The sequence below is a fragment of the Cinclus cinclus genome, chromosome 7, assembly GCF_963662255.1.
Source record: "Cinclus cinclus chromosome 7, bCinCin1.1, whole genome shotgun sequence".
NCBI lineage: Eukaryota > Metazoa > Chordata > Aves > Passeriformes > Cinclidae > Cinclus > Cinclus cinclus.
This window is the reverse complement of record NC_085052.1, coordinates 17,517,827-17,578,414: the sequence shown is the minus strand read 5'-3', so window position 1 is coordinate 17,578,414 and position 60,588 is coordinate 17,517,827. Positions and strand designations below refer to the sequence as shown.

The 60,588-nt window shown below is 43.0% G+C and overlaps 2 protein-coding genes across 2 annotated transcripts in view; one reads left to right on the top strand and one right to left on the bottom strand.

Moving 5' to 3' along the window:
• The first annotated feature begins 37,264 nt into the window (after positions 1–37,264).
• On the top strand, positions 37,265–41,884 carry C7H10orf71 (chromosome 7 C10orf71 homolog). The gene has a single exon (XM_062496032.1). It carries the CDS (start codon positions 37,265–37,267, stop codon positions 41,882–41,884), a length of 4,620 nt encoding a protein of 1,539 aa, XP_062352016.1.
• Positions 41,885–58,320: 16,436 nt separating this feature from the next.
• Positions 58,321–60,588, bottom strand: part of DRGX (dorsal root ganglia homeobox) — a 16,623-nt gene continuing 14,355 nt past the window's right edge. The window contains exon 6 of the mRNA XM_062496537.1: positions 58,321–58,586. Coding sequence (XP_062352521.1) covers positions 58,321–58,586 — 266 coding nt within the window. The remainder of the gene's footprint in view (positions 58,587–60,588) is intronic.

The window sequence follows — 60,588 nt, the reverse complement described above, 5'->3', positions numbered from 1 at the left end:
TTCATTTTTGCTTTCTCTTCTCCTGGTTCTCTATGGGATCAGAGCTGGAAACAACAAAACCAACCAAACAAAAATCTCTGCAGCAGCTGGATGGGAAAGATCAAGATCTTTGTAAGAAACTTCCAGTGTTTTTGTACCTCGTGTTTCATTTACAAATGATCCCATGCTTCAAGGTTCCTGAAAACCTCTTGTAGAAGTAATAACAAGAATGTCAGCTCTCTTGTTTTGTTTTGGGGTTTGGTGGTTGTTTTTTGTTTGTTTGTTTGGTTGGTTGGTTGGTTGTTGTTGTTGTTTTTAAATTTGGGGTGGTTTTGTTTTATTTTGCTTTGGTTGGTTTTTATTGTTTCTGCTAGCCCAAATCAGCAGTCTCAAGTAGTTTCAGTATTTCAGAGAAGGATCTAAATATCTGAGTATTTGAGTGAAATCTCTGAAGCTATTAGCTTTCTTCCATTTCTGCTTTTCCTTGAATGCTTCAAAGAGCTTGGCTAGGTGACCGCACACAGCCAACTGTGTAAGCTTCACTGTTCTTGTTCACAGCATAGCTCCAATGAGGAAAAGCACTGACTAGAACAAGACAGACTTAATATAATCCTGCTTTGTAATAGCTTCATTCTGATTCTTCACCAAACTGGGAAATGTGATTTCAAGCACCGTCATCATTATCAGCCTTCCCTCTATTCTTCACCATCCAGCCACTGGGCAGGATATATATGTTTAATTAATTCTGCTTTTACCTTCGACCTGTAAATAGTGGGAGTAATGTCAGATTTATACGTTATATGAATAACAAGGATTTCTCAGGAGGCCCTATCTTGGTGAAAGAGGCTAACTGTAATTTTCAGCTGTGAGTAATTGTATATAATATAATCCTAAATGATTTTTCTTCTGTAATTTCATTAGAGTTTAGAAATTTAATTAGATTTTGAATCACTCTGAAATAAAGTAGCAAAACACCCAGAGACTAAGTGCAGTGGTTATTTTGTCCTCTGAGGCCAGAATTCTTGGTCTCAAATTGGCATGTGTTCATTAGGAGGAAGTTTGCAGAAGTTCTTGATATATTATTGTCTTTCAGAATGGACTCTGAATAGGTCTTTGGAGAGCATTAGAGGAGCACACAATTATTATGCAGACTCTTTTTGAGGTTTAAGATCATCTGCCTTTCATATACTTAATAAAAATGCGCCTCTAAAGTTGTTTAAGAAACTGTGGAGATAGGAAAGATGCTACTCCAGTGCCTCAGTGCTCTTCCTGGTTTATTAGCAACTCCAGTACCTGTGTATGATGATACAGAGAGGAGTTGTTTGCTTTACTTTAATGATAGGTAGGTTTACGGTTATTTTTATTGCTACACACATGAACTGTCATGGTGGCTGTAATTAGAGACACATGAAAATGCTGCTCCTTCTATTCCATCTGAGGTTCAAAAGAAATCTATCCTGGCCAACTTCCATTCTTTGTGGAATTCATTCTATAGGCAAAAAATGGACTCAGGTGGCACTGAGCAGAATGAAGCAAAGACCAGTGCAGCAGCTGATATATCATGGGAGTGCCAAGATAACTGTGGGTTCAAAAAAGAGATTCTCTTAAAAAAATAAAAAAAAACCACCCCAAATGTTGTGAAATGAAGAATTTCAGCAGGACAAATCAGACAGGCAAATATGAAAAAGCTTTCTCAATAATGGCAAGCCAACCCTATTTGAAAAGGAAGTTGTAAGTCCAATGCAATGGGATGCATGTCAGTCCCAAAGAGGAAAATCAAAAAGAAACACCCCAGGTGAGCAGAATATTCTGCTGCAGACTGACCCATTCAAACACTGCTGGCTGATACATGTCATCCTCTTGACAGGAAAACAGCATCCTCAGTGTTGGCCACTTCAGCTAGACATGGAGTGGAACAATTTCTTGGTCTGATCCAAAAGGTCATTTCCTTTGTTTCATTAGCAGCTCTTGATGGGAGGTCATCATCACACAAATCCAGTTCTCAGGCTCAAATATATGCTTTCAGAGTGTGGCCAAGTAAATCTTGGGTCCAATTGACAAAGGCTCTTGGAGAAAGATTGAAAGATTTTGTGCCCTTTGCTTATGGATACCAAGGATCATTAGACAACCTCAGGCAGCCCAGTGTGTGTGGATGTTCCATTCCATTAACAAGTCATGTCACATCATGGAACAAATTGAAGAAAACATATTCAGGCCAGGATACTGCCAAAAATCAAGGTGGTTTTGCTATGGGCATCCAGAACAAATGGAAACTATGTTTGAAAACTCACAGCTGCTCTTTCTTTGCTATTTTCTCCATCACCCCCTCTGTCAGGACGCTGAGCTGCTGGGACAACTGGAAGGGATTCCACATGGCAGCAAGCAGCAGAATCACAGATGTCGGGTGTGTTCACAAAGGGAAACACGCCTGCACCAGTTATTTAATGCTTCCCTCCCTTGGCATTAGGGAATACTGTGGGAAACCATTCGGCATTCCAGTGCTGCTCCTTTTTTATTCCCCTTCACCTTTTTCCTTTTCTGTGTAAAGGAATCTGTTATGCTACAGAGATGCTGGTACATTTTTAAAACATGCTCTCTGGATTTTACTTGAGGGGCACTATAGCTTGGCCCTGTTACCAACTCAGAGAGGTGCAGGGAGGCAAAGAAAAGAGCAAGAAAAAAGCCTTGGGACATGTACTCAAGCCTCTAGTGTACATCAGGAAAGGCAGTGCTGAAGTAGTCTACATTATTTGTCTCATTGCTGAAATATGAGTGAGCAACTGGAGGAGGAGATTCTTCCATAGGTTGCATATTCTCAGAAGCACTCTAAGTCCCAGTGGAGAGTGCCAGAGGAACTGGGATGCTACAGGAGGAAGAAACAATCCTCAAAGCCCATGAAAAATCATTGTGGGGGAGTTTTGCTCTCTGAGCAGTGAGTTTTAGACTGGGTGACCCTAAATGAAGGGCTCCAGTATTCACTGGATGATATTGTCTGGTCCTCTGGTTATCTCAGTCACTGGAAGAGTGTTGGTTGATAAAATTCCTTTACTGAGGCAGCACTGCTGGAATTTTTCCTATGTAGATTTTCATACGGCATGAACAAAACATGCCAGGCAGCTTGGATTTGTCATTGTTGCATATTCTGATACACTCAGCTGTGTCTTAAAATACTTTTGACGTGTATGATGATAACTCAGAAAGTTCCTAAGCAACCTCTGAAAATGGCTGGGTGCCTACTCTCTGAAGGTGGTGTGTGTGGTGGAGAAGTAAAATGCAGTGGCTAGGAAATTTCAGAGCAAGAGAAAAAGGTAAAATATGTCCAATTTCTATCCAATATTCTTGCATCTCCTGTCCATCTGTATTCTGTGTAAGCATGTTGTTCTTTATTAAAGGGAAACCGTGGTGAGTTTCTACTAAAGAACGTAGGTATTGGAGTAGAAGAAACTTTTTTTGCCTCTCCTGTTCCAGATGTAAAATAGGATTTTCAACGGAATAAATCTTCCAAGAAAATGTGCTGTAAATGTGGAAAGATTGAGTGTCTTTATGAGGAATGAACTCCTGAAAATCACTGGCTATTCCTTTGTGAGAATGTACATTCAGTGCTCCATAGGAGTGGTAATTCAGGTAGTTCATGTCCCTGTTATCCCCTCTTGGCTGGGTCACCCGCTGAATTGCATTCTCATGATGTGCTGTAACCAGAGAACAGAATGATCCATTGCACTGGCACAGCAAAAATTGTATGCATCCAGGGATTTGTTTTTTTCTTTTGCTAGTCAATTCAACCATCAAAAGAGGGGACATGAAATGTGAGATATGTAACTTCCACAAGAAAGCCTGGTAAGTTTCTGGGTAGAAATGTTCAGCTTGTGGTTTTGGGCGTGGGTGTGTGTGCTTGTTTTAGTGATAAGGAAGCTTTTGTTGTCAGACTGCTAGTCCAGGGCAGCTATGACTACTGAATAGTGGACAAGTGGGCTCCTACAGCTCATTTCTATTATCCTTTGCATGTACAAACATGTTGCACTTTACTTTTGAAATCCTGTTGTCAGAAGCCATTTTTGAATGTACGTAGAGCAAAGTTACTTGAACAAACCATGCAGTTCCTATTCAAAGTAATTGCAACTTTTTTATATGAAAATATGAATACTGATGACATGACATCAGACATAACTGTATCTCATTTAGATGTCAACTAATATTTGCACTTACACAAGGCGTTAAAGAAGCTGGGACTTCTCTTGACATAAAGCAAACATTGCATCCTTAAGAGAATATAACAGATATAAACAAGCTAATTTCCTTCTCTGGGGTTAGAATTGTGTTTTTTCTTCTTTTACATCTAACACCAAAAAGCACTAAAAGTCATTAGACATCTTCATAAACACCAGGTTAAAGTAAAACAATTCAGCATTCATTTCCATGCAGATTCTCCCCAAATACATTACATTATCTGCCTGTGACAACAGTCCTTTTGCTTGTGTGCACAGTTCTGTGGAAAGCTGAAAGCTTTAAGCCTCAGACAGGGGCTTTCAGAAATCTCATCTCTGCATGATAGGGCTGTGCCTGCCAAAGTGAGTGGAAAGATGTTTATGGACAGAGAAAGAAGGGCAGTAAAATTCAAATTTAGATAGCTGAAGTAAGAGAGTTAAATATGTTACCTCCCTGCTTTCTTTAAGCCCTTATATATATAGATGTAGGGATGTAAAAACCTGTTTTATCTCCTTCAACAGGAATTTAAGTACCTACATTATGGTTTAAGGTAGTTAGAACCTTAGAATCTTACAGGATCTAACCTATGTAATCCTTCTGATGAATGAGGCCAGAAGTCTTTCCTTTGGAGGTACTGTTAATGATAGGCAATTAGCAGAAACAGCATCTCAGTGCAGAGGCACTTTGCTAGTAAAATCATCACTATGTCTGATCAAGTGACAGCCAAGGCATTCAGCTTTTACTATGTACTAACGTCTGCCTACATCACAGCCCAAATTAATCTTCTGGGAGGGATCTGAAACAAAATCGCACTGAATCCCTGCAGCACCACAAGTTCTGGTAGATGCCATTCCCTCCTTTGTCCATTTCTACTGAGCTTGCAGACTCTCAGACCCCTGATCCCCCTCACACAGAGCACTTAGTGAATTAGATTAATTTGAAGATATCCTGAAAAGCTGTAGGTGGTGGACAACAAATGTGAGGTGGACAACAAATGTGAGGTGGTCACTGATGGCAGCTTCTGTAAATTTGGTCTTCATTGCTCTGTAGAAATCAAAACCTCAACCACAACATGTTTCTTTGTTTGTAACTCTTCTTGTTTGTCAGTCTAAAGTATATCAGATGAACCAGGTCAGGAGCAACATGGGGTTGCATAAAGGTGTTGATGCCATAAGGGGAAGCAGCAGAACCAGCATGTGAAGTATTCAAGGGCTGACTTCAAACTATGTGAATTTGTGATATGCAAGCTGCACCAGGAAAGGGAATGTGAGGTTACTGCAGTCACTCAGGCCTGTGAAGATATTTGTCATTCCAAAACTATGCTGTTGAGGGCTTTGGTTGAGGGGGAACATCGGGGAGGGTAAAACAGAAAGTGGAATGTAGGTTCTCAGGATTGCTATAGAGGCACAAGTGACATCATGGCAGACTCATCTATTTCTCCCCCAGGGAAAAGGTGAAAACAGTACACATAACATTACCCTGATCTCTTGGTGTGAATTTTGCAGGGTTTGTATAAATCTGGTCAGTGTACATAGATATATTATTAGGTTGGGACTCCTGTGTTCAAGGGAAATCTGAAGTGCAACTTCTGCCTCTCTTGGGCTCTTATTTTCTCTGTGGGCTTGCTGGCATCTGAGCCTGGCCCATGTACACCAAGTCTCTTCATGGGTTTAGCTAAGCAAGGGTTAGCAGAATGAGGAGTGAGGAAGAGATCACATCTACATGTCCATGTTGTGGCTGCAGAAAATCAAAATTATCCCCTTTTGGTGATGAGTATCCTTAAAGGCCACCATTCACTACTGGGATGCCAGGGAGAGTGGTCTTTGCATAGCTGCCACCCCTGCAGCCTGTGGGGCCATTTCTGCCTATAGCTCACAGCTCTAGGTTCTGCCTAGACATTTCCAATGTCAAGACATGTCCAATGCCTCTGAACATTTTTATGTCCAGTGATTAATTTTTACTTTTATAGCATTTTTCCATGTTTTTCTTCTCCTTGACTATCTAATGAAGTCATACCTTGATAACACCTGCCTGGAAATGCAGGCTGGGTTGGATCTGACGTCCTCTTGACTTGCTTAGATCCATTCTCACTTCTTGGATCTTCAGTAGTAATTGTCAGTGTTCTCCTTTTTTGAGCTTTTGCCTTTTCTAGTCCAGTCCCTTGGCTGTACTATCACCTAGCAGTGAATGCAGATGCAGCAGAAGATTTTGTTCAAAATTTATTTCCCTGATGCTCAAAGATGGATGTAACAAATAAAAACCTGAGTCAGCACCTGCTATAGTGGTGGGAAATTTCTGACTTGAAAATGGAAGATTTTTCAGTGATCCACATGTTCACATGATCTGACACTAATTAAGGGAGGCAAGGGTTTGTTTGGTAGCATCATAGAATGGTTTGGGTTGAAAAGAACCTCAGAGATCATCTAGTTTCAAACTCTCTGTCATGGGCAGAGGCACCTTTCACTAAACCATATTCCTCAGAAACCCATCCAACTTGACCTTAAACACTTGCAGGGGTGGGGTATCCCCAGCTTCTCTGGGCAACTTCTTCCAGTATCTCATCAGTTCCAGTGCCTCTCCTGTCATGTTCCTTTGGCAATCAGTTGTCCAAATCATGTAGGAAAAAATTCTAATCGGAGTTGCATGTGTACAGTTTAGTGTGTCATTGTTTTAGTGTATTATTCTGTTTTCTCTGTGACTGAAAGATTTCCAAATTTCTCAAGTCACCAGTAGGACTCCAATACAGCAACATTTAGACAACCTTAGTGATGTGGTTTTTTGATGATCATTATGATCAGCATTAAGAGGTCATTCCTTCACCCTGGCAGCCTCTGCTGGAGTGAAATATAAGCACTCTTACCAGCACTTACCAGGGATAATTAACAGCTTAGTTGGGGCTTCAGCATTTACTTGAAGTTGCAAGGATGCAAAACTTAGGGAAGCTCAGTCTGATCATTATTTGCTTCTGAGACAAATGTCTGTGGAAGAGGTTAGTATAGTCTCTGGCTTCTGTGTGAAGCTGAGAGAAGGATTTGAGGTGTGTAGGGATGTAGAGAGGCCATGGGGGATGGTGGGAATGACAGTATCAGAAGTGAGAAGATTTAAATAGCTGTAGGAGGATGCTGCTGGCCACAGAACAGGGGCAGGGACACCTTTCCCTGCAGCAAAAGTGGCGTGACATGTTAAAGGAGAAAGGAAATGCAAAACTGAGGGTCACCATTAAACTACACTATGAAGTGCCATGCCTGGGGGTGGGCATGCAGGGACTGATGCTAAACAAGTAAGTATATTTTGTAAAGCATGGTTGAGGGCTCTTAGGCTAAGGAAATTTGAGATGAAGTTTCAAATGTCAGGTCAGACAAGGGGACAGAGATACAGCATCGCAGCAATGTTGGTCTGAGCAGGGAGCCAGCAAAAGGGCTTGGCTCATTCTACAGGGCTACAAAGCTCATGTAGCCTTTCCCAGAGAAGCCCTGTAGCAATCAGGTACCTCTTGCAGTTGCATCCCATGGATTGGGTGTCCGTATCCCCTTGGCTCTTCAGACTATCCTTGTCTCTTCAGTGAATTCTTGCTATCCCACTTGGTGTGGTATACGAAACTGCTAAAACTAGAGGCTGCTGAGTGCTATGCTGCCTCTATTCAAGTCTCTAATGAGCTCCTCCGTGTAGCTCCAGGTTTAATTAGTTTTCATTGCAATATTAATGATCCAAACAAACCATTTCAACTTTCCTGTTGCACAGCTGGAATCTTCTTATTTAGTATTGTACTCTATAAGGGAATCACACCAACTTCCTTTCCCCTCCCCCATTTCTGCCATTAATATGCATTAAAATCACCTTCTCACTGGCACAGAATTTCAGACCTGCTATAAAACTAATAATTTCTAAAAATGGCAAGGCTTAACTAATGACAGAGCCTTATACAAATAATACAGAGATAGATTTCTCCTAGAGTTTGATGAAAATGATGATTAATGCTTCATTTACTTATTTACAGTCTATGAACCTTTATGAGTATTTGTTCATTCCTTTGAGCATACATAAAATCTCTCTTGAACTCCGTAGTATTAGAGCAGAAATGTCTAATCTGTCAATCTTCAGCAAAAATGCCTGCTTTCTCCTTTTATTTTCTTCTCAGGAGAAGGGCATGCCCTGCCCTTCCCAGTGTAGGTCTGAAGACTGCACACCTCAAAGTCTTCTCCTGTCACAATGGACTAGGTGACTCTCACATTTCCCTCTGAAATCCCTGATAGAGAAGATTTAGAGGAGAGTCCTTTTCTTACTCTGGTGTGTTTCACCACCTGGACTCACTGTGACTTGTGGAGGCTGAAATGTATTGGATTTTAGATAATCTGGGTATCTTCCTGTTGAAGGATGCTGGAGAAGACAACTCTCTGAGGGACTGATGGGAATTTTGCCAGCACCCACTCTTTTAAGCCATAGAAATAATGGAAAAGTTGGTAGCAAGAAAGCTCCAGAGTTTCTTACTTAAACTCCTCCTCAGAGGTGGTCTGTTGCTGTCACCAAATGTGGTCAGTTTTGGCTTTGTCCTGTTTAGAAATGGATGTTTTCTAGGAGCCTGAAGAGCTGTGGTCTGCAGAGAGGCTGTCAGCAGCTGGATAAAAGGATTTGCCAGCTATACTGCACAAGAGAGGTCAAGATACAACTGTGAAAGTGCAAAAGAGATTTAGTACCACTTGCAAAAAGTAATTTTCATTGGGACTTGCTCTCATAAGTGCTCACATTGTTGTTCAAAATAGTACCTTGGAGTGTGCCTACGAAGATAAAGAAATGCTGTGTGGTTGCTTGCTTTGTCATTGCCTGCAGGCTCTAAGTTCAAGAGAGCAACAAGTGACTTGATTGCAGAGCACCATCCCCATGACCCATGTAGTGGAGAGCTGGAGGTGCCTCCCCTGGAGCCCCTCCAGGCTCTGGGGGCTGGTGTAGGTAGGGATTCCTCTTGCATGACCCAACCTGACCCTTCCCCAAGAGGGCTGTCCTCATGGAGTGCTTTCCTTTAGGAAGTCATCAAGTCACATGGGAGCTAAACTCACTTATCCTATTTAAGCTATAAGGTATATATATGTATATAATATATATATATATAAGAGATAAGCTATCACATTGAAAGATAATCCTATCCTTTAATCAAGCATTTATGGTACTCTAGATTTGCTTGAAAACTAAAGCAATTCCGTAAATGTGGGAAAATAGTTTCATCATCAAGGTCTCTGGCTGCTGCTGGTGTTGGGAGAATCATTCAGGAGAGAGGTTGGGTACTGAGGGTCAGGACTTCACTCTGAGGTCCCAAGGTTTCTCCAGCTGTGTAGCAATGTACAAATAAAAATCTCCAGTTCCATCTATCTGTGTTAAATACCATTTTGTTTTCTGCCTGCCTAGCTACCTGAATAGAGACCTTTAGTGTGTGGGAATCCTGACTGACGGGATTCAGGCCCATTTTCTTGACTTCTGTCATCTCACAGAGGAAAGACATTATTGTGTGGAATTGTTTGCCAGAAGATTTCTCTGCAGCAGCAGTTTCCTGAAGATTCATATAAGTGAGATGATTTTGCTAATGTTCTTGTGCTGGTTTATTTCATATTTGTCATTCATTTGTTGAATGGCAGTGTAAAGATGGATGGTAACCTACAAAAGCACATTGTCAAACAGCTGACAGCTGTTTGTTCAAAATGTTCCTGCAGAAAAGTTGTAGTTAACTAACTTGTTTGCTCCAAGGTGGGAGAAAACAAGAGGATGTGTTATCCCTTCAGAAATCGTGAGAGTAGATGGGGTAGAGGAGCAGCCAGGGAAATGAAGGATGCTATCTCCTTCCTCATCTGTAAAAGGTGGAGATAAGCTTCAGAAGTACTGAAAGCTCTATCAGAATCATATCCTGACAGTGTGACAGGGTTATAGAGCCTGCACCCACAGGAACGTGTGGCATCATGGAGGACACAGGGAGCGCAGCTCCTGGCTGGGCTGTGCCCAAGCTGGGAAGGACAACATCAAGAACAAAACATAACAGCAACAGGGAGATAACTTTCCTGAGGTTTCATGTCGCCAGAGTTGCCTTTAGTGTTTTGTTGCAGTTGACAATACCACAGCATGAAAACGAGCAGTTTAAATGCACTTCTTACTCTAAATGCAACGGTTATTTAAGATTAAAATTGGTAAGATCTCTTATCACTGTCAGCTAACCACAGCTTGCCACACAAATATCTCCCTTGCTTGGTTTCCAGGGGCTTATTGTCTTCCCTTGGCTGCCAACATAATTAGGAGTGGTTTCTTCCTAACTCAGTTCCGCCAGGAAGATGAAATTTAGTTTAAGTTCTTATCAGGAGGATTTTCAGTCTGTTCTGTTTCTTCAGAGTCACACCTGGGGCATCCAAAGAGGTCAGCAAGATCCAGAGAGGGGAGATGGGGCATTAAGGTTAAGCCAGAGAACTGCTGGGCCCTAACACCCTCACTGGCTTGGCAGCAATCCGCACAGCATGTGTAATTGCAGCTTCAGTGACCTGCTCTGCTCTTTCTTCAGCCAGTAGCCCTTAGTCAAAATACTGCTGCAAAGCTAAAATCAAAGTGATTATATACCACTTAATCAAGGTGGTTATACCTGCTTTCACAGAATAGTTTTCTAAATGGAATTAAATTGCTGTTTGAGGTGTGCTTCCTTCAGTGACAGAAGTGTGATTTTACCTCTTTCTATTCCTCATATCTCTGCAAAAATGAGCCACCTGAGAGGAGACAGCTTCATGCCTCTCCATATCTGGGCATTTCCACTGAAACTGAGCCAACTTTTGATAGCAAAACGTATATTCTTCAGTGATGTTTAAATTCAGATCCTTGTTTAATTCACTGGTCCCAGACTATAAATCACATGGCAATTAGAGAAATATGATTTTATCTCATACCCAAGCACATCTTTCATTGCTGCTGGGGCTGACAGCATCTCTTGAAGATACAAGGCTTCAGGAAAGCAGATGTTTTATAGTATTTCTATTTGCTTGGCTCTTAGAATCTTTGCAAGACCAACCAGCTTCAGATTTTTCTACAGCAGCTGTGACTGTAACTCATGGTTTTGGGATGACTGAGGTCTGACAGCCATATGTAGAAACCATTTAATGGCACTTTTCTCCCTTTAAATGAAAGAATCGTTTCTCATGCTGAAACAAATGTAAAAACTGATATGTTTTGGGCATAAGTTGGTGTTGGTTGCTGTATTAAATGCTGAATCTTTTGCATGAGGGCCAGCAACCTTGCCTTAGGTACAGGCACACTGAAAGAAAGAATTGCAGAAACTCACCTGCAATTTCAGAAAGGGCATTTCTGAAGACAAATAGTACTGCAGGAACCAGGTGCATTTATGGTTGCTCATGAATAAATAATAACTATATTAAAGGTGTATGGCTGACTGGGCAGGCTTCCTATTCTAGAATTGGAATCTCCTCTTAAAATCTTTAGCCATTTGGCTTGTGATTGAAAGCTGCATGATGTTTCCACATTGGAGCTCATTGCAGGGAAAAGCTTAAAGTTGTCAGTTGTTCCAAAAGCTAATGGAGACATTAAAAATATAGCAGCTTACTGGGGAGAAAGCAGGGTGTGTGGGGAGCACGTGTTACTAGCATATGCTGTAACTGGACTGTAAGTGGTCCCCACATATTCATGAATGATGGCTGACCTCTACTCTGCTAGGGCACACATGTGCATGTCCATCATGACAACACACTCTGAACTTACTCCATCCGAGGCTCTTGGGAACATAATCCCCATATCTGCCTCCAAATATAACTCTGCTGGTCTGCAATATAAGGCAGTGGGGAGAGCTGCTGCATCGAGGAGCCATTTGGGAACTGCTGCAGTGATATTCACAGAGATCTCCGTGCCTGGTCGATGACCTTCTTCACTAAGAGGCAAATGTCTGCAGCTTGTAAAAGAAAAAGATGCCTCTGAATGCCTTTCCACTTTTAAAAGCTCCTCAGGGCCGGCTCAGCAGAGCAAGTGAAACCCACAAGTGGCAGTGCTTATTGTGCTTGTACAGTATCAATGCATGCAGCCTTACATCTGGACAGGGAGGCTTGTCCCAAGCAGGGGACAGGGAACAGTTCTTGGAGCTGCCTCCAACTTAGAGCTAGAATTTTGACATGAGCCAAAGCACTAACTAGAAGCTGTTTCTAAGTCAGTTCCTGTGGAAATAAGGACAGTAACACCTCTCTGCCTCAGTGTCCTCCTTTTTAATCTGTTTGTAAAGCAAGACCACACAAAGGTTCCCAAGGGATTGGGAAAGACTCATTCATTTCTATTTAAAGAACATCAGGATTCTTGGAGAAAAGTTCCTTAGTAGAACAATAATGAATACAAAAAATATTAACAATTCTGTTATCACTGGGAAATTGCAGGGATTTGGTCAGCATCACTTGACTATAGCTTTATTTGTCCTGTGGGTTACAACAAAAGAACAAATCATCCTCTCTAAGTATTTTTGAATATGGAGAATGAAAATTATATATTGCGGTCTTTTAAAAGAAAATTAAAACTTTAACTCTGAGGTGTGTGTAATAAAATGGCACTTTAATTCTCTAGTGAGCCATGCAGGCTTCTTCTGTTAATTTATTCACTTCTTTTCTTTTTGTGCTTCATGTAATATTCTGAAGTTATTAATGTGGCAATATATTTGACCACAAAAACCTGCCTTCTAGTGTTGTTAAGATTGTGAATTAACTCCACAATGGAAGGCATTTCTGACTTCAAGGCAAAGAGATCATGCTTGGGATAAAATTATTAACAACATGACAGATAGGCAAGAACTTCTAGCAGAAGGTTTTCCCAGGTGTCTTGCCGTGATACGTATGTAGGCTTAGGTCTGTCAAGCCTGTGGGACTCCAGCTGTCAGTATTGTGTCTCTGTAGTGCAGACACCTGTGCACAGCACACCTGAGCTGCTGCGACCCTTGGGACATAGCACGGTTTCCCCTGAATCTGGTGTGCTTGGGAAACCTTCCAATGCCCAGTGAGGGTGCTAGGTGCCAGGCTGAGGTCTCTGCCTCACACCTCCCAGTACAGCACATGCTGCAAAATCCACTTGGTGAGGAGGCACCTCAGCCTTTAAATGACTTTTATGTCATCTGTTTTAGCTGGGTAACCCAAAACCCAGCAGCAGCCGACAGAGAAGAAATTGGGTGGGATGAGTTCAGTTCAGTGCAATCTAAACCACATCTTCATAATTCTACAAATACTTCCAGAGCTAAGATGTGGTCCTAGAAATGCCCCATCAATTTCATTTGTACCTCTGAGCTGCATCATCAAAGGCTGACACTGCACGATGTAGTGACTGTAGCATGAAGCCTTGACTTACCAGTGCCAGCCTAGGTTGTAGGTACCTTTTCTCATTGGACTGTTTTGGTAACTTTCTGTTATCCCTGTGTTTAGGCACTTCTAGGACTCATCCTGTATCAGTGGTACATATACACTGAATGCTCAGTGTAATTAATGGGTACAAGTTCAGGATCCCCTCTCTGTGGGGTTTTGGCAATAACAGGCAAAAACTGGGAGGAAACCAGGACTTTGTTAGAGATAGTTGCTAGGATTAATGTCGGACACGAGAAATTGGAGTAGTTAAGGAGAAGCTAAACTGAATGGTATATTCCACACACAGCATCAGGAATTACTGAGACTTTGGCTCTGCTGTGGATGTAGCACACACTCCTGGGGAGGCCTGGAGAGGCTGTCTTGGTGGAGATCTGTACAGAGCAGGACTTTCCAAAATGTCTTTCTCAAGCACAGTACTGCTGTGTTGGCTCTGGGATGTGTGTCTCCATGCTGGTGGGCTGCACTCATGCCTCCAAAATGTCTGCTTCATGCTCAGTAGTTAGAAAAGCACAGAGAAGACTGGGAAAGGGACCAAGAATAGTATTGTGTCCCCACATAAATCCATTCTGAATAGTCTATGGTGATTGCTGTTACCTCAAAGCAGTTGTAAGAGTAGATTAAAGAAGGTCCTGAGTGTAGAAATTTAGAGAAATGCAACATATTTTCTTCCATCAGAAAAACCATCAGCTCCAGTGCTGTTGTGTGATCCTTCACTTGATACCTGAGCTCCCTAACTCTTGGCACAAGCAAAAGAGTGTTTGGTCGGTGTTGTCTTTGCCAGGGGCTGGGCAGAGGCAGGTTGCATCCACCTAACCCTTTGCTGGACTTCTTCTGGAGAAGAATGAGGTAAAGTTAAGGTGAATTTTTCACTCAGTGAAGAGGAGTTGAACTATAACTACTCACTCCCCTCTCTGCTTCCAGGCAGAGAGCCTGCTGAAGTGGGGTCAAGCCATGGCCACCCTCTCCTCTGGCCTCCAATCCTTGTGCTCAGCACGCTGAGAGCTGAGCACATGCACTTGTTACAGGGCTGTCAAATAAACAGTGAAAAGAAACAGACATCAGGACTTGTTTAATTGGAAAAGAGCAGCTGTCTTTTTAGGCAAAGGCAGTACTTGCTTGTCACTGCTGTCAGCAGCGGGGCTCTGCCCAGAAGGCCCTTCAGGCACCTGACTGTGTTAGGGGGAGCTGCGAGGCCATGATGCAGCACCCTTAGTGCTGGCAGCCTGGGGCCAGGGGAGGTGGGTTCGGTGTCAGCCCTGGGGTATCGCTGCCAGCACCACTCAGCAGCCCTGGCTCACTCCTGGTGCTGTGGTCTGGCCATCTCACACTGTCCTGGGGGAAGGAGGGCTTTGGTGTGAGCACATTTCCTCTATGCAGACCACTGGGTATGTACCTCTTTAGTTCTACTTGCTGGGTGAAATGCTGTTTCCTGATTCGTTCTGAAATGAAATACAACCTGCTCTGCATATATGAACTCCTTACTGCTGAGGGCTGGCACCCTTGCTCAAATTTGCCAGCAGTTTCAGTGTCCACCGCCTCTCTCCCTCTTTGCAGCCTAGCTCTGAAGTTCTGATGCATTGCAGAGGTCAGGAATGACACTCAGCTCTTAGGGCAAAAGCTCAGGGCAAAGGCTGGTCGGGGTGCGGTGCATGCCCCGCACCGTGGGCATGACAGGGCTGTGCACAGGGCTTCTCCAGCAGGGTGACAGCTCAGCATGGTTTGCTTTGGAAGGTTGGAAGGAAGTCACTTAGAGGAGAACACTTACTTTGTTTAGGTACCTTTGATTTGATCCTATGCAATCTTAATCTGCTCATGTTTCCGGCTGGAAAATTCGCAATGAATATGCAGATACAGGACCAGACCTGCAAATTTTAGAGGGAAAGCAATGACTTTGCTTGTACTGCTGCTCCTAGTTTTCCCTTTACTCTTTTCTTAAATTTTTAGGATTTTCTCATTACCCCTACTCCCTTTAAATCTCCTCTGGTGTGTATTTCATTTGTATTTCCTTGCTCAGGGTATCTCAGTGATTGCTGAGTTTGTGTCCCCTTTCTAGTGCCAAAGTCCTGCCACCTCTCTTCAGCTGTCTCAGCACTTGGTGCCTGGGCTAAGCCACTCAGGAAGGCTTCCTCTCTTGCCTGCCAGGTGTCTTGAGATTGTGATTCTTCCTTACAGGAAGAAGGGCATTTCAGACATCCCAGAGGTGTCTGCTAACCTCCAGGGATGAGGAAAGGAGCCAAGATCAGTTTAAACTTGTAAAAGGTGAGCAGTGGTTGTGATGGATTTTGTCCACTGGATCTCACCTTTTTGCTCATACAGGATATTTGGCACTAGAGCTTTTCTCTACCTCACATTGTGAACTATTCATGCATCCAATACTGATACAAGTGTTCTTAAGTGTCTCTGTCCCCTGAGGGTGAATTGTTGCATTCCTGTGCCCTCCCAGTAATAATAAATAATATATTCTATTTATAGAGCTTCAAAGTTTCCCAAAGAGTCACCTTTGGGACAGAACATACCAACAGTTAGTGCATAGCAACCCAAGACAACAACTTAAGACATATGAATGTATCCAGTTGAAGCTGAAGCTGAGATTTCTTTTAGCAGAAAATAATTGCAAAAGTTATTGATTATTATCGTTGTTGTTCATGCAGCTCTAGACTCAAGAGCAATAGGCACTTTTAAAATACTACCAGCAGTTAGAAGAAAGCACAAAGGTATTACAATCATACCACACTAATTTGCAGAAGGTAGAATATGCTAGTAAAAGCCCTCCCTTGGAGGTTTTTCCATCTAGGACTCAGCATATGCTATTGAATGGTCCATAATGCCAGAAAAGGAAAAACATGGCCTTTTCATAAGTTCCCAGTGTAAACTTCAGCATGCAGTTTAGTTGTTCTGAAGCTAACAACATGTCTACAAAGCGTGTTGTAGGTGCTTCAAGCTGACATCTGGAAAGAATTCCAATGCAAGTATTTGTTATGAATCTCTATGTATTTTGCAGGGTGATTTTATTCAAGTTGGCAGTGGTTGGGATTTTTTGTCTTAAGCAGCAGGACCATGTATACATAAGCCTGGATTTACAGATCATCTCTAATTGCAATGTTAGGTGTTTGCTCACTCTTGCACCAGTCTCAGTGGAAAACACTGATATACTGAATGATATTATTTAAATGTCATGGACTTCACAAACTAGTGTAGCTCAAATAGTAAATAGAAGAACTGTGTGATTCTATTGGAAGTATTTTGTAGGAGCAGTGAGTCAGCAAACGGTTTTTGAAGGAACTATGACATCTCATTACTACATTTTTTTTACATTAATGCCCAAATAAATGGTAAAGCTGTTGAAAGTATGAAGGAAAATGTGAATTAGCACACTGGAATTAGCCATTCGAGGCTAATGCTGAACAATATAAAAAATATTATTTTTAAAGTGTTTCATTTTTATTCATTTTGATACACAGCACCCATTCCTTTCTTTCTTTGCATTTTCTGATCTTGCATCACTGGCATGGAAGTTTTGTATTTTTTTCTTCAATTGTTTTCCTAAAAATGTGTAGCCTTTCAGAAAGGGTAGAGATTTTTTTTTTCGGTTGAGATGTTTCATGCTTGTTGCGCTCAACTAAGCTGGAAAAAGACTAGTGGAATTAGCATCCCTCCTGTGAGGACAGCACAAACCCTGTCTGAAGCAGTCAGCAAGCAGAGCATCCCACTCAGGTCTGTGGAATGGTTTCTGTTGATTAGAGCTGGCTCAGCTGCATATGCCAGGCTGCTTCTGCAGTAAATATCAATTTCCAAAATATCCAGCTTTCATGTGCCACTTTGAAGTGTGTGAGATGCTGCTGGCCTTTGATAGGCCTGGAATACTGAAATCAGAGGACCCTGTGATCCCAAATGACATGGGCACTGTTAAAAATGTTGCCAGTGGAGACATCAAATCTTGCCTCTTTGTTCAGGCCTGCCTGCATACACAGTCATTTTCTTAATGGATTTCAGATACAAGCTGGATGTGGGAATTGCTGCTGTGTTTTGAAACAGCAATACTTTCTGTCACTAGATAAAGGATTGCAGTGAAAATGCTCTTGGAGCTTGCAGTGCTTAAATGCTTCAGTCTGTGCTCTATATTGGGTGTAAACACCTCTGAAATCAAGGACAAGACCTGTATAAGTGTCATTATAGATCAGCTAAAAGCCTTGATTTTGTGAACATGTTTAGTTTTGCTCCTAGGAGAAGAGTCCTTTATCTCTGAAGTAAGATAATTGATCATGTACCTGTTTGCTGCATTAGAATTTTCACCAGTAATAATTTCATTATTGCATTATATTTATCTTTTTTTCTCTAAAACACTTTTGTGAATTTTAAAGGAAACTAGTTGTGACTTTTTTGAAAAGATCGTATTTATCTCTTTATACCCATTATATTTTTATTAAAATATTTGACATCATTAATTTTCTAATGAGTTTAGCAGACTAAAAACATTCAAAAAAATGCCTGAAGGCAGTGGTTTATATGATCATAATTCAAACCACATGCTTTTCCTTAATGGAATGAGATTAAAGAATTATTTTGTTTGCATTTGTCAGTTTATTGATACCAGCCACTTTAGTACATTTCATACAGTGACTTTCAGTCCCAGGAATCACTTTACAGCTAGTAGTCTCTCATTACCTGGTGCTCATCTAATTTATTGTCATTAAGGGGTTGTAGCATAGTTTCTAGGACTGGGGAAATTCTTAGGGTGTTCTCTGACGGCGTCTTCCTATCTACTCCACATACATCACTGACTCCATTTTCCAGGTTCAGCTACAGGGAAAGTATGACAATCCACCCCTAGCTGCCCAGTTCACCCAATTCCCTGGGCAGATTTTGCCGTGGACGTTCCAGTGGGTGCTGGGCTGTGCCAGGCAGCCCAGGTGAGCTGCACACAGAGGAGCTGGGATGGGTTCCTGCAGTGCAGCAGCACAGCAGCGTTCTGTCTATCAGTGCCCTGCCTCCTTTTCCTCACTTTTCTGCAGAGGTTGCTTTTCTGTTCCTCATTTGTGTCCTTTCTTCTCAGTCACTATTCAGCACTGCTCTGCTTAGAAGCACATTTGCTATCTTTCAGGCCAGGTTTTTAGCTGTTCTTGGCCTTGCTGTGTTTGTGTGAATTCCTCCTGCTAACACTGATAATCTCGCTGCTTGTTAATCTTCCATTCCTGACATTCAGCAAAATCTTGAACAATTACACATTGGCTTTTTCTAAAAGGAAGGACATGAACTTCTCATTCTCTCTCTAGTGTTTTCTGGTTTACTGAATGCTGATTTTAGACTGCTTACTTTTCTTAAACATGACTTAAAGTCATATCATTTTGGAGAGACAGCATTGTAATTACTCGGATTACTGGAATGAGAAATGCAAACAGCTGTGTTGTTTCTTGCAGTTCAGGGGTGTGCTCTGATCTGCTGGTGGACTGGGAGCAGGTTAGGCAAGTGTGTTTACTGTGCCTCCTGGTTCCTGTTTTTTCTGCCAAGACATGCAAAACTTAAATATTTTTCAAAACCTTTGTGGTTTCCAATTAGCCTTTCCTCAGAAGGATTCTGAACTAGGAATGAAGTTGGTTTGAGAAGGAGGAAGTGCAAATTTAAATTCCTTCCTGGTCTGATTCACATCTGGGCTGAAGCTTTTCTCCTAAACCAGCTGGCCTCCCCTTCACTGTCCACTGGTGCTCCAGTACAAAAACATGCAGGGAGATATTTTGCACCCCAATATATTCTGAACACATTTTGCAGGACTCCTGAGTTTTTGAGATAATGCAGACATGTTTTGATATTTCATTGACTTCTGAGGAATAAAATTTTATTATAAAATTATTTTCTTCTGCTGTGCTTCACTCTTCTTCTTGGCCCACAGAAGGGTGCAAAATACAAACCAGAAAACGAAAACCCATGTAATTCAGTCAACTCCTTAGACTATAACAAGTTTTAATGTTTTATCTTTTCTGTCTTCACCTCTCTTCACCCAGAGATAAACACACATTTGTACCACAGTACCTCTGCAGCATAACACAACTTCCTCTCCTAGTGCAGCGTACCACAACTTCCTCTTGTCATTTCCCAGCTTCTGGGGGGAGTCAGCCCCGCTCACACTGCCCAAACCCCATCTCTCAGCTGTGAAGGAACCTGGGACAGGATAGGGACAGTGATTCTGTGGAAACTTCCACAGGAATTAATCCAATGTGTTGTGCAAAATGCAAAATGCTGTGTGAAATCTGGATGGAGGTGTGTGGGGCACAAATATCATAATGTCTGGTTCACTTTTTGTCTGTGGTAGGGTGAGAGAGTGCAAAGGATGAGAGCAGCCATGTGACACCTCTGGACTGACTAGACTTCTGGCTGCCTGGGCTCTCATATGATCCCCTAAAAATAGCCCCTTATGGTTCCCATCATTGTTTGTCCAGCTATTTTAATTAGCCTGTGGTCTCCGGTTTTTGCTTTGCAGTTTGTAAATGGGAAATATTTGCACTTGGCCAGTAACCCCACATTCTTCCAACCTTTTCTTAAATTAGATGGATTACAGCTATGTTTATAAATTACCTAATGCATTTGGCCTAGTATCTCTAAATGTTGCTGACTTCTACATAATGTTTTTAATGAGAACTAATTTTAGATCACTCAGACTATTTACAGGTATTTTTCCCACATCTGATATGCCACAAGTGTGCTCATTTCTTAAACTTTAGTTGAAAGACTGGTTTGTTGCATGTCCTGGTACAGGCTGAACCTCTTCTGCAAACTGCAAAGTGCTGTCAGCTTTTGCTGACATATCCTTTTGAGAAGGGAAAGATTTCCAAGGAAAATCAATGCTCAGAAGGCAGATAGGTGCTTACCTTGTTTTTTGGCTATTTTAGGTTGTGTAAACCCTTTGAAAAATGGGCCCAGGTAGTAGAGTGCTTTGCAGGTTTAATCTTTACTTGTAGCTTAATTTAGCCCTCTTCTGCTGTTTCAAATCCTCTGTAGTTACTTTATTGCCACATCTGTCTTCCACTTTTGACAGAGTGTTTAATAGGTAAGCAGCAATGCAAAAGCATCTTTCTGGGGTTCTTCAGGTGTGATCACTGTACATGAGGTGACTGTGTTACTGGTGAATCATGACTGCTCCTGTCTGGAATGCCAGTTTGACTTGGGGGAAATAGGCAGGATGAGGTTGTGACTGACATCCTTGCCAAAATGTCCCTGAGACTGTGTTTTTAGAGTCCTCCTAGTCTACATTCTGTCCCCAAATGCAAAAAGAGAGATGCTGAGCCCAAGACTGGTGCCATGGTCAGGCACTTCACAGAGTTTTAGGATGAGTGTTCCAGGCTGGAATCCAGACAAGTTGTTTCTGAGTCAGCTGAGTCTGGATGCTGTTGATGGCACAGCAGCAGGGAAAGGAGATCAGAGATCAGAAAATCTTTTAAAAATGCATTTAAGGTCTTATTCACAGATGGACAAAAAGACGGTGGAACCAATGTCTGCCATTGATTAGAAATGCAGTCAAAGCCAAAATGTAGTGAAGTTTGTTGGTTTCATAAGAAATCTGATTTCAGAGAAGAAACATAACAGGTTTTTTTAGGATATGATATCTTTTACTACTTTCTGAGGATGAAAATAATTTTGACATTTTATTATATTAAACACCATATTATAAAATCAAGAAATGTTAAATTAAGGAAATACTTCTTTTTCTTGAAACCTTCTCAGATTTCTTCCAGAGCTTCCTTTTGCAGATACTTTTTACTTTGCTAGGCTTCATTCAGAGCTTCAATAAGGACAAATAGGAAAAAAATGTAATGATTCAAAAATATTCTCTCCTTGTCAGAATTCTAGAAGTCCCTAGAGTTGGGATCAATGAACTGCATCTTCTGGCAGGGTTTGAACCCTAAGAAATAGACCTGGAAAGAGGCTGTGGATGAGTCCTGCATCTGTCTTGTTGCACAAATTCTACATGAAGTGTGGATAAGCAGCTCTTCCGGAAGGGTGGAGAAATGTCCCCAAGGAAAGAGGCCATAAGACTGCTGATGGCTCTCAGGTACTGGGACCTTTATGTCCTCACATACATCTTCTCAGCTGGGTTTGCCAGGACAGAATCTGGTTGAAACCAGGGTGTGTAAGGGGCTGGACACAGACAGAGAGGAATATGACCTGTCATTTCCCCTGATACCATGTTCAACTCAGCCTGTGCTCGCTGGGAGGAGGTGCTGAGCAGAAAATGCACTCTAGATCTTGTTCCCCTTTAGGAGAGAAAATACCTGTATCAACAACTCCAAGCTTCACTGCTTTTGTTCAGCTGATATAACCCAGAGGCTGCTCTGTCCAGTCAGTGTTCTACACTCACCTGCACTCCTTGTCCAGTGCCCAGAGATCAAGTTATTCCACTCACTGTGGTAATAGTCAATAAATCATTCAGTCTGTGGCTGCCAGGTAAGAGCTGAACCTGTGTTGCTCTGCTGGACAAGAAGCGCTGTAAGAAAATAACTGAAAACTCAATATAGTCCTATTGCTCTCATGGGATCCTAAATAGACTTTTTGCTTGTTAATGCCTTGAGAATTATTAAACATTTAATTTCTACAACTAAAACAATTTGATGCTTGAGTTTTCCTAGTCTGGGGTGATGTTTTCATTTCTGTTTATAATCAGTTCCACTTTTTGGTTTCCATGTACCAGGGACTTTTGCATGGGATTGGCGCATTGACCCCTTGGGGTCTGCATACTGCCTCTCTGGGATTTGCAGCTAAGGTAACAAATGAAAAAACTGTCTCTGTCAGTAGGGCAGGACTCCATTTATTTCCCTGGAGAAAGTGTTGGGATAGGACACAAATCAGAAAAGTCTGAAAGTTACTGCTCTTGCGCAAGGCTCTCTTGTCAGAATTCTCAGCATTGCCAAGCATACAAAGTTTCAAGTGTGTGTGTGAAATATGGAGTTGATTATGCATACGAACATACATATATTTTCCATTGACATATTTGTGCTAATTGCATACTGTTTTCATACAAGTCTAAAATTTCAGTCCAAATTGCTGTCTAAAAAAAGTTAAGTGTGATCTATTATTGCTCGACACTCAGTGAAAGAAAGCAGCAGGAATTTTTGCTTTTTAAATTTCCTTGGAGTGGGATAACAACATCTAAGTGCTGCTGGGTTGTGTTTCCTGTGTGTTATTCATTAATTTCCCCCAGAAGAGGTTTTATTTTAATGACAGGCCATCTGATCCCAGACTCTCATCTGAACACTGAATTAGCAAATATTTATTACCACAGTATTTGAATAAGCTTAATGCCTATCCCAAGATTTGAGTCCTTTCAAAGCTGGAGTCTGTGTACCACATGTATCCTGATGAATAGTGTTAACCCCAGTTGCTTTCATGTGAGAGGCCTGTTTTGGATTTTCCAAGCAATCAGCCAACCTTCCTGCATTAGCAGTTACCATTTCCATAGGGTTCTTTCTAGTTAAGATTCTGCCTCTCAGCAGTTCACAAGTTCAGAGTTTACAGAAAGCAGGGCTATACCTGTCTCTCTTCATAGACAGCAGAGATGGGTTTATTTTTAGCACAAGTATTCCAGAAATACATTCCTCCCCTCTTTAGAAATCTGTGGGAGAGGCAGACACACATACAGACAGTTTTGCCTACATTAGTGGCAGTGGGTGCCTGAAAACTGATTTTTCCATGGTCTCTTGTAATCCCAACCATTTTTTTCAGTGTGCACCAGTTCTCTCCTATGTCTCAGTCCACAGGTGCCATGACCCATGATACACCAGACCTCTGTGCATAATGCTCTTACAGGTGCAGAGCACGGGGAGCTGTTGGAACTCTGTAATTCCAGGCCAGAACTTAGCACTTAGAAGTACCCTGATGTTTGGCAAGACCAGCATTAAGTTTGGGATGAGTTAGGAGAAATACTTGAGCACCAAAAGCCCAGATCAGGACTTCAGGAGAGTTGTCTTTGCAAAACATTCCTGCTGGAATCCAAGGTGAAAAATACACCTCCCTCAGGTCGGGAATTCAACGCTGAAGGTTGCTTTGGAGAAGGTAGGTCATTGTCCCTCCAAGGAGGGGTACAATTCTGGGCTGCTCTTGAATCTCAGGGACAATTAGTTCATCACAAGTGTCCTGGTACTTGAAGATTCTCAGGCAGCAGAAACTTGCTCATGCTGTAGCAATGTAATTAGCAGCTCTGTTTAACATATAAATGAGTATATGAATTCATATGGAGTCCTGATCTCTCTGCCATGGAAGCAGGAGTTGAGAGGCAATCGCAGGAGATCCTTCTCTTCACTTTGCTGTAGGCTGTGGTTCAAGTCCAGCATGAAGCTCAACTCTGGGAGAGTCCCCTGACTCCAGTAAGATGCTGTGTGCACTCAGAATGGCACAGGGTGCCATCCATTGTTCAGATCTGCAGTACAAAAATGCAGCTTGTTGACTCCAGGGCATATTTCCCCCATTATCAACATCCTATTGCAGGGTGCCAAATGAAACCCCACACTGGCATGTGCCTTCCAGCAGGATGGCTGATCTTGTTTGCTTTGGAAGGACAGTGGAAGAGGTCCTTACTCCAAGAACTCCAAGAACACTAGCTACACATGTCCAGCCTTGATGATGAAATGAGCTATTTATGCAAAAGCACCCACAGGACAGCAATGTGTTACTCGTGTGCATATGTACACAGTATTTTTAGTGGTGACCCCAATAAACACTTTGCCTCCCACCTGTAGGTACAAAACTGCACTGCTCTAAGGTTTGATTCACTGGCAGCAGCCAGTCCGTGGCACAGCATTGCTGTCTGTATTAGTTATCTCTGAAGAATTACCAATGGCCAATCTGAATGTAAAAATAGCTGATGACTGTTTGTTTCATCTGTCTGTTACTCGACACCGCGTGGTTATTCCAATACGTATGTTTGCCTCTTCCCCACCATGATCTCCCTTTGGTTTCTCCTTGCCTTATAACTATTTAAATACATTTTACTAACTTTGGATTCCTTGCTCATTTCACTTCACCTGGCTGGGCAGGTCTGCGAGGGCTCAAGGGTTAGCTCCTCCGCTTTTATTGTTTTATTTATTTTTCAGTTATCATTTTTATTAAAATAACCATGTTCAGAGGAAGAGTCCAACACATGTAAATAATGGGAACTGCTAATACTAAGCAGGCTGCTCTAAAATGTGCTGGGGCTTTGACTTAAGGGAAGAAAGCACAGCCCTGCATTGTCCCTGTCAGGAAGCTGGAGCACAGAAGGTAAGGGGGAAACATATGGGTGTTTTTAAAAGAGAGAAATTGTGGAGAATGGTGGTTTCTGAGTGTGTGAATGTGTGTGTACTCAAGGATCAGTAATGTGATTAATCATATAGGAGAAATCAAACAACATTTAAATATTTTCTTCAGTGATTAGAGGTGGAATGTCCTTTCATTTTGTCCAGCTTTTTTTTTTTCTCAGGGAAACGCAGGGTTGTCTCTGAAAGTCTGTGTGTGGAAAGAGACATTCATATAGATTTGTTTGTAGTGAATACTACTATTTTGTAGTTGTTGTAGTGAATTATGACATGCAATTATTTTGCAAAGGGGCATGATCTTTTTAAAAGAGCACTAAATTGATATGAAGCTCCATTTAATTATTGCACATTGTGCTGTAAACAATTTTAAGAAAATATAAATTGGTTTTACTTTCCAGGCGATTACTGCCTACAGATAAGCTACACTTTATAACTTTAGTGATTTGTATAGGGTTTGGAAGGCTGTTGGATATTTCTCTTTTTTTAACAAATAGGAATAGAATGATTTAAATATTTTATTGAAAATAATTACCATGCTAAAGAGCCTGAAAAAGTAAGAGAGTTCAAATACTTATGCAGTGCTAAGAGGCCACCATAAATGACTGTGGCTATGACTTGTATCCCATTTTAATTGTTGGAAGATTTCTTAAATGGCATAGACCTTTCTTACTTCAGTTGTTGCAGAACTTCTTAGTCTGCTATCCCAAGGAACTGCATTGTATTAGTCTAACTGCAGAACTCAGTACCAAAAAGAGAACAGAAATATTTGAAATTGAGCTTGAGAAGCCGAACTGCTTATGCTTTTTTAAATGGCTTGTGAATTGGCAAATCTGATTAAACCTGAATAAGGAAAAGTTTTACAGCAACAGACAAGAGTGACTGGTTCACACCGAATTTGTACAATACCAGCTAGAGGGTTCCTCTCTAGTCCTCTGCCATTTCTGGGAGGGAGGCAGGGGAGGAGGAAAGAGAGAAGAGATAAGAAGGATAAATAAGCTTTCTGGACAGCTCTCTTCCTTCACTTCTTCAAGGAACTGACCACTTTAAAAGCAAATGTCCGAAGTTAAGTGCTTGAAGGATGAGGTCTGTGACAAATACTAGGACATAAAAGACTCCCAGTACACTGGAGCCCCAGCTACATTTCTCCATCCTTCCATGCTTGTCATTGGGAAGGTATTTATATACACATTCTCATTTTAGTTACCAAAACAGTTGGAACATGAAGGCCACAGCTGGGTGGAGGTTTGCAGGCATAATTGCATCCCTGTGCTGCAAGACAAACGCACATAGAAATTTTGCTCTGTAGCCTCTAATTCCAATCTGCTTCTCTGAAATGCTTGCCTCACCTGTACTTGCATTACCAGAGCTATGGAAAAGGTCCACAAAACTGTTAATCCCTCCAAGACCAGAAACAAAGTAAACTAACCCTATGAGCCAAGCTGGGAGAAAGTTCCACTCATCTGTATGAGCCTTTCTTTAGTCCAGCTGAGTTACCACACAGGGAAAGTTGCTGGCAGAGACAAATTCTACAAGTGTTTTTTAGCTCCAGGTTTACCTGCTGCTGGGGTGCCAGGTCACACAGAGCTTTGGCTACTCTGAGCAAAAGGGTGAGTTGGTTGCTTATAGAGGTAACAGTGCATTGTTTGAGGTTGTGTTGCATTTTGGGATCAGCTGTCTGTGAGCCAGCTGACAGGTGTGTGGGGAAAGGACCACAGTGGGAGCTGCATGTCTTCACTCACAGGGGAACTTTACCCTTGAAATAAGGTTGTTCCTCTTCAATCAAGCCTGCATATGCTTTTGGATAGATCAGTGATTACTTACACATACTTGAAGTTGTGTGTATATATATATGTATATATATGTCTATATTATATATGTATATCTGCCTGTGTGTGTGTGTTAAGCTTGGTGTGTTATGACTCTTGCTGCTTGCCAGGTTTTTATGGCTTTCAAGTGTGTGTGGTGGAGGAGACTGCCACCCCTGTCCTTTAGCAGATTAATTTCTTAATTTCTCAGAGAAATTAAGGCAGCATTGAAGCTGTAAGAGAGTAAGCCTTACCTAGAAGTAAGGTGTCCCTTGGGTTTCCCTGCCAAATGATCCCCTTTGGACAGAAATAGAAAGCAGATATTTAATTATAGTTCTAGGTTTCTTTATCATCCATCACCTCTGCTTGCAAATAATGATATACAAGAAGGCAGGAACTAGTAATGATTAGTCTAAATCACCTGGTCACAGTCAGACCCATCTTTTTATGATCCAAGAAGGTCAAATAGGGATGCTTCTTTATTTCAGCCTCTCACATAGCCACATCTCATTAGTTTCAAGGATGCTTTCCCTGTTACCTACACACCATGTTTGCTGTTTTGGGGACTGTGATAAGGCTGTGACAGTCAGGTACCTGAAGGCCACCTAATTCATACTTTCCACTTGTGAAGTACAGATATGAAAATCCCTGCAATTATTTGGAAGAGTCTCTCAAAGAGACTCTTTGTATGTGGTTAACATTTGGCTCCACTTTAACATGTGAAGTCAGCAAACAGCAGTCTCTGGCAGTTTGCAGCTACAGCAGATCCTCAGTCTCAGATGTGCCTCTGTTTATCAGCTTTACCTGGATCAGACATAAGCTGTCAAACCTCATGGCCAGCTTGGCTTGCCTGTCTGCTTCATTACAGACCCATGTACAATTTTGCACTCTTGTGATGGTTGTTGTTCTGTTGAGGTGCATTTCATGTGTTGCTGTCTCTGTCCTTTGCACATTTCAAAGCACAGGGCTTCACTGTGCAAGAAATTGGGATAAGTGGCCAGGACTGCCCAGGATGCTGGTGCAGAAACTACATCATACTCTGAGGGAACTGATCCCTGCAGTCTGTGTCAGGGATTGTGCTGGGTCAGGGTTTGTGCTGGGGCAGTGGGGCAGCACTCCTTATCATGATACTGTTCACTGAGACTCTTTGTTTTGACTGATTTGCTTTGAAATAGTGATATTAGGACTTGGTCTGTCTCTACAAAACTGAGAAATTAGTCTTTGACCAGGCTTGTGAATTGAATGAAGCCATAGACGAGTAGCTAGAATTGCCACCTCTGTGGTGTGTGGGAGAATTGAGGAGAAGGGATGGGAAAGGAGAAGTAGCTGGTGACAGCACCAGGCTGATGGTGATGTGATTGTTTGTCTTCAGGCTTCTTCAGAGGGTCTATCAATGTGCTGACAGCATCATTGAAGTTGCTGAGCTATCAGAGTCTATCTCTTGGGGAGCAAGTGTGGAATCTACTTAAAACTCTTGATGTTTCCTTTTCTGTCTTTTGCATATATCCTTTACAGAATAATCACAAGAAACACCATAACAAGTGTATTAACTGTGAAATAATGATGAATTAGCTTGGGAACACACCATTAAATCATAACAATTGATCTCTGAACAGGGAGTCTGCATTTCCTAGGGCAAAACCAAAACAACTCCTGTGTACAATGCAGAAAGAGGGAGCTGGAAGAAATCTGTTCAGGGTGAGATTTTTCTCCTGGCTTTTGCTCCTCAAAAGGAGGAAAGTAGTATGGACTCCAGAAATACCTGGGGCAAGTGTGGGCTCTCACCTGCCCTCTTAGGATACTCCCATAGGGTGTATGGCTGTCCCATGGCCATGCTGCATAGCAGGCAGAAAACATGCCACAGATACTGTCCTTCAGCTGAAATGGCTCTCTTATAATCACAAATGGTTGAGGAGCAGTTTGTCATCGGAGGAGAGATGTTATGTGAAAGGATGGTTATGTGCTTGAGTCATGTGCTCTGGCATGCATTGAGTTATTACCCTCCCTGCCACACTGCATGCTTAGGAGCAGAGCTCTTTTGGCTGCATTTGAAAGTTGTAGCAAGGTGTAAGTAAGAAATAGCTCTGTTCCTGCAACCTGAGCCAGAATATTTTGAAAACCAGAGCCTCCACCTTCTGAAACCTACACCTTTTTGCCCTTTGTAAAAACAGGTATTTTGGTATATTGCCTGTCCCTAAATCCTGTGGAATTCAGTGGGTGAGCAAACTTCTTAGAAGTTGGAACAATTTTGAACCTAGCATGTACAAGTGTTTTGAATTCTTTTCTTAATAGAAATAGAAAAGTCTTAATAGAAAAGTCTTTGCCCAAACCTTGAAGATATCCAGAAGTTACAAAGAAAAAGAGCAGATGAGACTACCAGTAAAATAATGATCCTTTTTTTTTCTGCAAGCCTGTTATTTCCTGAGCCTCTATCCTGTGTGGTGGGTGTGGGTGAGACTCTCCTTGTCAAGAAGCTTAAATGGTTCCAGTGTAAACTTGACAATGCTGATGGTATCAGTGTGTTTGGGCTGATGAGCAGAGTGTGGTGTAAGTGGGGGATGGTTTCAGATTCCCCAGCCTGGAAAGAGAATTGAGGCATAGCTTGTTGCTAGCTGTAGATTCCTTTGTGTAGGTCACAAAGGAGAATACACCTGCCTCCCATTTGTGTCTAACATACTTGCTGATATTACAATTTTCCCATGACAAGGAGTGGGACTGTCTGGTGTGCTCCTGATTACAAGCCATCCAGAACATTACATTTGTTTTCTTGACTGTATATTTTATTTCCCTTCCTCCTTTGTCATCTCCCACCTCTAGCCATTGCAAGGCTGTGATACTCCACAGCTTTCCCTCTGCTGTGGGAAAATCTTCTTTCTCCCATTCAGGAAGTGAAAACCCAGAAGCTTTCATCATCTGAGTCTTGCTTGAGACTGAATGGAAGGCAATGAATACCTGTCTCATCAGCCAAAACCCTTCCAGTGCTCAGTGAGGGTGCCGTACCATTGTCATGTCAGCTGCCACCATCAGCTAATGAGGAAGGCTTGAGTTGTAACAGTCTTAACAAGATTTAGGTATCAAGCACCTGAGATGAAGCAGAGATCTTTGCAGTCAGTCACCTCCAAATCTGGTTGAATTTCGCTATACAGTGAAATACAGTGCCAATCTACAGTACCATACTCAGTTGAAAGGTGTTGGGAGGGGATCACAGAGATGAAAGTACCATGACTTATGAGGGCAGTGGGAAGGCATATTTTTGCCTTACCTGAGAAAGGTTAAGCTCTTCTTGTGCAATTCAGAAAGCATAGATTTGGTTCCCTGCCCTGCCACAAATGCCTTCTTTGATCTTGGGCAAATCAGCCACTTGAAGCTGGGCCTTAGCTGCTGATACGTAAATGACATAGATTCTGCTTGCAGTGGGAGAGTTTGCAAAGATAAATAGCCAAGAGGTGTCCATGTACCATATTGCTGGGGAGCTGCATAAATATCTTGGTGTATAGTGACTGACCTAGTTACAGAGAGCGGCCTTTTCCCAGCAGACATTTAATGCCAAGAAACACACTGTTTGGGTTCGGTTGCTTAATGTCACTTGTCTGTGCTGACTTCAGGTCACAGGAGGAACACCATCCCTTTTGCATGGTGTTTCTCATAGGCTCGTGCTGTTTGTCAAGTGCTGCACCTGCCCTTGGCCTGTGTCAGTCATGTGCTCTGTGCCTGTGACTTCCCTGTCATGTATCTGAATGCTACTGGCTCTTCAAAGGCAGTGAATCAGGAGATGGAAAGGATGGACAGGAGTTGCAAGAAAGCCTCAGTCCAGATACAACCCTTTCTGAGAGACATCTCCTTCTTCCAGACTTAACAGGCCTGTTGGCAGGATGGGGCATTTGGAGGACATTGGGAAAGGCAGTCCGGAGACCGGCTGGAAATAACTGTTGGGTCTTTGCCACTGAACCAGAAAGGGAAAGGTAGAGACACTTGCAGTCTCTGTTCCTCCCATTTTTCTTCATGTGAGGTCTTCATCTTCCAGTGTTTGAAGCTTTGTGGTCTGAGCTGGAAAGGTAAGCATTTCGGCTGGGGCTGCAAGAGGTTCCCCTCCTTTGAGGAAAGGACACGGCAGAATACAGAACAGACAGTCATTAGCTAGGTACATTTCTTCCTTGTGTTCATACTTCCACCAGCTTACACTGACCTTCCTGGAGCTGATGAGTCCCCAGCTCCAGCTCCCATTGGAACAAATGAAGCAGCTTCAGTAGCGCTCACTGAAAGAAAAATACTTCAGTTCTTTTTTCAGTAAAAAAGGGAGAGGTTTGGTTAAATAAATAAAATCACAATCATATTCATTTTAATAATACTTCCCCTAGAAAGATAATTGGAAATTTATGGACTTTATAATTTGAAATATTTACTTAGGGAAATTTCAAAACAAAGATCACACTCTTTGTTGCAGTTCCATCAGAGTACTGTTTGACATAGAAAATAAAAGGTTTCAGTTAATTTAAATAGCATACACCCTCTTTGATTTAAAGACAGTAATAACATATTATTATAACTATATTAGTGTATATATACATGCTATTTCTCACAGCCTTTTTTCACTTAAAATGGTGAAATAATCTAAAAACTAAAAAAGGTTTTCTTAATTCTAAATGAAATTTTGAAATTCCCAATTTAATTTCTCTTCAGGATCTTTATTCCATGTGAAATTTCAAAATCTATCTAAATGTGAACAACCTTCCCTAACACATACACAAACACATTTCCAAAATTTATATTGTCCACATGATGGCCATTTAGTTTGGCAGCCAGCTCTGCTGGGGCAGTCTGGAACTATACCATGCCTACCCCAGCCCTCTTAGGTCTATGTATTCTAGTGAATATTGCAGAAAAGAGAAAAACGACATTATCCTAGATGTACTGCTGTTTTCAGTGATGAGCAATACAGGTTAGAAAATCAGAATTGTCCAGAAGGCACAATTTGGTGGCATAGCAATGTGGTATTGATTGCAACCCCTTTCCTTTGCATGTTGGTGTGAATACCTCATGGGGGTGAGGTTCAGCTCTTTGCAGATGTTGAATTTCACTTTAATGTGGTTACAGTTGCATATGTAGCTTCTGGACAGTGCGCCAGTGTTGGCTGAGGAAGTAGATGTATTCGGTCACCAATTCTGTTCTCAGTTATTCTACTGACGTCTGTAAAATGACTCTAGATTTATACCAGTGTAACTGAGAACAGAAGTTGGACCAAAGTCAAGAACAGTCTCTCCTCTTCTCTGGCCCAGAACAAGCCGTTCGAGACATAATGGACAGGCCAAACCCTCAGGGGGAATGGACCCAGTTCCCTACACTGGTTTGGTTCAGACACATGCTTTCCTTGCCTAGCTTTCCAGTGCAGTGGTCAAAGATCTGATGCTGGAATAGCTGAGGTCACCTTGTTCTATGCTGAGATGGAGAGATCCACTTCTCCATCCTCCATCTGCTGTGGCAGGTATTTGTACTTGAGTGAAGTGGTTCCCCTTTCCCCAAGCAGGAGAATTCACTTTGGTTTCCCTTTATGACTACAAAGAATTGGTGAAAGTGATCTTGTTGGATGAGGGAAACAGAGACTTGTGCTAATAGATTTAATTTTATGGCCTCCTCAATCTAGAAACTGCCTTTCTTGACAGTTCAGACAAATGTCTACTGAACACTCTTGCCTCTCTTGGAGGCAGCTCCCCTGCTTGTTGGGGGTGCTGGGATCCTTCCCCGGTCCACATGTTAACTCCCTGACACATTTTTGTTTGTTTTCCTAAATGCACAATGAAGACATCAGTGCTGTGATCATTGACCAGCAGCAGCCCGCTCTGAAGTCATTCATGTGCTGACCACTGCTGCCTTGCAGGGTTTTCTGCCAATATCCAGGAACCTCACTGAGCCAGCCCCACTCGGGCTAGGGAGGAGCTCCATCAGCTGGGAGCGCTGTCTCAGCTTGATGGCACAAAGCTGAAGGACCCTTTTCCATCCAGAGCTCTCATCTGACTGTGAAGCCCTGTGTGTGCCATGAGCAAATATGAACCTATGCAAAAAAGTCACCAACTCATTAGGGACTCTCCTATTTGCCATGGTAAGGAGCATTAACTATTCATTGTAATTATGAGCCCCTGGAAACTTAAAGAAGCAGCATGTGTGGAAGTAGAGCATGCTGCTGAATAAACATCAGCCAGCACTCACCACAGGGCTCTGAGTTTTGGGCTGGAGCCGGATGGATGCCACAGAGATAGTGCCACATTCAGAAACCAGCTCACAAAGATTAAAAAATATATATTTCCTTCTCATTCTCATGGGTAATGCAGTGCTGCTGACTTCAGACTGCTATGCAACTCCCAAGGGCACTGCCAAAATGCCACTGTGATGTCTCATGGCACAACCCTTCAGCCAAATACCAGCCCAGGGGGGTGGGGGAACCAACTGGCCCTTTATGTATTGCAGCAGCAGTGATGTCATACACTCCAGCCAAGTTTGCCGGTTTACCCAGCTCCTGTCTAGTGAAAAAAGGGCTGACATTCAGTCTGTGCCAGGCCAGGAATAGTATCTGTAATTTAACCTCCTCATCACAACTTGCTAGGCACTTAAGAGGGACGCTGAAAAAAAGCCTCCTATTTGAAAGAGACGGGAGTTAGTTTCTGATTAAACTGCTTGAAATCTGTGTTCATGCAAACTTTTTCAGCAGCTCGTATCAGATGATTCCTACCACAAACACCTCACACATTTCTCAGCATTTCCAAGTGGTTTCAGATGCCCAGTATTGCTTTCCTCTTTCTTTAACATTGACTAAATTCAGACAACCTTAAATGTTTGAACTAGCAGAATCCCAACCTAAGCACAAATACTGGTCTTGCTTGTTAGCTACCATGTTTGTCCAAAAAGGTAAAGAAATTACCAGGTTACTGCTGTTATATTGCTGCTACAGTTATAGTTGTTATATTTATAGCTGTTATAGTTGTTATATTTATACAAGGGTTTGCTGAATCAGTACAGTTCTGCTGTTTCCATCCAGTCCCAGTAAGGTGCAAGGTCTGCACCTTGACCGCTTGGTGCAGATACAGATTTTCCAGCTTGAAACATTACACTTCACAAGCACTTCTATTATGCCCAGGCAAGACAAGGATTGTCACAAGGGTTTCAGAGACAGTGGCAGTCACTATTCTTTCCTTAATCAGTGGCGCCGAGCTGTTTTTGTAACTGTGACTCCATCTAGGAAAATAATTGCTGAGATTACATCATGATCTCCATGTTTATAGTTACTCTACTCACTTTTCAGCAAAAGTTCTCAGTTTACAAGGGACAATCTATTTTTCCAGACCTCCATCCATGAGATCTGAAAGCCAAGATTCCTCCTAGTTCAGGCACCACCACCACTAAGTACTGATAAACATTGTGCAACTGGAATGTAGTCAGCAGCCCCATTAATGAGTGAGACAGAACTTAATCAGCATCTCCCATGTCTGTGTTGGCTTTGCACAGTTAAGAGTACCACAGAAGCAGTAAAATTGTAATTTAACCTCTGAGCAAAGAGAGAACTGAGTACATGTCTCTGGAGTGAGGATTTTTATACTTTTACATCTGCCTGCAACCAGATGTAGCACTGTTTGTTGTTTGTTTGCTTTTTCTTTAGTTGTACATTTGTTTGGGTTTTTTTATCTACACATCTTAGACAACAAAAAGCTGTGGTTGGTACAGGCTTATCCCTAAACACACTGACAATTGCCGTTCCTCTGGTGAGGTGCGGGACACAATCACAGTAGTTGAGCCCTTGTTGCCACTTTGCCAGTAGGTTTTGGGTATCACAAGCTGACTCAAAAGTTTCCTTAGAGAAGACTGTGCTATCTGCATTACTTCAGGGCCAGACAGTTCTCCTTGTAGGGAATTGATATATTCTTGCAAAGATTAGGCAAACTGGCCTGAATCTTGGGGGTTTCCACAGCAGAAGAGCGGCAGTAATTCATATTCACTATGGCTGAGCTTTCCTTTAGCATCTCCTGCCTCTGGTTCATGCATGGAAGCAAAAAGATGTTTTGTTTATTGCCCCTTATCATGCCAGCTGTCCACCTTTCATCTCCTTTACCACAGGGACAGTGAAAACCATGGGCTTTCAAACCTCAGCTGTGTTAGTTCCAAGTCCACCAGATTGATGTCTGTATTTGTTGACAGGAGAAAGCCATACGCAAGTTGAGTGGAAGCACATATTTTCCTCTGAGTCCTTCTGAAAGAGTAGCACAGCAGGGAAGAATTCTTCTTTTCAGCCTGGAGTCATCACCCAGCCTTTGCAAAGGGCAGAGTGCCAGGAAATCATTGCTCACTCAGCTGCCAGTCCCTGCTGGGGCTACCAGAGTGTGCTGGAGATGGTGACAGTTGTTTGCTAGGAGCCTGACTGTACTCCACAAGCTACCAAACCCAACAGGTATTTGGTTATTGTCACCCTGGAATGGACAGCTGTGTCTTTTTGTAAGAAATCCTGTAAATCAGCCCTAAAATGGTTGTCAAATGGGAGTGAACACATGAACAAAACAATCCTCAGATCATGCAAACAAATATCTTTGTTTTCAAATTGCAGAGTTTACTTAGGATCAAAAAAATGCTAAAGGGCAGAAACACCCTGGGACTCTACTTCTGTCGAGTCTACATCACTGGACTATTTCTACCTCCTCACTAAAGATGGTCAGAAAAGAAGCCAAATACAAGTATGAGAGTGAGCTCTAAAAACAAGAAGTAAAATTATAAGGCAGGTATGTACTTGTATTTCTCATTTATATGACAGTTAAGAATCAAAACCAGGAGCAGGATGGCCTTTAATTTGTCTTCTCTTTTTCCTTGCTGCGTTATACACAAAGATGTGTGTCTGTGAGGGGACTGAAACTCATGTTTGAAAAATCTTTGTACAAAGTAAGATGGAGAAGCTCTGTTAGGCTCATTTTATTTCTGGTGTAAATTTATTGTGGTTTTGCATAAGTCATTGGAATTGCATGGCTGGAAGGACAGGATCTAAATTCACTATGAATCTTGGAGTCTAAAATAGGTTTGGCTGAGATTCTCTTAAATAGAGAAGGGAGGTGAGGAGTGTTTTCATTTGAACAACTGAGCCAGAGTAATTCAACTGATTAAGCTCAGTTGCTCTTACTTTTCATACTTTGATCAGCACTGGGTCATTGCAGAGAAAAACAGGTGGACAAAGGTGGAATCAGGGATTTGGACACCTGGAGAGGCTGGAATCTAGATCTGAATTTCATTGCTCAGTTCTACGAGCTGAGTCAGTAGATCCAAGCTGGAGATGCAGATATCTTCCACTTGTATAGAAGTTGCTGTAGATGTGAGCTGTGGTGTTTCAGCTCATCACAAGTTCATCATACCACTGTAGGGAGGAAATGGAGACACAGACCAGATTTTTTTAAACAGTTTTAGCCAGTTCTGGAGTATGCTTTTAAACTGAGTCTCCCTGCAGTTTAGTCAAAACTCTGCTCAAGCCCTCGAATGTGGGAATAATAATCTAAAGAGTTTACAGAGAAATTGTGAAGAGTTTTAATGAAGAGATTTCAAGTACAGCCAAAGGGTCTATTTTGCTTTTACTTGCTCAATGAAAAGATTCCCCCATCCTGTGTTCAGGCAGGAGATACACAAAAACCTCACTACTGTGGGCCCTGACTGTGTATCATAATCGATCCGTGGTATCTTATAGTTCTGTTGAATGGGTTACCATTAGCTCTCAGCAGTTCTGGAACTGAAACCAAACGTTCCCTCTGCTACTTTAGTGGGTCTGCTACAGTCCCCGAGGCACTCCTGCCTTCTGCTGGCTAAGCTGATGTTAGCAGCCTCTTCAGCTCCAAAAAACCAACACAGCCCAGCTGTATCCTGCTATGGGTGGCTAAATTGTACCCCAGCACTATTTGTCTGAAACACGCACAATAATCCTTTTTACCTGTGGTGCCAATCTGTTTTCTCAAACAAGGGTTGTGTTCATGGCAATTATCATGACAAAGCTGTGACGATTAAGTTTTATTGACTTTCCTTTAATTTTGAATTTGGCGTGCAATGATGAAGTCAGTGATATCTTTTTTTAAGTAATCTTTGTTACTAATACTTCCTGGCCAAAAATGGCTAACCTTCTTTTCTAAATGGATGCACAGCACTTGAAAGTGTTTATGGTTGGAGGTACGGAAAGGGAAGTACTTGAAATTTGTTTCTTATGTCCTTGTTTAAGAGTCCAAGTAAAGAATATGAAGTGAAAATTCTTTTAATGGGTCTTTGCAGAAATTAAACTATTACCATGAGCTACTTGAATTGACCAAAATAACAGTGATTTTTCACGTTGTTCTTTGTGTTACTAGCATCACAAAATTAGTCAGTGACTGATATATTTGGAAAATGCTCTCTGTCTAGTAGTGTTAATATAGAAAAATAATAATTTATAATTTTTGGCTTTGCAGAGAAGAAAGTTTCCTTCAGCTGTTCTGCAAGATGAGTCAATGTGCAGCAGCACCATCTGGAAGAATGACTTTGTGCTTGTGAATTGCAAACAGCTGGATCTGCCTCACAAAGTCACCTGCCTATTCAACACCTGAAACTAATCCTTTGGATACTTCATCCATGACTCTCATGAACAATGCAGGGAAATAAGAAACACACAGAAGGACATAGTGATTCCTCAAGTATTGGGAGTCTCCTGGATGATGCAGACAGAGAGGTGAGCAGCCTCACAGATCGGGCTTTCAAAAGTTTGTGTGTAGCAGAACTCGAAAACCCTTACAATGAACCAGAACTTTCCATTTCACCTGACTTTGCCCTCCAGTTGTCTGCTAAAATTCACTCAGGGACGTTAAACCACGACATCAAGAAAAGCAATGTCTGTGACAAGCTAACAGCAAGAAACAATGAACATACAATATGGGCTTCCACATTCCAGCAGTTACCTAATTCTGCTTCAGAGGAGAAAAGGATTGCTAAAAACACCTTTGCTATGGAAAAGAATTTGAATTTGCCAGTCCCTGGTCCAAGGAACAATAAGCATGTTTCAAAAGTGTCCTCGTTGATTAAGACATTTGATAAGACAGCAGACCAAGGGTCAGGAAGTTCTCTGATAGCAAATAAGCAGCCCATTAAGAACAGCTTCCAAAAATACAAAATAAATCATGGTAATGATATTGCTTCCTGGGATGATACAGATATTTTAAGCATCCACAAGGAACTTTCTGAATTTTCTGAGGCTAGTCAAGGTGGCCACTATCTCAGTGGCAAACATGAGCCACAGAGAAGACCTAATAAAATAGACCTGAGCTATGGGGACTCTGATGGTTATTATCCTGTGCTGATTGAGATGTCAAAAGTAGCCAAGTCAAATTTTTCCCATTCTTCTAAGAAGGCTTTGAAAAACAGAAACTTGAAAATTAGTGAGCCAGCAAAGAAAGGTAGTTTTCTTCACAGTGAAAATAGTGCTTTTGAATCATGGAATGTTCATCATAAAAAAATGACAGAAAAGGAGGAGTTTGTTGACATAAAAACAAAAAAGCAAGGTCTTGCATACCTGGAAGAACCACCATTTGTTAAAGGATCCCACACACATGAACATAAATTGTCACCTGTCATAACCACTGCTGCTAAGACAGACAAAGATTTTCAGATGAAGCCAACACTACAAGAAGCTTCTTTCTGTCTCCGAGTTGTACCTCAGGGTCCTCTCCCTACAGAAACCAAATTTCCTGCTGCTTTCCCTCCCACACCCCCCCCTAGGAACCACGTACCCCAGGGTGCCCCTCGGCCACCCCCCGCCCCACCCGCGCTTCCCCTCCCACCCCCCTCCCTGCCCGGCCATCCCTCAACACCCCCTACCCCTGAAGCCCCTCCTGTGCCACCACCCCCAGTGCCAGCTCGGCTGTCCCCCACTGCCTTGTCCCAAGCCTCTGTGTCACCCCAGTCTGTGTCCTATAGGATGGTTTCACCCTCACTCAGGTTTGAGATGCCCAGTCCACCTCCACCAAAACCCCAGGCCACCTCAGCTGAGCAGGAATCCCTCAGCCCCCAGCTGGGCAATGCCTGTCCACCCTGGAGGAGGCAGAGGGCTACAGAAAGGGCTACAGCAGGGAAGAGACAGGCTGCAAAGGAGAAGGTCACAGACAGCCACGAGACCTCACCGTCTGAGAAGGTGACTGGTGCTGACCCTGGTCTGCATGTGACTCCTCTGGCTAAGCAGGCAAGCTCCCCTGGGTCGAGCAGTCCCTCTTTCAACATCACCGAACTCCTAACACCTGTCATACCCCCAAAACAGGAGGTGGGCGCTGCTGAACGTGAGCTGATCCCACTGACACCTCCTCCCACAGAGGGCACGGCCTCAAGAGACCATGAGGAGAGCACCTTAGACGATTACAAGTCTTGGGATAGCTACAGGCTGACAGCATCGAGTCTGTTATTTAACCTGAAGGATGTGCGCAAACGTGTTAAGAGCATTTATACCCCTTCTCCCCTGCTAAGGGCCTTGGAGGAGAAAAATAAAACAAGGGAAAATACTCAGGAGAGTACAAAAACTAATACCTCATTCTCAACTTTGCATGACAAAAATGAGAAAAATATTACAGAGAAAGATGAATTGAGTGATATAGCTTATGTACTGCCTAGCAGTGTTCATGAAAAGGACAGTAAAACTGATTTAACTGGACACTTCACAGGTAACTACCTGCCTTTGAGTTCACCCCAGACAACAGAAGACCTTCCATTTTACCAAACCGGAGACAGCATGCAGCAAGACAATTCAAAACACCGAGATCTGGTTAAAAACACAGGCGACAATGAAAATTTCTCCTCATTCAGATGTGAATCAAATGAACCTGATTTAGGAAAACATCAGCAGTATCCAGCACAGAGACCATTCAGTAGAGACAATGTGGGTACAAAAGCTGGGCAACCCATGCAAAATCACAGTGTGCAGGGTGAGGAAAATGAAACACAAGCTGCTATTCAGAATGAAAATTTTGCTTTCAAAACTCTCCTAAATCAACTCTCACCAGAAGACGATGAGCCTTACAGTGGCACCCAAACCAACATTGTGGTACTCGGCCATGAAGCACGAGGCAAAAGAAGCACTAGTTCTTCAGAGCAATCCTTCGTCTCCACAGTGGAGCAGCCACTTCAGGAAGAGCCATTTCTGCCAGTGTCCCTGACGGAGCAGACGTGCCTCCAAGAAAGCCAGAGGACTGACAGTGAAATGGGTTCAGGAAGTAAGAAAAGACACAGGGAGAGAGGGAAAGAGATTGGGGAAGATGAACTACAGTATTGTGCTTGTATCAGCCCTGGTACTGGTGCAGCAGAGAAGAGGGAGGGAAGTGTTGCTGGGAATGAACAGAAGAGCTTGATGAAAGAGAAACTAGGGAGAGAGAAAAGGGAAGAGGCCAACAGCATGAATTCTGCATCTGACTGTATAAGAGACTCGTCCATCCCCAGGTTTGAGGAGCCACAAACACCATCATCTTCAAGCTCAACCAAACCCAGTCTGTTTATGATTAAAGATAACACATTCAGGTCACCTCAGGTAATAAGGGCTGTCAAGCTGCCCCTGCTCCGGTCATTTTCCCTGGACGATACAGTGAGCAGCAGTTACAAGGAAATGGAACGTAAGTTCATGTCCCCAGCAGTTCACAACAAGCACCGAAACATGTTGCATGCCCAGGAGGTTGGCTGGTGGGCATCAAGACAGAGAGGGCAGCAGAACGTGAGATATGGAGCAACTGACAGAGAAAAAGAAGCCAGTGAGCCTGGATCTACTCCAGTAACGCTGGATCCCAGTCTTCTGGAAGATACAGAGAGCTTTTCATTTGGAAAACTGACAGAAGAAGATGAAAAGACTTGTGTGTTGTTAAATAAATTTGGGAAAATGAATGAGGAAAATGTCTGTAGAAGTAAAAAGAAGCCTACAAAGGCAAGACACAGCTTAGCACAGCCAATTATAGGTTTGGAAAATGACCAGGCACTAAACAACCCCAGCTATTCCACAGAAAGAAAGACAAATTACTTTAAGAATCATCATTCATCTCACCGCAAAGGGGGCTCTTGTACAAAAAAAATAATCTCTAGGGAGGCAATTTCCCCTGTGACTGGCTCCATATTAGAGGACCACACGTGTTCTTCTGTGTCCAATGACACTTTAGAGGATATCCTGTATACAGAAGGCGCACCAGTTTTGTTAGACAATCTTTCATGCTCTGCTGTTACAAGCCCCAGGTCAGGAAGCACAATACACTCTCTTGCTGCCAGTTCATTCTCAGATAAACCAACTATTTCTGGCCTTAGAGAGACAGAGGATGTTACAAATCCTGCCTTGCTGAACATGGCACTAGAGACACAAGCTTATGTGCCTGCAGAAGAGATAATTGATTCAGCACAGAGGAATATGCTTTCTGATGTCACAGGGGAAGATGGGAGACAGGAGCCCAGGGGACTTGGTGGGAGACCAGCTGGCAAGCCACCCACAGTGCCACCTAAAACAGAAAAGGCTCTGCGTCGGGCTAAAAAGCTGGCAAACAAGAGGAAAAAAGTGCAAGAGCAGCAGAAAAACCATCAGAGTGAGCATACAGATGCTGTAGGGAGAAAGCCTACTCATTCTGGAGAAACAACAGTATCTGCTTCACCCTTAGGATATTCTCCTCTTCATCCTCCCCTTCCCTCAACTTTTACTCCCACACAAACCATGACTGGGAAATCTAGACTTGCACCAGCAGCAAACTCCTCATCCTCTTCGACGCAGCGGAAACTGCTCCAAGACCCTGACTCTGGTCAATACTACGTAGTTGATTTACCAGCCGAAGTTAATTTAAAGACATTTTATGACCCAGAAACTGGAAAATATGTTCAAGTCTCAGTCCCTTCCTTGGAACAGAACTTAAACCAGCCCCCCTCCTCAGAAATTAAGAATTCTCCCTATGCCTCCTACCCTAGAGTGCTGCCTTTACCAGCCTCATCGGTAGCAGTGCTGAAATCACCTTCCCAACTCTCTGAACCTGCCTGGTCAATGCCTGCTGGACTAGAACCAGCTGAGCTACCTGAAGATGGCCAGCAGGACTACAGATACACTGAGTCTGTGGATACTCAGCCCTACACTGAACCAGCCTCCTACTCCTACCACCAAGATGCTGGAGAAACTCAAGTTCACTTAGGAAAGGATGTGAACCCAACCCAAAATACTGGCATTGTCACCCTCACCAATTTAGATGATTTTGCTGCTGAAGGCGTATCTTGAAAACTGAAGTAACAAAACATGCCAGCTAGTGGTTTTAAGAACTGTTCGGACACACACAAAAGCACATGCAGATCTGACATTTGTTCAACACTTTCTCTGAATCTCATTGTGGTTTGGGTGGGAAAGGAAACAAAAGCTGTTCATGTTGAAGGATGCAAGGTAATGACCATTCTGAAGAAAAGATAAATTGAGTAAGCACCAAATTATCAGTGAGATGAAGGAGCAATGCCAGCTAGACAAATACATTTGACAATGTGAAGCCACTGCTTGCTGCTGCTGCTGCTTTTAAGAATGCTGGGATAGCCAAAGCAAGTATCCTATTATCCAAATGTGTTGCATGATACATGACACAAAATAAAACCTATGAGACCATCCTATGCATCCTATGAGACCTAGAACTGATGCTGCATCTAATGAACTTTCCTCACTCACTTCCTTTGAACTGTATTGACAGGTAGAAAGTCTGTGGCTACAAATATGCCATATATGCAAGAACCATTTTTTGCACACGCTGATTGCCCTGATGTCATTGACAAAGAGATTGTATACTGGATACACAATACAACAGCCATGTAAAAAAACAAACAAACAAAAAAAAACAAAAAAAAAACCAAAACAAAAAAAACCTTTCAAACAACTAGAATACAGTTGCAGCTGCTCTAGACTTCACATATACTTTTGCAGTGTCCACTAACATGCTGCTGAATTCTTTATATTTCTTGTTAACATCCAAATAGGTTCCCCCAGAGTCAGGGCTTATTTATAATGCAGCTAAAATCTTCAGGTTATCTTGATACTTGGCCTGAAATATTTTGGTGAGGAACAAGGTTGAATGAAATCCCACAAGAGTATTTAATTGTTTGTTAGGACAAGAAGTCCTCTGCTATTGTAATTGAAATGTGTTTTGTTTTGTTTTCAGGCTCCCACTGAAACATGGAACTAACTTTTAAAACCTGAAAAATGTACCTAAGTTTGATCTGTGAATTCTGATATTTAATACAAACAAACAAACAAACAAAATATTCAGAGCATCCAAGGTATTAATTTCTAGAAAAGTGCTTCTTTCAATTACCACTTTTCTTCGAAAGATCTGTGTGAAAGTATCACTTCTCCCTGCATAAGCTCTTTTTTAACATCATAGTTAATGAGGAAACCTAGCTGAAAAGATGAAAAAAATGAATGTATTGTGCCTGCTTGTAAATATCTACATTTGGAGTATTGGCTTAGTTTTTTTCTGTCTCATTCTCATACTGTTTTCCCCAGTTACAACCAAAGTGCAGAAGCTCTAAGGAAGAATTATGCCTGTGAATTCAGCCTGATTCACATCTTAGGCAATTTTTACAGGATTTTTTTCAGCGAAGCAGCTCTTGACTTATTGAAAGGAAAGGGATTAATCAGACCTTTTGTTAATGAATAATATGTGGAGACAGGACACAGGCACTGCTCCACTCTCCCAGTGTTAGTATTTATGACAGAGTTTTTCTTCAGTAAATTTCCCAGGACTGAAGCCTCTCTTGGGACACAGACTCACTTTGTGGTTTTTCTCCTTCCTTAACCTGAATTCAGCTCTTAGCCTTCCTCCATCCCTGACAAGAGCCATGCGCTCACAACCTGTCCTGGTCCCACCAGACAATTCCTTTCGTCAGTGCCACTTGCTGAAACATTTCTCTTAGACAAACACTAAGGCCATCACTTCACTGATTACAGTGGGGTTTGGATTTAGCCTTTAATGACTTTCTAAGGTTCATTTCACTTGTTACACATTTCTGACTTGGTAGGTTTGATTGCAGCAGAGGTGTGGGCTGGAAATGAAGTTTGTAGTGGTATGGTTTGGATTTTAAGCACATTCAGCCAAATTCAAATATTTGAATAAATATTTATTGCTCAGGTTTCTACCCTGGAAAGATTTTAGCACCTGACTGAATAAAGCCCTGAGCTGCCCTCAGAGCTGACCCTCCTTGAGCAGGAGGTTCACCCAGAGATCTCCTGAGATTCTTTGCAGCCTGAATTATCCTGTGATCCTGTTCTGAAAACATTAAAATTTAAACAAACTTTGGCTTGGAGCTCAGCAAATGCAGTCTCCCCTGAGAAAGGGCTCTTTTTGAAAGATTTTTTTTTTTTACTTAAAATCAGGAGTTTTTCAGGAACAATGATTAATTTTCAAGTTGTTAAATTAAGGGAAGTAGCTTTTACTATAATTTTTTTTAGCCACAAATATTTTGTAAACTGATGGTGCTATTCATGTTGCACTCCTCTGTTGCTGCCACTTTATACAGCATAACGCCTATGCAGTATAGAGCAGCATCTCATCCACATGTTAAAATATACATAAATAGATCCATTAGAGTTTTTCACAGTGCATTTAGACAAAACCTATGAAATCTTAAAGCCTATCAGAGTGCACAAGACTTTTTTTTTCTTGTATGTGTGTGTGTGTGTGGTTAAAATTACAAATTTTAATGCCCTTAACAGTCACAAGTCAAGAAGTAGGCTCTCAGAGGACAGGATAAAAGCTTCCTTTCCAAGGGAAGACTATGGATACGAGGTATCTGTGAACAGATTCAGAAATAAATGGTAATTTGATGGGGAAAAAGTATAAGTGTATTTAAAAAGGTCCCTTTTACTTCTTTAACTGCTGTTGTTTTGTAGATATGCACGCGTCTACACCCTTTTATCAAGGGTCTCCTAAAACTCATTGTGGAGAATGGGATGCTCCATATTACAGTTTCCAGGTGTGTGAGGAAAGCAGGGTGTATTTTTCCCTCTGCTGTTAAGATGAACTGAAACATGGACATCTAAAGAGGAGCCAGTCCTAACTTGGATACCAAATACATTTCAAGTAGGAGTTCTTAATTTCCATCAGCCCTTTCTGCTAGCTTCAGGGAGCTGCATTCACAGTGGACTGTGTCTCTGAACAGCTCCCAGAGGGGGTTTTGACCTGGACAGTTTGTAGCTAAATTGTTGTAGCAAGGTGAGGGTCTTCTTCAAGACCAGTCAACAGCACCTGAGGAAATTGATCCTGGAGTTGTTCTGTGGAAACATTAGGAAACATTTATTCACTGTAAGGGTGCTCAGTCGTTGGAATAAGCTGCCCAGGAAAGTACTGGAATCACCATCCTTGGTGTCGTGAACACTTGGTGCTAAATTAACTGTTGGTCACAATGATTTTAGAGGTCTTTTCCAACCTTAATAATCCTATGATTCTGTGCAATTAAACAAATTGGGGAGTTTTGAGAATAGGTAAGAAAGTGGTTCTTGTCTTGTATCCAAAGCTTTGCACACTTTGCCACAGGGCATGAATGATATTAGAAAAGTATTACTCCAGGTCCAATCCTGGTATTGAGCAGGAACCCATCAGCAAACCTGTCTCTGACCTAGACCATGCTGCTGGCCAAATTCTTGCCAGGCTGTGGGAGTGTGTGTGTACAAACACACACATGCATCCACATCAACATCCCCACATAGATATGTAATATACCTGTAAAACTGCCATCTGCATATCGGTAGAAAAAAACAGTAATGCCTGTGGTGGTGGACATAGAGTGTTTGTGTGTTAAAAGGAAGACAAATGACACCTTTTCAAATAACAAATATTTTTCATTCCTTGCCCTATTCTGTTTGTGTTTGTTGGGGAGATGTTTTCCATTGCTGCTGTGGGAAACAGGGCTGGAAAAGGTCAGTACTAGGCAGAATGAGAGCTGTAAATTGACCCTTTTCTTTGGGAGGGGGGTGCTATGGGAAATGTGCAATAGTCATGAAAGCAGTTGTAGGAAAACACTATTTTCTGGCAGTGACATTAAGTTGTAGGTTTAGGAGGTGTTGAGGCAAACCAAGCCAAATTCTTCCTTGCCAGCAGACTGTGGTTAGGACTAAGGAACACAGCAGGTTCTTGGCATGCACAGAAGCACAGGAGGCTGAAGGGAACAGGGGCCATTGTTTTCACTGTTTCCTCCTCCTGCACTTTGTGCATGTTGCATTTCTTGGTGCCCTGAGGCTCCTTTACAGTGATGATTCTTCCTTGGCAGGTACGACTGAGGCTAAATCTGACTTAGCTAGTCTTTGATTCCAGGGCCAGAACTGCCTCCTTCTGAATCTTTCTCCTTGTGGAGTGACTGCAATGCCAACAGTCACATGGCAGACTTGGACTGCTATCCCACAGCCATGGCTCTGTCCCAAGGGCTTGAATTTCCTCGTGGAAAATGCTGGATTTGCTTCAGAGAGTTTAGTTTAATAGAAATGGCCAACATGCATGGATTTTTGTCAACCCCTCCTTGGGTGTTCAGTGCCTTCCTAAGTCATCTGTCCAAGAAGATATATGTCATCAGCACGTTCCATCAATGCAACTGTATTTGCAAATAAGTGATTATTTATTAATAAACTAAATAAATGGGACTTGTTTTATAATACTGGAATGACTTCTAGCCAGGTTTTTTTTTGTAATTATGTGTCATTGTAATTTTACCTCCAGTTATGCTGGCAGAGAAAGTTGAGAACAAAGAAGTGTGTGTGTGTGTGTGTGTGGTACACAAGAAAAAGTTCTAAGAGATGACTGGATGCAGGGCTTCCTCCCCCTTCCTCCCCTTCCTAAAGAGAGGGAACAGGAGACTGTGCAGAAACACCTCTGGCCCATGACTTCTGTGATCACTCCCACCCTCCCTGTCATGCAAGGGCAGGGGTCTGTCTGGCCAGAGGACCATGGAGATATGGTGCCAGCACCCACTCCAAAAGCACTGGGAGATGATCACCTTCTTGCCATCAGCCAGAGGACATCAGGGCTTTTGTATTCCCTGTGTCACATCCACCTGGGGGAAGTTACCAGGTATGTAATTTCTTTTTTTCCCATTTCTCCTCATTTTCTCTTATTGTATGTTGTGTTATGAAACACAGTGGAGACTATTCTCTGAGGGATTTTGGGTCAGTCCTTGTCCAGAGTGGCAATTTTATTCAGGTTTGCTCTGCTTTCATCCCTGAGTAGCCAAGAAGTCCTTGCTGACAGTGAAAGTGCTACTGTAATATGAGAATAACAGACCATAAAGAGAATAGTTGGCTGGTTATGTTTTTACCAGAAATACATTGACAGGTTTGCATGTCTGTATTTGGGGGATATACTCTGTTTCATTTCTGGGTAAATAAAAACTCTAAGTTTGATCCCCTCTCTCACTGAAAAGCAGCATCAGAGGCTGGTGATATTGCACATGATGGGTTACATGGGCTCTAGTGAATACATATAAATGTGTAATTTGGAGCAACTGGTGTACATCAGTCATTTTTATTAAAGAAATTCTGCTTCAGAGCCTTATAGGAGATAAAGAACATGGAACACTTGAGTAAATTGAACTTCAATGTGTTTGGGGTTTTTTTGTGAAATCCTCATTATAACAACAGAGGTCAGTGATTAATTTATTTTGTCTTTAAGATGATTATTCTGGTCTTATGATGATCTCACATTTAACACTGTCCCCTGATACTAAATATAATATTGTAATTACGGGGTTTAAATGGATTGGGAATGGCTGAAAATGACCTGTGCTCTTCCCTTGCTTCTTTTTGATATTCTCAAAGTTTTCATGATGTTGATTTCTCACATTAGATAGTCAGGTCTTTGGTACTATATGGCCACTTAGAGAGTTGCTTCTAATATGCTACTGAACATACTTAGAAAGCAGCATTCCAACAGTGCAGAAGAGAAATCATTTATGTCCCATTTGACTAAAGCTCTGTGTTTTTATTAAAGCAGATTTAACACAAGCCTTGGGGGAAGCAGCTTGCAGTAGTAAAAGATAAGCACTTTCCTGTGTCCAAGTCCATATTGAGTAAGTTGAGGCCTGGGGTACTTTGAAAGAAGGAGAGAGGGAAGACTCTGTGAGAAGCACGGACAATTTTTGAAATCCTTCTAGCAATGGAAAGTGGGACTCCGGCAAAAAGTAAAAAATGTTCAAAGCTGGAGCTGCACTTTGAAAGCCAGGTCTGGTCAAAGGCAAGCTGCCTGACAGGCTGGGTCTTCCCTGTGCAGACTTGGACTCCCTTGTCAAGGAGCTCCCCAGTGTGTTCACACTTCTGCCACTGGCATCTGGAGCCTCATCTTATCACAACTGTCCTTTTGCTTGCTTCAAGCTGGCACGGGGAATGGCAGCATGCAGAGCACACAAAAACAGAATTATTGCTGTACCAACAATGTCCATGTTGTCATCAACAATAAACATTTCAGGTGAGCTAAGGGGCCTTCTTCAGGAGCATTCTTCCTTCAACAGGGCAGAGATGACAGACTCTGAGATAAACATTGATCCTTCTTTCTATTCCTAGCACTGATAAGCTGCAGGGGGATGAGAACTGGATCTGGTCCAAGAGAAGCTCTCTTTGGTTGCCCTGGGATTCCTGAAAGTCTGTTGTCAGAATCAGTTTCTGCTGGGGAGCACTGACTGCCTGGAACAGGTGCCCTGAGACTGCATCCCTTCCCAAGGAATGTGGGTGAAAACACTGCAGCATTATTCCATGCCAAAACTGTCTGTGCCATTTGAAATTTCCAAAAGGAAAAGTTAGAAAAAGAATGAAAACAGAATTTCCTATTACTTTATAATAAGACAATATAACTGTTGATAGTGCACCCATACCTGTGTAGAGATGTATCTAGGCATGTCTGTATGTCTATATAAACTTATATATACAGTGCTCATGTTCTGAAGTGTCTGGACATGCTCTAAACAGTGCCCTCCATGTCCTTTCCAGCTCCTACTTGTCTGTGCATATGTCCTATTACTTGCAGCTCCCACAAGGGAGCTCCATTTTCCCCCAGGATTCCCATGTTCCACTACCCCAGGGAGATGAATGTTTGCTTCTTTCCACGTACTTGCCAGGACTAGGGTTGTACCTGGGATGCCCCCACACCTCCATCTCTCGGCTGGAAGCAGGGTGGTCACCCACACATTGTCCCCTCTTGCTAAAGGCGGTGCAGTTGGTGAGTCCGGGGTCAGGTGGAGCTGGAAAGGGGGATGGAGATGCCCTTTTGCTCACTGTGTTCCCTTCCTGAACCCCCTGCATGATCAGCCCGAGACACAAACACTCCTCCTGGAAACGGGATCAGCCCCAGCAGTTCAACCCCACAGCAGAACTGATCCTGCTGCCATGAGCTCCTTTCCTTAGCAACCAGATGAGCCCTAACACAAACCAAGCAGGATCAAATACCAGCTGGAGTACTGGACCAAAAACCTACTGACACAGCCAAGACACATGACTGCACCTTAGCAGGAATTTTCCAATAAAACCAGCTTCTTTGCTGAAAAACACACTGCTTAAACAACACTGAAATTGCTGGTAAAAAAAACCCTACATATTTGGAGTGTTATTTTTTTTTTATCTGCTGTCTTCTCAGATGGGAAATTTGCTCAAAAATTATTGTGCAGTCCTTGTTTGCTTACATGGATGTTTAAGTAAACAGTCCTGGACCTTATTTTTTGGACTGAAAGTACTTTTTAAAGAAATCATTAATTTAAAAAACATATATTATGAATTTGAAGATAAAGAAAATGTTTTTAAATATCACCTTTTTGTTTATTTCTTTGTATTTATTTCTTTGTGTTTATTTATTTGTTGAGCAGAAAATTGTTTTGACTCTTCCCTCCCTTCCCCCCCTCCCCCCCCCGGTATTTGGGAGTTTGGTTTGGTTTGTTCGTTTTGCTGGTAATGGAGGTTTATGGGGGGGGGGGTTTCTGTCCATTTTGGAACGAAGAAGAGATGCTGCCGTCACCAAAATGGCTATGCGAGGGGAGCAGCTTCTGATGGAGTCCCAGCAGCAGCTGTCACGGTGAGCCACAGCGGAGCTCCCTCTTGCGCTGGGCTGTCCGCGGCTCTGGCTGCAGCTGCACTATGGACACCGCCGGGGGCTATTCCCGCTGGGACTGACTGCTCTTTCCAGCGGCACAGGAACCTGCCTCTGGATTTATATCCTTCTGGGCATCCGAGACATGGTTAATGGTGTGCAATATCTGCATCCCTGGGGTATACTGAGAGGTTATCGGATCAGGCTCAGCGGGACACCAAACACGTGCTGTGCGCCTGTCAATTTTTACGCTTCTCGTCTGAAAATCCCAAACAACAGCCTGGTCCTTGGAAAGCTTCCAGCGGCTGTGAAAGCGGCACTAATGTAAGGGCCATCCACACTGCACTTGAAGCGCTCCTTCAGCGGGTAAATACCCTTCAGCCTGTGAATAAAGCTGAGCTGGGGGCAAAAGGAAGGTTTTATACATGTGGCTGCATCTGTAGTACGGGCATTTGCTGGAACGGCGTTGTCAGCCGTGGTCCGACACCTGATCGGGCTGAGCAGGAGGAAGCCCGTGATGCTCAGAGGCCACAGATAAAACAACACGATCCCAATTTGTGTGTCTTTTATTATGGATAATCCCAAATCCAGCCTGAATCAAACAAAACCCTCGCTCATTCTTAATTCCCCCAAATTAATGCTCACATTGCTGTTTACATGCTGTTAGCTAACAGAGCGCACAGCAGACAGCGTCCTCCATAACGTGCTGGGCTGTTTAGAAGACTTTTTGCTCCTTGCTGCTTACTGCCAACTCTGCCAGCACAAGTATTTCCCAGTCTGCCTGTAGAAAGCCCAAAATGTTCCCTCCTGCTGATAGAAATGTGAGGAGCTGAGCTCAGGAAGAGAGAGGGTCCCTGGCAGAGGGCAGAGAGAAAGGATGAAGTGAAAACAATGTGCTTAAAAGGTGTCATCATTTACAAAAGTAGCATCTGGCCAATGCAATTCTCCCTTGTGGCAGGAAATAAAGGCCTTTATAAATGGCAGGCCAGATACATCCACCTTTACATGCAGGAGCTATTTTGGTTGGGCACATGTAAGTCCCAGAAAGAGAGAGTATGGAATCAAGGTTAAATTGCTTTCCCATGCAGTGGCAGCAGGAATAAGCTGTTTTCAATACCTTGGCTCCTACTTTTCTGGCTCATTAATGTAGTTCTAAAATCTAATTAATAACAAAGACTCTGGTTTCTTCCCTCCTCTCCTGCTTTCACAGTGTCTGGCAAACTGCATATTGAAGAACAAAAGAGTACCAGTGTCACTAAATTTTAAATTGTATGCTATTCATTGAGCTGGTGAAAAAGCATAGCTCTTAACCCAGTGGATTGTTTTCTTAAAGGTTTGATTTCATCTGAACTGGATAGGAATTTGAAGATTTTCAGAGTTTCCTATCGACAGGAGGCTTCCCAGCCTCAACAGCTCTGTAGACACTTGATATTTGTACAGAACAGCAGACCTACGACATTATAACAACAAAAAAAAAAAGAAAAAAGAAAAAGGAAAAAAGGAAAAAAAAATGTAACCAACAAGCTACTTCAAAAGAGAATTCCAGCCAAGACCTAGTGATCCCTTTGTGTGGGACAAACGGTACCACTTGCATCTCCAGCTGTACTGCTACTCATCTCTGTGATGATGTGGTGAACAACCCAATGTGGCATTGAGAAGCAGGGTGACACTGAGGGGTCCCAGATGTCTCGTCAGCTTGAAGGGACAAGTCAGCTCTCAGGCTATAGCGACTCATTCAATTACTAAAAGAGAACACCCCTTAGCAAGAAATATCTCCCTTCAGAATGTCTGCACTGAAAAAAAGAGTAATGTAGGGCTAAAGTCGGCCTGTCACGGTGCAAAGAGGTCTCTAGTAAAAAACTACTGAGCAAGAAACTCTCCCCCTTCACTTCCTTCCAGCTTGGAGCCAGGTTGTGAACTTCACCCACAGCCTCACAGTGTAAGTAGGGATGAAACTTTGTGCAGCAAGTCCTGGGCTGCACTGACACAGAAAGGGCTGTGTGGGGTCCATGAAGCTCACTCACCTAAACGCTGGTCCTGAGCCTGGTGGAGGGGAACTCCACCAAAAGAGAGAGGAGGCTGCAGTTCAAATGTGCATGCTCACACACACGATGTTTGGCTGCTTGTTGTCTGTGTTATTTATCTGAACAAGCAGCAGCATCAATCTGGATTGCTCCCAGATTCAGACCCATAGGAGAAGTATTCAAGTATTTGGCTTTCTGAGAGTGATTTTGAAACTTCTTTTCTGACCCTTGTTGGATGGTGATTGTCAAATCCTCCCCAGAGAACCTCTGGCTCAGTCCCAGCTGGGTTTAGCTCTAAAGTAATGGTTCAGAGGAGAAATAGGATCAGCTCTTTTCTCCTGTACATCTTCCTTCCCTGCCAGCAGCCAATTTCTTGTGCACTACTACAGAAATATTTCTAATAAAAAGTAACAGCTCCCAGGGATGCTCCTATCCCTTGCTGTGCCAAGGCTGGAGATCACATCAGCATCTTGGTTCTCAAGCATCTGCCAAAACCTGATGGCTTCAGCCAGCACGACGGAGCTAGGGTGAGCCAGCTGTGATATAACAGGCAGAGTTTAGGTTCCTGGGGAGTCTTCTTTGCAGAGATGGGCTTCTTCATTTAATGGGCTTTGGATCTTATTTAACACATTGCTTCATGTACAGTACGGGTGTAAAGAAGCTGTGTGCACATAATAAAAACCTTGGCCTATTTGTATCTAGGGGAGCCCTAATAAATTTGCCACTATAGCAAGTGTTACTCTCTAGGGCCAATACTGAATCTGGAGTTTAATAAAAAAAATTCTGAAACAGAAGAACTGAAAGGTAAACCAGTTTGGCTGACAAAGCAAACACAGCTTAATTAAAAATGAAAAGTTTTCTCCTGGCCCTGACCAGTCCCAAGGAGCAGTGTCTCAGGCTGACTGTGTCTGGCCTGCCTTCTGATGGCTGCTGTCAAGGGTGCATTTTCCCAGCACACTATCACAGGTCTCTCAGACTGGGCTGAAGACACTTCTCAGAGTGTGTCCAGGCCATTGCTAGGGCAGAAGATGGGTAAGTAAGTCATGAAGGATGACATATTCCAGGTGTCCACCTGCATACAGCATTAATGGTGTACACAGTACTCTGGCTTGTGCTGGGACTTAGAAAGCAGGTCAGTAACAGCTACCCTGCCATTAGAGCAGCCCAGAGGAGTGGATATTTTCTCTGTACAAATAGTTGTCACAATCTCAGATGCTCCAGGACACTGTAGAGTTATTTAGCTGCACTGTCTGAGACCAGAAGCAGCTTCAGTAACTTCCAGGACCATCAGAAGAGAGTTCTGGAAGCTGCCATTTGTTGATCTGCATGTGAAAACTCTTCTTGGTAAAATGACACAAGTGGTGGTGGTTTTTGCCTTCTCTGTGTCATATTATAGATGTTATACTGAAAAAAAAATACTGAATACAGAAGAAACCATTGAAATTAAACGTATAAGAATTATGCAAGCCAATATTTTGAATCCCGGTGAGATTTAACTATTATTAATTTACCACAAAAAACATTTCACAAAAATGATTCTCAGACTTCTGAAACATCAGGCCAGCACCTACTTGGGGCAGACAACTTAGGGCAGACAGCAAGGACACTGTGGTTGGATTATTAAAATATTGTCAGCACATCACTTTCAGCTAAGGCTAGATGTGCTATAGGCCAATGAAATTCACATTTTCACAAGCCATGTCTGTGTAAATGCTTCTTTGGTAGTTATCAGGAAAAGATCTTGTTTTGTGGTAATATGGCTGCCTGAAGTCAATATTTTGCTACATTGCAAAGGAAGTTTTTAACTGGAAAGAATAAAGCATTGTTTATTGTACTCTATTACTCTTTTATTTATGGCATTGTGGTGGATCCCCCCCCCGCCCTCGGGCTGCACTGTGATCTCAGAGAGGGGTGTCAAACTCTTCAGTGGAGAGGTCTGAATTATGTCCTCAGGTCTCGGGTATCGGTTCAGGGCATCTCACTTCCCCTGCTTCACACACTGCTTCCACCACACCAGCAGCCAAGCACAACAGGATCCTTATCGAGCAGAGCCCTTTTAGAGGGAAAATGTGCCACAGCAGCACACCACAAGCATTTCATCTCCATCCCCTGTTCCCTTGTGGCCCACCCGGCAGCAAATTACTTCCTCCCACACTGTGCTGGCTCCTTTCTGCTGCAGGGAAGCAGAAAGCTTGAGTGCACAGCAGAAGTGCAGACTTCCAGAGACACAGCCCTGCCAGCAGGCTTTTATCCCTGGCCATGACCTGGGAGGAGGGACTCCTCTGGGAAGTAGAGAGGTCATCCCAAATTCACCAAGGGCAACAATCTGTGGGGAATAGAGGGGAGGGCACCGACTGCAAGAGGGAAGAGTTTCATGGTAAACCAAGATCTGCGTGCACATGGCTTTCAGCATTGTTGTAAATAATACTCCTAATAAAGAGCCAATTAGCCCAACAATCTCATTACTATCCAGCATGCAGTGTAGGAAGGACTAGCCTAAAGCATAACTGAGCAGAAGTGAAACCACAGCTCCACATTTCCTTTTATCACGCACATAGGCATAAGGAGACTTAAATAGATGTGTAAGAAGTAACAAGCACAGAGAGCTGAGAGAAGGACAGGCAACCTTATAAAGAAGCCCCATGGTGTGGCACTTTGCAGCAACCCCTATCAATAAAACCCAGCCCAAGGTGCCATGGTCACCCCATAAACATCCTAAGCACGGGCTCCTGGCTGGCCCTGCCGAAACCTCCCCAGTGCCAGGCTCAGCCCTGGAGCAGCAGGAGCTGCAGCATGGTGATGGCACAAGCAGAGAGTCAGCACCAGGGCTGGAGGAGGACTGTGGGCTTTCCACAGAGCCATGAATGAGGATGTGGGGAAGGTGAGGGATGAAGGGTAGCTGGGCTTTGTGGGATCCTTGAGAAAGGAGCCCAAGACTGGAGACTCTTTGCCAAACCTACGTAAGCAACATTGGCACGGTGAACATCCGTGCTACGCACGGCTCATGCTAGTACAGAAATTCAGAGAAAATTACTGCACAGGATGCAGTGACAATGCAGTGAGCTGTCAAACAAAGCATATTTGTCTTACATCCATCCCTTAAACCCTGGGCTTCCAATTTTCCTTCACATAACCAAAAAAAATACCATGCAGGCTAATTTTGGAACAGCTCTCATGTAAATCATCCCCTTGGGCTTGGACCTCTCAAGCTGGGGTTCAGCCTGAGTGACTTTTTATAGCTGAGTTATAAACTTTTAAATGCCAGACTTAATCAGAGCTACTGAAATGGCCATTAGAGTGGTTTAAGTGGCATAGCCCTGATATATGACAGCTCAGAAAGTAGGCAGGTGGCTCATCTGCAGCGGGCAGCCCATCTGGAAGGGAGCAGGGTCTGGTGGCTAGAAACAAGCATGACTGAGACATAGATCTCTGGAGTTTTGCTCTTGCCCTTGTGCTACTGCTGAGTGACTTCAAGCAAGCTCTCTTGGGACGCACTGCCCTGAGAAAGTTCCAGATCAAAGGCTTAGAGGAAGAGGTGGCTCACCATGCCCTGGTTGCTCCAACGTGCTGACAAGTACATGAATACGTATCTGCCTCCCCTTGGCAAACTGCAAGAATTGTCAGAGAATTGGCCTAGGCTTTAACACAGCATTGTCTACACTCAAAACACCCAGATCAGCCTCATTTTTGGCTGACTTAGAGCAATCACCCACAAAATCTTACTGAATAATTATAATCACAGACACGTCAGACACTGAAGAGCTCAGGCTAAAGAGGGATTAATGTTGCTTTGCTCCTTACCAGGAGGTTTTATAAAGCTTTGAGTCCCCAAATTTTGCAAGTTCTGAGACAGTCAGCAGGTTCCAGTTGTGCATGGGAGAGCCTTCCTCACTCTGCAGCACCACTGTGGTCTAAGCAGAACTGGGCAGTGATCAATGTGAAAGCAAGGGCTTGCACAGAGAAATTGATCCAAATGAAAACAGTACAGGAGCTTTTCAGGGTCTTCTTTCTAAATTTATTCAAGTATTAAACAAACAGAAACTACAGCATGCATCAGATATTTTCCTTTATTGTACAACAAAACTGTGAACTTGTTTGTATTTGCAGCATTTCCAGCAACATCAGGCAGACTTGTCGATGTTATCCAGTTTTGCACAGTCACTAGAGTGTCGCATCATGAATTATTAAATCAGTGCTTCGTGGTAATACATAATTTCTTATCAATTATTCATGCTAATGTGCGTGTAGTTTACTTAATTGTGTTATTGACGATCAAAAGTAATTTCCTGAAAATCCTCAAGGACAGAAAATTTAATCAGCATAACTACTTTTCAGATGCAATGCTGTTAAGTATTCTTAATTTGCTCAACAATTCACTTATTTATGTACCTTTCTGGAGGAAATACGAGTTTAATCAAACAATTAGATTGAAGAGTTTGTGTACAGAAGGGCTGAAGTTCAACTGAATGCAAAGTAATTATGTTGAAACAAAGTTGGGCCTGCCTCTGGACTGGAATTTTTTTTTAGTCTCTTTTTAGGAGGAAGAAAAATTATGATTGGGAATCTCACTAAGAAAACAGTGATTCTCTCTCCTCCAGCCACACCCCACAACAAAGCACACAGTGATCTCTTTTATTTTGGTTGAGAAAGAGGGTTGTTACTGTTGTTAAACTAAGCCATAACTTGAAGCCAGAGAAGTCGCCTCCACCCACAGTTCAGCAGAGCAACTCCTGAATCTGGAGCAGAAAAGCAGAGCACACACTGCTCTATGTTCCCCTCTCTACAGTTAAGAATCCCCAGAAAAAACCCACTATGTGGCAGAAATAAAGCAAAATTACTCCATTTGATTAATGTGGTCCCTGCCTGACCTTTCTTTGCTCTCTGACACACACAGAGCTAGCAATGCCCTCTCTGCTGGCTTGTGCCCAGAAGACACAAGCTCTGTGTGCCACAAGTGACACACACAGAGCAGTGAACTCTGGGGGTGCCTTTGGCTCCTCCACAGTGATGGTGCTTGGTGCTGCCAAGCGACCCCACGAGCACCAGGGCTCCCGCCCTTTGAGTGATGCTGACATCAAACCATGCCTCATGGAAAGGGAGGTGTGCACCAGGGTGTATGAAAGTTCCTGTGGGCCCCAGAGAAGTCCCAGCTTCTGTGAAATTCATGGGCTGAAGTCACTTGCACAGAGGAGAGAAATTTTTGCTGCCAGCCTTACTCAGGACTGCCTATCCAAGCACATCACACCCCCAAGCCTGGATCCCATGAACAGCAAACAAACCCTGTGTAAAGGCATAGGCTCAGCACATTTCAGGAGGTCCTCAGCACAATGTGCAGGATCAGAGGTGACAGGAATCCTTCCACTGGAAGGATCAAAATCTCAGAAAAGTGCTTTCAGCCTGTTCTCCAGGGAAACCTGTGGACACACCTAAGGAATCTGCAAATGGCATCTGGAAAATTCAAGTCCATGTCAATAAATTTAAATCCACACGTGCAATTCCCATGGAAAATAATGTGAGACACCTCAGACTAAAATGTATACTATTCAGATTTTAGTCTGCTTTGCTTTGGGGAGGTTTGGGTGAGAGAGAAGACTAAATTTACTAAGGCATCCATTTCTCCTTTGTATTGTTCCCATTCTATAATAATTAATATCTTTTCATGCCTAGAATCACTACAACAAGTTTTCAGTAAACAGAATAGTCTAACGGATGGCATAAAGGAACATCCTTCAAAGCTTTATTTCCTCTTTATTAAACATAAAACATGGAAAAACATATATGCAGTCTTGCAATGAAGGATAATTATTGTCTTCCAGTCTCTTTTTCCAAGACAGTGATGTCAAAATACCCCCAGCTTTGTGCAGATCTAGAGACAATTGACTCTCCATTAAATAGCAGCAGTACTGTTTGAAGCTGTGAAAGCCACTCTGAAGTCATGTGTCTTTCATGTCTAACCCAGGGAATGGCAAGAGTAATACATTAATGTTCACACAGAAGCTAGTGCGAGGATTTTTGTCACAAGTAAACTGGTCACAGCAATTTCTCAGTAATCTATTCCATGGGAAGCTTCACTTTAAGAGAAATGAAAAAAAAAAAAAAGGAAAAAAATATGAAGAGTTTTGTTCTATTTTCTGCTTCTCTTACACCTGGATTGCCTGGGATAGGTTTGGTTGAAGTCAAAACAGAAAACAGCTGGCTGAATTGTGGTATGCCTGGATGTTCCTTCCCCTCTGTTGTGAGTGGTGGAGTAACTGGTGCCTGGGTGCATCTCTCACCCCAGAATTCACATCTGGAAGTGACGTGGTGCTTCCAGCCATCCATTTCATGCAGGATGGGAAGCCGAGATGTGCAGGAGCAAGCCAGGATCCTTTCAGTGTCCCTGGGACGTATGGGGCAGGGGGGGAAGAATAGAAACAGTTTCACGAACATTTCCAAACACAGATAGTGCTGATTAATCAAGGAAATGGACCTACAGCGACACAAGAAAAGCAAGGGTGCACGAAAGGCAACCAAAGAGGCCACTGAGCTGTGCCGGGTCCCCGTGATGGCCACGCTGCAGTTCACCCCGGAGCCCAGGGGCCAGCACCGCTCCGGGCTCATACGCTCTTCTCCCCTTCCATGTGCTCCTTGGCCGGAGAGGGCTGCTTGTCCTGGCTGGCCTCGGGGCCGGGTTTGGCAGGAGGAGCGGGGCTGCTGCTGGCGGCGGGCAGGAGGTTGGCGGACTGGAGCACGGCCTCCGAGTGCTCGCGCGCCTTCATGCGCAGCGCGGCCACGCTGGCCGTGCGGTTGCTTTGGCAGCCGTAGGTGGGCAGGAAGGAGAGGCCCATGGGGTCTGGAACGCAGCACGAGCACAGCGGGCTCCCTGGGGAGGAAGCAGAGAAGGCACCGTCACTGCTGGGGAAGGTCATGGGGACCGTCTGTTCCCTCCGCGGTCAGTCTGAAGAGGACAGAGATGGGGTGACCTTTAGTGGCTGCATTGACCTTGAGTGAGTACACAGGTGTTCTCTGGATCACTCGGGCTAGAAAACCCACATCCTGTTCTGCTGATCCTTCTGCAAGGAGGATCTTACACTGTGAGTCATCCAGGGTGACAGAGTGCAAGAGGGAAGCAGAGGCAGAAGTGAGCAGTGAAGTTCAGATCACACATGAGATTTCCTCATAAGCAAGGCTCAGCTCATTCCCTCCTCTCATATCAAGCTGTAGTACTGTGGCTGCCATCAGCCCCGTGCTGAAGATGTCCCCTGCCCTCCACCTGCACACTGAGCCTGACCAGTGTGGGCAGCAGCATCTGGTGAGTGAGTGTAGGGGTTCTGTCACTTATCTTTGCCTGAAAGATTACAGCAGAGAGAAGGGTGAAAATATGCCACTTGTTATGATGACCTTCTCCTATCTCACTGTAAAATGAGATATTTTCCTTGGCCAGGTCCCTGCCAACTACTGGCACCCTGTCTACAAGGCAAGAGTCTATTCTACCTTTACCCATTCAATGTCTGTGCTGCTTAAGGGTGACACCTCAAAGAGAACAGCCTCCAGAAGTGAGCCAAGGCTACCTAAAATTGCTGCTGTGATGCAGCTCAAGGGTCTCATCAGGAGAGACAAGCCAGAGCATCTCTACCCTGTCATTTGAGATATGTGGCTGTTCCAAGCAGCCAAGAAAACACTGGAGAGTGGAGGAAGTGATTCCTCTCTCTTGAAGCCAAAATCTTCCCTGCAATCCACTGACAGAGGCAGTCCTCACTCCACTAGCCACCTTCCTGAGATGGAACACTGCAGACTCTTCCTCTGGTTTCTCTTTGATAATGCTGGAGCTTGGGCCAAACAAGCACACCTGGAAGTGTAGGTTGATCAATGGGCAGGGCATGCAGTCCATCCAAAAAGCCACACTGGTACCCAGCTTAGAGGCATCTATTGAATGATGGAAAATGTGTCAGAGGAGAAGGATGGGGAGGCAGGGTGGGATGGCTGAGCTATTTCTTTAATTTACTCTCTGGTTAAAAAAACAGACACCATTAGTCACATTTTTCCAGGGGTCTTATAGGCCACGCCAACTCCACTTCCTCATGTACACCCCTGGCAAAAGCCTGTCGTTTGCTGAAATACTACTACCTTTCAACAAGAAACAGCCCAGCCACACACATCCTGACACAATGCAGTATCTTCCCCTGATCTTTCTAAGCCAAGGACTTGCTTTAATTTCTGCAGTTAATATTTGAGTTAAATGGCTCATGACTGAGTGATGGAACTAATAACCTACAGAGTTTTACACTTCTGTTCTTGGTAGCAACGGGTCAGCACCCATCTGCTAGGAATGAATGCAGCCAGTTGTTTGTTTCTAAGATGTTAGCAAGACTTCTCCACAGCAATTGCCAGAGATTTGCCTTTGCCAGCAACATTCAGGAAAAAGTATTCTTTCTATTTCAAAAAACAGCATCTACAAAGGACAACTTATTAATATAAATGGAAAGAACCCTTCTCTCTTTTAATGCTTCTCTGATAAAGCATATGATCAGCAGACCTACATTTCCATGGGTCCAGGCATTTAAGCACAAGCAAGTTTCAGCACTTGACTAAAATCTCTGCTTCTTTTGCTTTTAGCTCTAGGAAGCTCAGTCTTGAATTCTGTGGCTGTTTTGAGCAGGTCAGAAGGAGGGTTTATAATGATATCTACTCAGTAACACAACTTACAGTTTTTGCCACCACCAGCCATGCTCATAAAGTAACTTTTTTGCCCTGTAGATTCACAGCCACTGCTTTAACAAGAGGGAGGAGAGGCCCTTCAGAGTCCCCACAGTTTGCAGCAGGTCTTTTGCACCAACACCCACTATTTTCAGATTTTGCTCAGAGATGGGGGAGCCAGAAGGCCT

Bases quoted from the DNA above. Each gene is read 5' to 3' on its own strand.
- C7H10orf71 (XM_062496032.1), top strand. From the start codon at position 37,265: ATGCAGGGAAATAAGAAACACACAGAAGGACATAGTGATTCCTCAAGT.